This window comes from Sus scrofa, chromosome 13 (assembly GCF_000003025.6).
Source record: "Sus scrofa isolate TJ Tabasco breed Duroc chromosome 13, Sscrofa11.1, whole genome shotgun sequence".
Classification (NCBI taxonomy): Eukaryota; Metazoa; Chordata; class Mammalia; order Artiodactyla; family Suidae; genus Sus; species Sus scrofa.
In genome coordinates this window covers 199270624-199342712 of record NC_010455.5, presented here as the reverse complement: position 1 = coordinate 199342712, position 72089 = coordinate 199270624, and the positions used below count along the sequence as shown (strand labels likewise).

Sequence of the window (72089 nt, the reverse complement as noted above, 5' to 3'; positions counted from 1 at the left end):
CAAGTTGATCCCATTATCTGTTTCCCCTTTTCTCTCTCTCTCTCTCTTTTTTAATTATTGGAGTTTGATCCCATTATCTGTTTCCCCTTTTCTCTCTCTCTCTCTTTTTTAATTATTGGAGTTTAGTTGACTTACAATGTTGTGTTAGTTTCAGGTGTACAGCAAAGTAAATCAGTTATAGATATGTATTAGATCCATACTTTTTCAGATTCTTTTCCCATATAGATTATTACAAAATACTGAGTATATTTCTCTGTGCTATACAGTAGGTCCTTGTTAGTTATCTCTTTTATATATAGTAGTGTGTAAATGTGAATCCCAAACTCCTAATTAATTCCTCCCCCACATTTCCCCCTTGGTTTTGAACAATTTTTAGTGGGGTACACACGCTTCTCCCCAGCCCCATTACACTTTTAAGTCTCCTTTGTAATTGGGTGAAGCTGCACAAGTGAATCCTGGGATATAAACAGGTGTTACAAATACATGTTCTGGTTTGTGCCTTCAAGGGGGAGCATCTTCTTCCTTTCCTTCTCACCTTGTTGGAATGACGTGATGAGCTAATGAGCCATCTTAGACCATCTAGATGAAAGAAAGACTCGGAATGACAGGACAATAAGGTAGAAGAACTCTGGGTCCCTGACACCTTGAGTTGCCTCCGCATGAGCCCTGGATTGCCTATGCCCAGACCATTATGTGACATAGAAATAAGCTCTTTTTGTCTTGGATCGCCTGTCACAGGAGCTGTCCCTATATCCTAATTATACTGCCCTCTCTTCCCAACTGATGTCCCTCAGTTCTTCGTTCCTCTACTCCCCCATCCTTTTGTTCCAATTTCTGTGGGACTGTCCGATGGCTCTCAAACTTTAGTTTGAATAAATATGGATAGGGTGGACTTTAAAAAAAATGCATACTCCTATACTATGCCTCTAAAGCTTCTGATTTAGGACTTCTTGGGTGGAATATTCTGATTTAGACTTCTTGGGTGGAATGCTGCAAGACCTTCAGGTGGTTTAGATAAAGGTGGTCCCTGGGATACACTTGGAGAATCACTGGTAGAGCACCTATGCTTATCATAAAGTAGAGTTTTGCGATAACTCAGTGAAACCTGCCAATGTTTCCCACAGATTGAACTGACATGAAACTTAAGCAACTGCTCCACAGACTCAGCTGCCTTGAAAGTATCAGAAAATATAATGATTTAAACAACATTAACCATTAATTCAGCTCTTTGGCACAATGTAGAAGAAAACAACTGGTTGACCCAAATTTTCAATATCTAATCAATTGGTTGTATATGATACTTCTATACAATGAGAGTGGCGTTTTTGTTGTTAGCAGTTCATTTTTGAGGAGTAAAGTGTGTTGACATACTTTCTGAGGTTTGCAGCTATTCTTTCTTGGGTGGTAACACAGGAAGCACAGAGAAAGGCTTTAAGATGAGGAGTTTGGGGTTAGTAGATGCAAACTCTTACATTTAGAATGGATAAGCAACAAAGTTCTACTGTATAGCACAGGGAACTATGTCCAGTCTTTGGGATGGAACATGACAGAAGGTAGTGTGTGTGTATATATATGTGTGTGTGTGTATATATGTATATATGTGTGTGTGTATGTGTATATATATATATATATATATACAGACACACACATATGTGTGTATATATATGTATTTATGCTGTACAGCAGAAATTGATACACTAAGGAAAATTATAGAAGCTATTTTCCTAGAAAAAAAGATAATCTACAAATTGTTGCATTCTTCTTATGTGATGAGCTTCGTGCAGGGCATGAGGGATATGAAGATGAACAGAACAAAGTCCTGCCCTCCACCTTCCACGGTCAGCTTGGGGGATGCAGACAAATATTCCAACCAGTACCAAACAGTGTATGGGCCCCTGCTCTGGAGGCAGGCACAAGGGGCTAGGGCACAAAGGGGTGACTTGACTCAGCCTGAGGATAAGAGATACCTTTTGAAGGAAGGAGAAAAGGTCACTGGGCTGAGCAGAAGCTAGGCAGGCAGAGAAGTTTCTCAGTTGATGATGGAGAGGCAAGGATTCTCAGGTGAGAGAAAAGAGTCCAGGTAAAGCTGCAGGATGAAGTGCCAGGTGGGCAGACCTCTAAGCACTTATTGGGAGCCTTGGGAAAAGGATGGCAGAGGTTGAGAACCCGGTTCATGAGGGATGTGAGATTTATCCTAAAATGCTGAGGCATCTTTAGAAGATATTAATCAGAGAAGCAAAATCACTAGCTCTCAGCTGCAGTTCATTCCTCTGTCAGTAAAGAGGATGAACTGGAAGAAAATAAAACTGGATTGGGATACAAGGTAACACATGGTAAGAGAATCAACTAAGGTGGTGGCTGTGGGAGAATAAGAAGAGGATGAGATTTTTTTAAGTAGAAGAGGCAGGGCTTCATGACTGGGATGTGGGGATGGGGGGCGTCTGGGATTACATATAATTTCTGTCTTGGGCTATGAGTGGCTATGCCTTTCATTGAGAAAGCAAATAGGAGAGGATTAAGAGGTTCGGGATGAGAGTGGAAAAGTGGGAAGAGTTAATGGTTTTAGATTTAGATATGTGGAATTCGAGGAGCCTGTAGGTTATTCAGAGGCACATGGGATGTGCTTCTGAGACGCAGGCAGAAGGTTTTCATCTCAAGTCATAGATTTGGGAGTCATAAGCACACAGATGGTAGCTGAACATGTGTACGTGAAGTGTGCAAGGAGAGTCAAGCAGAGGACCCAAGGGAAAATGCCACACAAATTAAATCAGAGACTATCCCTAGCGAGGGATGCCTTCACCCAGAGACTTGCTCAGACCCAAAGTCTACAAAACACTCACCTCCTCTGTGAGGCCATCCTGATTAAAGTGCCCAGGATAATTCATCCCACTTTCTTCACGGTTCCTAAATTGCTGGTTGGTAAGACTCATGTAATATGAATCCTTCTGCATTATGCTTAGTTGTAGAGATGGACGTCTGAGACTGTGATGGTGAGCTGCTGAGTGCCTGAGAGACACAGACAATATTCTGTTCAACCTGTATTCCTAACACAACTCACTGTAACAGGCCTGAGGGCATTTGCACAAGAGCTGGCTGAATGGAAGAAAGATCCAGTTTCTTATTTGTTCTTTCATTCATGCATTCATGCACGCATGCATACATTCATTCACTTTCCAGTCGTTCAATGCCTGCTATGCTTTTGAGCTGCTTTATAATTCACTTCTTTGAAAAGTTTTTATATAAGGTTATTCTTTTCTGAATTAAAAACATCTCAATAGTATTTTGAAGAGTACATCTTTCCTGTTCCAACCCTTCCCACTTGCCCTTCTCATGTCATGTCATTCTGGGTTTGTCCCAAGCCTTGATGTCTTCTTCTAAAATAATTGGCTGATTTTTACTCATAACTGGGTACCTTGGTTTCAACAGAATTATGACTTCGGATGTTCCTATTCTTCTACTTTTGACTATTGATAACATTGCCTCCAAATCAATATTATGTCAAAGAGAAAACGTAGATTTAGTGAAAAAAACAGTCATTTTTCCAGTTGTCTGTCACTTAAAAATGGTAAAAGAAAGCCAAATAATTGATTTGAAAGTGACAATGAAAGACTTCTCTTTTATCTGTAGTTTAGCTCATATTTTGAAGCTGATTTTATTTCTGTCATGAATTTTTGGCAGTATTTAGTTTTTGGTTTAGCATATTACCTGAAGATAATTATTCATGCTGCCTAAAGGAGGTATTTACCAATGAATATTTTAAAAAAATGAATGGTAAATAAATAATCTTTGTTTTTGTCATCCTGGAATATATATTGAAGTTATATGCTAAGACAACTCCTTACAAAGAGTTCAAATCTTAGGATTGCAAACTTTTATTTTCAGAATAGTTTGCCTCTTAAGGTCTTTTGGAGGTAAGAGAAGGTATGCAAATATTTGTGCAAATTTTTGAGACATTCTGAAGAGAATGTAGCATATCAATTCAATTATGTTCTCAATTTATCTGGATAAGGAAAATTGGAGTTTTTAGTTCATTTACCTCTAGGTTACAGAATTTCTTGGGGCAGTTCATGTAACTGCGTTTTACAATCACTCAGGTGGGTTTTTCAAATATAACATAGACTACCCCAGCTATAATCTGAATCAGAGTTTCTGAGTGAGGCCAGGTAATCCTTGTAGGCTAACAGCCACTGCTTAACAGAGCAGTTCCAAGGAAGAATTGAGGACTCCATGCTGAGGCGACAGGGCTGTCTCCATGGAACCAAAACAGGGCTTGGCAACACCATCCAAAATGAAGTTGAGAGTCACAGTTCTCTTTTTTGCAACAGTAGATCATGGAACTGATTGTGGAGCATCAGAGAGGAATCACTGTATGGAAGCCGTGTAGACTTTAGACTTAAACTTGCAAAGCAATTTTAATCTACATTCGTCATTATTTGTAAACATCTCTATGGCTATCAAGACTCTAAACTCCTGGAGTTCCCGTCATTGTGCAGCAGAGACGAATCCAACTAGGAATCATGAGGCTGAGGATTCAATCCCTGGCCTTGCTCAGTGGGTTTAGGATCTGGCGTTGCTGTGAGCTGTGGTGTAGGTCGCAGATGCAGCTAGGATCCCACATTACTGTGGCATGGGCTGGCAGCTACAGCTCCAATTTGACCCCTAGCCTGGGAACCTCCATATGCCACGGGTGTGGCCCTAAAAAGCAAAAAACAAACAAAACAAAACAAAACAAACAAACAAACAAACAAACAAACAAAACCATCCAAGCTCCTGAAAGGCAAGGACTGGTTCTGTTTGTTTGCAGCCATATCCTCATTACAGGGCTTGGTCCACAATAAATACTCAATATGCTCTTTTTTACTGATAGGCAGGAAAACTGTTTAATTAGCTCAAGGCAAGAAACATAGATGGTCTCACACCCGCACTTGTCTCCCATCCACTCACAAGCACATGCCACTCACACTTATTTTGTGATGGTACAAGACTAGTTTCAAAGGACCACAATGACAGTTCTTTTCTTTGGCTACTATGTCCACATGACTCCAGTAGGGTCAAGTGATAAGCCCCGCTATGCTCAGAGTCAAAAGAAAAACCAACATGACACAAGTTCCCATGGACCCAGTTCTCATTTCTAGATGGAGCAGTTTGGTATATTATCTATTTTGTTTTAAGTGTGACCCCAGAAAGAGGAGAGTTTACTGTGAGCAATGGTAGCTTCTTCTGAGGAACTGTTTCTGAAGTTCACGTCCAAGTGGATATGAACGCTCCTATCCTTGATTCCTCCAGTACCTTGCACCTTTCTTTGGTGTCTGCAAGTCAACTGTGTTTTTGTTTAATGGTCTTATTTACCCTATTAAATTATGTGTTCTTTGAGGGCGAAACCTTCTCTTTGGCTCCATAGCCAAAGCTAGGTCTCGAACTCTGCTTCTATAGCTTCAAGTCCCCTTTTGTGCCAAATTATAACCTGACACAAGGCCAAATTATTGCTCCTTATTCTTACCCCAAAGGGATTGGTGTATAACATATCTTGAACAGATAAGTAGTTGGTATATGATCTCCTGAAAGTGGGAAATGATATAGAACACTTTGATTTGGAAAAGGGGAATAAGGTTCTGAAGAGCAGGCTTGGTCGGTGATGATGGACTTGGGGAGAGGTTGCCATGTGAGAGAGGCGTCATGAGCAGCAAAGGCCGATGTGCAGGCAATGACTGTCTTGATGGGGAATTATTATTGTGTAGTGTGGGCACTAAGGAGACATTTGGAACTCAGGCTAGAGGAAGAGGAGAAAACTCAATTATTTCAAAGTCTGGCCTCTTTTCATATTCTTGATGCCAAGGGGGGGGGTCTGGGCTGATTTAAGGCTATAAATGAATTAGTATCTTTTTCTAAGAGTGGAAGGCAGAATTAAATGATGTGCCACAATAATAGGCCAACTACTCTAAAGCATATGTGCCGACAAGGGCCTAACTTTTCATTGAAAATATGACTAATTAGAGAAGTGATGACAACTTAGTATATTTTTTTAGGGCTGTCTATTTATACCAAGATGGTAGAATGAAATTAAAGAAAATGTAATATTTTAATAAACTTCATTTAATGTATGTAATATTTTAATCTTTCATTTAGTATTTAAATTTAAATTTAACATTACATTTTAATAATGCATATTCTTGATATTCTGTAGTACCACTAACTTTATCAAAGTGAATGTAATACTTCAAAATTTGAAAGGTATGAGCAAACACAGTTAAACACAAAATTATCCATAGTCGAATGAATTGGAGTATGTGCCAGCTTGGTTGAAAAATTAGGCTTGATTTGGATGATAGTAAGCTTCTCTGGCTGAGGTTTAATCTGTGGCACATGTGATTCTATGAATTGGATAAAGGATTGTTTAATGTGGAGGTTCTCAAATGTTTTTGTGCTTAAGAATTACCTGGAGAGGAGTCGCCATGTGGTTCAGTGGGTTTAGGATCTGGCAGTGTCACTGCTGTGGCTCTGGTTACAGCTGTGGTGTGGATTTGATCCTTGGCCCAGGAACTTGCACATGCTGGAAGTGTGGAAAAAAAAAATTACCTGGAGAGCTTCTTAAAAATGCAAATACGGGGAGTTCCAGTGTGGCTCAGCAGGAACGAAACTGACTAGGATCCATGAGGATGTGGGTTTGACCCCTGGCCTCACTTAGTGGGTTAAGGATTTGGCATTGCCAGCAGCCGTGGTGTAGGTCACAGATGTGGCTTGGATCCTGTGATGCCATGGCTTCAGCATAGCCTGGGAAGTTCATATGCCATGAGAGCAGCCCTAAAAAAGCATAAATAAATAAATACATAAATTTGCAAATACCCAGGCCTTACCCCCAGATATTCTGACCTAATTGGCCCAGGGGAGGGCCTAGAATCTGCATTTTAAACTAACTCCCAAGGGATGGAGTTGCTGCTTCTCTATGGAACGCCTTTGAGCAGCAAGGCTCTAATTGAATCGGAAAGTGCAGTTTCAAAGAAATAGAATCTGGATTCATGTTTCATAACCAAACTCATTACCACTAAACCAACTAGTATGAAGATCATTACACTAATTCCACTTTTAATATGTTTTTTTCTAATGAAGGGAAGAAAGAGCATGAATTCCGATCAAATTTCTTTCTAGAAGTCAAATTGACTCTTGACTTCTTAAAATAATAATTTTATTGATGCTCCATGTTATTAAATACATGTTCCTTGAATTTGCTGTAGCTGGGGGGAAATGAAATTTTGGTGCAATTTTACTGCCTATCTATTGCCTGCTTGTTGAAGTGAAAAAGAAATATTTAAGCCAAAGGGACACAAATAATCACCCCCAAAAAATGTAGAAACAGAAATTATATTATCACAGTATTAAGACAGACAATGAAGGCAAAGTGTATTTGGTTAGCATTTGACAAGATTACTGTGATGGTTAATTTTATATGTCAGTTTGACTGGGTCATTTGTACCCAGCTGTTTGGTCAAACATTATTCTGAGTGTTTTGCTGAGGGAGTTTTGGTATGAGATTAACATTTAATTTGGTGGACTGAGTAAGGCAAATTGCCCTCCCTAATGTGTGTGGAATTAGTCTAATCAATTGAAGTCCTGGAAGAGCAAAAATGTAGACCCTTCTCTAAGAGAGAAATCCTCCTGCCCAGTGGCTTCTGAGCTGGGATGTTGGCTTTTTCCTGCCTTTACACTTGAACTGAAACCTTGGCTCTTCTGGGACTTGAGCCTGTGGTCTCCAGAGTAGAGCCACACCATCAGCCATCCTGGTTCTCTAGTCTCTGGACATGGACTGGAACTGCACAACATTGGCTTTCTCTGTGTCTCCAGCTTGAAAATCTTGGGACTTTTTCCCTTTGTAATCATATGGGGCCAATTTCTTATAATTAGTAATTCAATCTCTCTCTGCCTCTCCTATTGGTTCTGTTTCTTTGGAGAGTCCTAATAGCGTTACATTGTAGATTTTTCTCTCATTTTATCTTTTCCTTTAAAAAAATTATGTTATATGGAGTTCCCTGGTGGCGGAGTGGGTTAAAGAGCTGGTGTTGTCATTGCTGTGGCTCAAGTCACTGATATGGTGCAGGTTTGATCCCTGGCCTGGGAACTTCCACATGCTGCAAAAAAAAAAAAAATAATAATAATAAAATAAATAAAATGCTAAAATGTCCAAGGTGTTTGGAAAGGTAGGTTGTTTGAAGCCCAATTTACATCTTGTTTTGTGCTTCAGCAACTTTTGTTTATCACAGTGTACACTGAGAACAGGGGTGAGATACAACTTGCATGTATTGTAATTAGCACAGCCCAGTACAAATCAGAGCCCAAAGTGTGCCTTGCAGCATCATACAAGCTATTGTGCCATCTCCTTTGTGAGCATGTAACCCAGGGCATCATGTGGTAGATGACATCAGTAAGAACGAACGAAAGGGCAGGGGAGGGATGGAGACTTGGCAATAGGTGGGCCTGTCACTGAGCATTCAGACATTCATAGGTACGTCATGGGAAGTCTGTTCACTATGGTGTCTTATGACCCAAGACTCATTGTCTTTGTCTTGTCTTTTACCAGGACAAAGACTGGCATGGCCCACTCCAGTCTTGGAGAACCACCATTCTCCACTTTTTTTTTTTGTCTTTTTAGGGCCGAATCCATGGCATATGGAAGTTCTCAGGGTAGGGGTCAAATCAGAGCTGCAGCTGCTGGCCTTCACCACAGCCACAGGAACACAGGATCTGAGCCATATCTGTGAACTGCACCACAGCTCATGGCAATGCTAGATCCTTAACCCACTGAACGAGGTCAGGGATCAAACCCACATCCTCATGGATCCTAGTCAGGTTCATTAACCACTGAGCCACAAGGGGAACTCCCATTATGCTCTACTTTTAAAGTAATAGTGCCCTTGAGTGATCTTTGTTTTAGTTTTCTTGAAAAGAGAATTGGCTTTAAAAAATGTGGCCTCATTACCAGCATGGAATATAAATATGTACACATATGCTTCCACAGCATCCTGTCTAAAGCACAAATGGGAAAAATAGTATTTCTCCTTTATTTTTTAAAATACTGACTTCACTAGTAAAATTGAGATGTTTTCTTAGTTGCAAGAAAAAATCCTTTCAGCTGAGAATGGAAAAGAATTTACTAAGTTTGAAAAACTAAAAATAATTCCTGGCGGGTCTTACTCCTGTCCTCTGTATTTAAAGGAATTTACTCCTGATACTATTATTACAGGAAATTCCAAAAGCGTGAACATTTTCTGGTATTTTTATAAAAACAAGTGTTTATGTTTTGTTTAATTTAGACATGGAGGCAAACAGTTTTGCTTTGTCTGCACTCAAGTGTCTAGTGGATACCATGATAATGTGATTTTGTGTAAAATATAGCTTATGAAAGCATTTAAGAATTCATAGGGGAGTCATAGAGTAACACACGTAAAATTCTCTCAAATTCTGTCGGAGTCCATAACAAACAATTATTCTTAACACGAATGCAATGCCTGCTTCCACTGTCAAGGTGATTATCGTAGGGAGTGGACGTTAATATCAGGATCAACAAGATCGGCTTTTAGGTCATTATGAAAATGACCAGTGGTTAATAATTGTGAACAGTTATGACTCCAATGAGATGTCCATGTATTTGCTGGCAGCTAAGTAAGTAAAGGGACTGAGGGGTGATGAAATATTCAGATGTCTTGAAAAACATAGAGGCAAAGTTTGGCTAAAAGCATCTCTCTTGCTTGTGGTCTTGGCCTCTCATCTTCTTTATCTACTCTGGACCTCAAGAACACTATCCTCACGGGTGTCAATTCAGTACATCTGTAGGGCAAGGATGAAGACATGGAAAACCTTGACTTCCGGTTTGGAGTGTCCTTGGACCACAGGTCTGAATTTCCAAGCTCCCTGTGCCCTTCTGAAGCCCTACAAAAATTCCATCTTGTTTTATAGCCAGCATTTTTTACGGCACTGTGCATGGATTTCTGGAAAGGAGAGCTATGCAGTGAAGAAAATCCTTTGCATGCCCATGAGTTCAGTTCTTATGTGTTTTATACAATCACCACTAAGGGTCATATCAATAACTCACTGAAGAAAGCTGAAAGAAGCTCTGTTCATGGAATAAGGCAGTGACATTTGCCCGAATATGTTCCTTAACTCGGTTTTTAACAGTCAACTGAACATGTACATTCATTGGAGCTTCTGAAGCCACAGGTAACTGTATAAAAATCTGATCCAACAACTTCAACTTCAAGGCACATTGGACTGTGCCTTTGTATTGTCAGGATGCATTAATGTTTTTGCATCACACGAAATCATTATTGGGGAATTTGGTATTGCTTTTCTAAAGTGGGTATCTACTGAATACCCCCAATTCAATTCTTTCCTCTAATATGGTAATCTGTTATCTGTATTCAATTATCTGGAAGGTGAAAGTTGCTGGGCTGCCCAATGGAAAATTTTAAGTCCTTTCACTCTGGGTCTGCTGTCTTTTCAGATCAATCTTTCTGCTAATGACAACCAATACTTTCATATGTGATTACAGGCCTGCTCCATCTTTTCATGAGCCGAGACTCTTTGGAATCATATGTATTGATCTTTTTAATAGAAGTCAGGAAAAATAAAATTACTCTGGCTTCTTGCGGCAAAACGATGATAAATGAGAACTTAGAAACTTATGGGAGAAATTTTTTCTGCCCTGGATTATTTTAATCACTAAAAATGATTGTCTTTTTAATAATATTTGCTTTCCATTATGCACATTTGCAGCAAAGCCAAAAATTGTTTCTGTATTGCTTTATGAAACCACATCGAGGCAGAGGTCTGACAGTATTCCCGTATCTGCTGGTGACTCAGGTACAGTGGTCCCTAGCAGGAGGCAAAGAGCCAGGATGACAGCCATCTCCAGCTGAGTTTCACTAGAGTACTTCTTTTTTTTTCATCCTGTGCAATATTCTTTTTTTTTTAATTATAGTTGGTTTACAGTGTTGTGCCACTTTCTTCTGTACAGCATAGTGACCCAGTTATACATATATACACATTCTTTTTCTTATGTTATTTTCCATTATGTTCTACCCCAAGAGACTGGATGTCGTTCTCTGGGCTGTGAATGGAATTGCTTAACCATTCTCAGTGTAATGGTTTGCTTCTACCATCCACCCATCCATCCCACTTCCTCTCCCTTGGTGACCACAAATCTGCTGTCCATGTCCCTCATCTTAGAGCATATCTGATGAAAGAGAACTTGCTGAACTGTGCCTTTAAAAAAATATTTAAAAGGTCCTTGTTAATGTTTTCATCTTAGAAGCAAACTTCTATTTCTTTTGCCACCCCTCCTTTTTGATTTCTCCTTGGCCAAGACTGATTAACTCCCGAGTGGGTTTCCCTTTTTTGTTTAAGAGAAAGTATATGTAATTCCCTGCTTGCGGTTTTAGTCGCTTCCTTTGAGTGTCGGGTAGCTGTTCCTGGTACTGTAGGTGGTAACAGGGAATCAAGGATGTGGAATTATTGTTCTATCATCTTTTTTTTCTGAAACCTAGACATAGAGGATGCATTGGGGTAGTATTTTGGAATATGGGATTTAGGTTTTATATTTGAATCCAATTTGCTTTTCCCAATTGAAGATATGATTATTTCCTTGGCCTTGGAGGGCAGATATCCAGCCAACACAGAAGATCAAAGTCATTGCCACTACACAGAGATCTCCATCAGTACGACGAAATGGGTGAGGACCCAAACACTGCAGATGTCGGGCTAAAGTACAACTTTGGTTTACTTTGAGTGGCCTGTGGAGACCTGTGTGTAAGACAGAAAACTTGTCCCACTGGGATGCCATGTAAATAGCCTTCATGGTTCAATGTCATTTTTTGCACTTGATGTAGACATGAATATTGTTCTCTCTTTCTCTCTCTCTCTCCCCCTTCCCCCTCTCTCTGTATCTCTCTTTCTCCTTCTTATTCAAACATGATGAAAAGAAAGATCACACACACTACTATACAAAATCACTCAGTAGCAAACACCTATATAGCTCAGGGAAATCTATTTAATACCCTGTGATAGGCTATATGGGGAAGCAATATGTAAAAAAAGAATATATATATATATATATATGACTGATTCATTCTGCTGTACACCTGAAACTAACATAACATTGTAAGTCACCTATATTCCAATGAAATTTATCTTAAAAAAGAAAAAAGAAAGATCTCCTTCAGGAAACAAATTGTGTTCACCCAGCTTGTCATTTAAGTTCATTAATCCAGTTCCAAGAAGACTTGGTGGGGATGTACTGTGTGCCAGCCAATGAGAATATAGGACCAAACAGAGGGGGTAGGTCTCCAGACTGTGTGTCATAGTAGGAAAAAGGCCACCACACCTTGTTACCAGCCTGAGGAGTGTTGTTAAAGTTCAAGTGCAAGGTGACACTGGGGACAGATCTGGAGGTCTGATCTGGAGGCTTGGGGATGTCTGCGTTTAAACTGAGAGTAAGAATAAGCCAGGTGGAAATTAGAGAAGATGGGGATGGGGAAAGGATAGTCTAGGCTGAGGAGTGTGCTTGTGTGAAAGCCAGAATTGGAAGGGGCATGGTTTTGTAGGCAACTCAAATTATTCCAGCATGGCTGCAACACGGAAAGGACCAGAGAGCTGGGTCATTATTTCCTAATGTCACCTGCCTGTATGGAGAGTCTTTAGAGTTTAAATGGACTCACACTTGGGGATCCTGATGGTTCTCAGGCTCACTTGGGATTCAGCTGCCCAATGAGCTATGTGTGTGTTGTTGCCTTTGTCTAGACTATTCAACTTCGGCCACTCTGCTATCCCTGACTGAAAGGCACACTGCATAGTGGTTGGAATATATCTGGAATTTTGGCCTTAGTTTAGAAAAATCAGTGGAAAATATTAGAACTCCAGTGCCTGTGATACCTGGTGATAAGAAGTATAGTTTTTAAAAAATTCATAAAATTGGAGGAAAAATGGAAAGTTTTGTGGTGAATTCGCCTTGCATGCATTACGTTTAAGCTTGTGAATTGTGTATTCCTGTGTGAAAAGCAAACAAAATATTAAGGGTCATGCTTGAAATACTCGAAATAAACCTATGAGGAGTGTGAGCATGTCTAAAGGTGAAGTATAATTAAGGACTTTTTAATATCCCTTTCTCTGGGAGTCCTCTCATCACAAGGAATATATTATTTAAATTGTACTCAACTTTATTTGCTTTCCACTATACACACACACACACACATATATACATTTGCATTATATATATGCATATATACACATACATACATATATACATTTGAATTATATATGCATATATATATATATACACACACACACACACACGGATGTTTATTTTGAATTAAGAGTAGAATACAGTGTTAATTTTTTCCTCTTGAGGAATTTGTTAAAGATACTTAGAGAGCACAGATTCACTGAAAGGAATGGGTATAGGTATATATAACTGATTTACTTGGTGTACACCTGAAGGTAATACAACTTTGTAAGTCAACCATGTTCCAGTAAAATTAAAAAAAAAGAAATCACAGGTTCAAAATTTAGTTGCTTACGTGATATAAGTTCTTACTTCTGTGCATTAGCTAGAACAATGGAATAATATGAAACAAAAAACAAGCATAAACATCTCTTTGTACCCACCTTGTTGAGTCCTTCTGCAGAGATCATTAGCTTTTCAGATTTCCAAAATTTAAATCTTGTGAAAAGGGACACTAGCTCTTGGTAATAGCAGACATTATAGACCTTGACAACAATTGGGAGAAATGGAAATAGATTGAGAGCAAAATATGACTAATTATAGAAGAAAAAACTAAGGAGAAAAAATAAGGGAATCTTTAATTCTCTTGAATTCAGAATTCTTAAGATTTATTGAGGTGAATTCTGTAGGCAAATTTTGTCATATAGTTACTCAAAGAGTACTAGAGGAATGTTGGGCCTTGGTTGAATGCTCATCTGACCATGGAAGTTTTAAATATCTTCAAATACAAGGACACCTACTGACATCAAGAACTTTCAGCAGCCGAGTATTCCACGTGCACCCCTTATATCATTACAGCTTCTTGAGGTTTTAGTTCAAACCAATCTCTGACTTGATCCTCTATAGGCTATGGTGGTTGCATTAGGAAGCTTCCAGAATCTTGGATAATTTAAAAGTCTTTTGGTAGGCAGAAGAATCATCTGATGGAATATAGACTATAGGTTATCAAGCTTTCAGTTTCATAATTTACAAACTAAAATATGCAAAAGGAAAAATGTCTTCTCTCTGCCATCTAATATTCATTAGAGAATTTTTCCAATTCCCCACCCCCTAGTGAGGTCTGGTAGTAATTTATTTCTAGTTTAGCTTTCTCTTCTCTTTATCTATTGAAAACATTGAGACTTCTATTGTCATTTTGGTTGCAGGTCCATCAATACCCAGTGTAGTTTAAAATGACCTTTAGTTTTCCATGACTCAAGCCTGCAGAAAAACATTTTGGGTCATTTTCCTTGGCTGGATATATCCATTGTCTCTGACTTCCTACTCTGCCTTATAACCACCTGTCATTTTCTTTTCTGTGTATCTTGTATATATTTTAAAATGTTTATTTTATTCTGAATTATAGCTGAATTACAATATTGTTATATATGTATATATTCTTTTTAATTCTATGTTATTACAAGATATTGACTATATTTCCCTATCTTACATAGTAGGACCTTATTACTTATCTATTTTACATACAGTAGTTTGTAACTGATAATCCCAGACCCATAATTTATTCCTCCCTGCTGCCTTTCCCCTTCGGTAACCATAAGTTGTTTTTTATGTCTGTGAGTCTCTTTCTGTTTTGTAAATAATTTCATTTGTATCATATTTTAGATTCCATATATAAGTAATATCATGTGATACTTGTCTAAATCTGTTTGACTTTCTTTACTTAGTATGATAATCCCTAGGTTCATCCATGTTGCTGCAAATGGCATGATATCATTCTTTTTTATGCCTGAATAGTATTCCACTTCCATGTCTTGGCTATTGTAAATAGCACTGCAATGAACATTGGGGTACCTGTGTATTTTTTAATTGGAGTTTTTCTATTTTCTGGATATATGCCAAGGGATGGGATTGCTGAATCATATGGTTGTTCTATATTCAGTTTTCTAAGGAACCTCCATACTGTTCTCTGAGGGGTTGTGCCAATTTACATTCCCATCAACAGTGTATGAGGTTTCTCTTTTCTCTATACCTTCTCCTTCTCTATTGTTTTTGGGCTTTTTAATGATGGCCATTCTGACTGGTGTGAGGTGATACCTCATTGTAGTTTTGATTTACATTTCTCTGATAATTAGTGATGTTGAGCATCTTTTCTTGCACCTATTGGCCATTTGTATGTCTTTGGAGAAACATTGATTTAGGTTTTCTGCCCATTTTTTGATTGAGCTGTCTGTTTTTATTGAGTTTTATGAGTTGATTATATGTTTTGGAAATTAAGCCCTTGCTAGTCACATGGTTTGTTAATATTTTCTCTAGCCCATAGCTTGTATTTTCATTTTATTTATGGTTTCCTTTGCTCTACAGAAGCATATAAGTTTGATAAAGTCTCATTTGCTATTTTTGCTTTTGTTTCTATTGCCTTGGGTGACTGCCTGTCAAATCTTTTGGCATCTCAACATTCCTTCATTCCCTGAGATTTTTGGAGATTAAAATAATGATCATAGTCCTTTTCTCTAAGTGCTTTCTTGGGAAGACTGTAAAAGCTAGTGTGTGCTCAGCCACTCACACAGACAACTCTCTGTCTCCTTGAAGTCTTCAGGGAAAGGTTCCTACCAGGGCAAGTATGTGATGTGGGCATTGCATGGCCTGCTTATGAGAACATGTTGGTCCTTGACTTTGTACTCTCCTTCGCATTTCTTTAATATTTGCTGCATGGATGTTACACATACCTCAACTTGGTAACTTTGTTTTTTCCTTCCGATTCAAAGCTGTTCCTGTTCTGTAAACTATCTAATCCCTCTGGCAATACTTGTTAGTCAGTTTGAGATTGCAGTTTAAAGAGTCTGATAATTAAGACATTGTTAAGAAGAAGTATCCTGGGCTCTAGCCCATTGCTGAGTCACTTTGATGTGAACAAATGAAAACACCAGGTTCTAAGATTGTCTTTTTGATCTTAATTTCTTAAATCTGAGAGCCCAGGGTTGATTTAGAGCAACCAAACTGAAATTGCTCCATGTACTGACAACATGGAGATTGATTAGGATCTGATCATTGAAAGCATTCCTGAACCATAGGGGTCAATGTATGTTCAGTTTTTAAGCATTTAAAGTACCCTTTTATATTCATTAATTCTTTCATTTGTTTATCCATTCACTTCACAAGTGCTTATTAGCACCAGTTAGGTGCTAGGGGCTGACAAAGACACCTGAACCACACTGGTGCATTAAGCATCTTTCCCCAGGGAGCAAAGGGTCCAGTGGAGGTTCTACGTTCTCAAGAATGATGACAGTTGATCTCCAAGGCCATGAAAGAGGAATACTTTGGTGCTGGGGGAGGAAGGAGGTACCCTAATTCTGCCTCAGGGCTTATGGAACTGCGTGGATATGTTTTTCCCCAGGGATTACAGAGCAGAGAAGGCTAGTTATATAGAGGTGGTGATTTTTGATTTGAGCCTTTAGAACAGAGTAGGAGTTTTCCAGATGAGCATGGTTCTTTGCAAATTAAATAGTGTTTCCGAAGGCTGAGAGAATGATGGGGATTTGAAGTTCTGCTCAGAACAGTATATTCTCATATGTGTTATTTATAAGAAGAAAGAATACTTTTTTCCCTTAAAGATCTATGGTCATTCAATATTTGCTATTTGTATTACTGCTTGGTTTCCACATTTTAAAATTCTGAGCCATATTTTATGTATGTTAAAATGCAAGTCTGTGAGAGTAAGTCTCCATGACAAAATTTCATCTAACACAACTTTTCAGGAATCAATTTAATTTGTAAATTGAGATTGGTTTCTGTCACATCTATTTAAGCATGTAAAAATAGCTTATTCTCTGTGGATTGTTCTATATATTCTCAGTATTAAAATTATTTGAAATTGATATGCATTTTATATCTTGGTGGCAATTGGTTACCTATAAATGTTTGGACTTGATATGGTTAGGCATCAATGTATTAAGGAGTTACCCCTCCTCCCATTCCTAAATCCAGGATAATAGGGAGAATTTTGAAAGTGCAAATTAAATGCTTGACAGCTGGCAAGAGAAGAGCAAAGAGAATTTTTTTCCCTTTGGGATTTGATAACAGTTAATTCTTCATGAACTTGGCTACTGCCAAATACATATTGTACTTTCCTCTGATAGGAAATTCATATTGTTAAACTCTATGTGAACTCAAGGTACTAATGTAGAGTGCTTACTAGCAAAAATGACTTGCAAATGTCAGATAAAATTAAATAACATGGCTTAATAAAATAAGCTTGTTTCCGAAAATCTGTTTTTCATATTTGTGAAAGAATTATCTGTCCTCTTATTTAAACCAAGATTGCCAGGACAGGGAAAAGAGACACTCTTTTATCAATTATCAAGGGAACCATTGATTTCACAAAGCCAATTAAAGTATTTCTGGGGGAACATGTAAATATTAGTTTTAGAAGCATTTCATTTTAAAACAGACTGGTGACTAGGATAAGAGTAAGTATTGAATAAAAACAAGACATCCTATTCATTACCTAAGGCACAGTGAGCAGCTGGGCATGCTTGGATATCACTGTCCTTAAATTTGTTAATTTAACTAAAATAACATGGACAGTTCACTTTTATTAAGACAAAGGCAAAGAATTGAATGGACTTCATGGTCATTCTAAAGAATTTTCTTTGAATTAAAAGTGTTTAAAAAATTATAGTTGATTTACACTGTTGTGTCAATTTCTGCTGTATATCAAAGTGACCCAGTCATTCCTTTTCTTTTCTTTTTTGTTAGGTATCTAATTTTTTTAAATTTCCCAAATACCTTATTTTTTTTCTACTATACAGCATGGTGACCCAGTTACACATACATATATATGTTCTTTTTTCTCACGTTATCATGCTCCATCATAAGTGACTAGACATTGTTCCCAGTGCTACACAGCAGGATCTCATTGCCAATCCATTCCAAAGGCAATAGTCTGCATCTATTAACCCCAAGCTCGCAATCCACCCCACTCCCCCCCCCCTTGGCAACCACAAGTCTATTCTTCAAGTCCATGATTTTCTTTCCTGTGGAAAGTTTCAATGGTGCTGTACATTAGATTCCAGATATAAGTGATATCATATGGTATTTGTCTTTCTCTTTCTGACTTCACTTTGTATGAGAGTCTCTAGTTCCATCCATGTTGCTGCAAATGGCATTATTTTGTTCTTTTTGATGACTGTGCAGTATTCCATTGTGTATATATATACCACATATTCCTAATCCAATCATCTGTCAATGGACATTTGGATTGTTTCCATGTCTTGGCTATTGTGAATAGTGCTTCAATGAACATGCGGGTGCATGTGTCCTTTTTAGGTAGAGTCTTGTCCGGATATATGCCCAAGAGTGGGATTACTGGGTCATATGGTAGTTCTATGTATAGTTTTCTAAGGTATCTCCATACTGTTCTCCATAGTGGTTGTACCAGCTTACATTCCCACCAACAGTGCAGGAGGGTTCCCTTTTCTCCACACCCCCTCCAGCATTTGTTATTTGTGGACTTATTAATGATGGCCATTCTGACTGGTGTGAGGTGGTATCTTGTGGTAGCTTTGATTTGCATTTCTCTAATAATCAGGGAAGTTGAGCATTTTTTCATGTGCTTGTTGTCCATCTGTACATTTTCCTTGGAAAAATGTCTATTCAGGTCTTTTACCCATTCTTCAGCTGGGTTGTTGGCTTTTTTTCTGTTGAGTTGTATAAGTTGCTTATATATTCTAGAGATTAAGCCCTTGTCAGTTGTATCATTTGAAACTATTTTCTCCCATTCTGTAAGTTGTCTTTTTGTTTTCTTTTTGGTTTCCTTTGCTGTGCAAAGCTTGTAAATTTGATTAGGTCCCACTGGTTTATTTTTGCTTTTATTTCTGTTGCTTTGGGAGACTGACCTGAGAAAACATTTGTAAGGTTGATGTCAGAGAATGTGTTGTTTATGTTCTCTTCCAGGAGTTTGATGGTGTCTTGTCTTATATTTACGTTTTCAAGCCATTTTGGGTTTAGTTTCATGCATGGTGTGAGGGTGTGTTCCAGTTTCATTGATGTGCATGCAGCTGTCCAGGTTTCCCAGCAATACTTGCTGAAAAGACTGTCTTTTTCCCATTTTATGTTCTTGCCTCCTTTGTCAAAGATTAATTGACCATAGGTGTCTGGGTTTATTTCTGGGTTCTGTATTCCATTCCATTGGTCTGTCTGTCTGTTTTGGTACCAGTACCACACTGAGTTGATGACTGTGGCTTTGTAACGTTGCCTGAAGTCTGGGAGAGTGATGCTTCCTGTTGGTTTTTGTTCCTTAGAATTGCTTTGGCAATTCTGGGTCTTTTGTGGTTGCATATAAATTTTTGGATTGTTTGTTCTAGTTCTGTGAAAAATGTCCTGGGTAATTTGATAAGGATTGCATTGAATCTGTAGATTGCTTTGGGTAGTATGGCCATTTTTACAATATTAACTTTTCCAACCCAGCAGCATGAAATATCTTTACATTTCTTTGAATCTTCTTTAATTTCCTTCATTAATGTTTTATAGTTCTTGACATATAAGTCTTTCACCTCCTTGGTTAGGTGTATTCCTGGGTATTTGATTTTGGGGGGTGTAATTTTAAAGAGTATTGTATTTTTGTATTCCTTTTCTAATATTTCATTGTTAGTATACAGAAATGTGACTTATTTCTGAATGTTAATCTTATATCCTGCTACTTTTCTGAATTTGTTGATCAGTTCAAGCAGTTTTTGGGTTGAGTCTTTAGGATTTTCTGTATATAGTATCCTGTCATCTCCATACAGTGGCAGTTTTACCTCTTCTCTTCCTATTTGGATGACTTTTATTTCTTTTGTTTGTCTGATTGCTGTGGCTAGGTTTAATGTTTAAAAAATTATAGTTGATTTACACTGTTGTGTCAATTTCTGTTGTACATCAAAGTGACCCAGTCATTCCCTTTCTTACATTCCATCATTTTCTATCCCAAGAGAATGGATATATTTCCCTGTGCTGTATAGCAGGACCTCATTGCTTATCCATTCTAAATGTAATAGTTTGCATATACTAACCCCAAAGTCCCAGTCCATACCACTCCCTTGCCCTCCCCTTTGGCAACCACAAGTTCAAAATGAATTCTTGCCTTGAACAAGTGTCCCATGGTTTGAATAAATATTCTGTAAACAATGAAGTTATCAGCAAATAAGCAAGTCTGAATACAAGGTACTCTCTAGTGATGCCACTGGGAGCCCCCTTTGTTCGTTGTGGTCCTTGATGGAATTAGGTATGAATAAACATTTGTCCAGCACAGTGAATTGAAGAACAGAAACAGGGTGCTGTAGATGCCCAGACAGGCAGGATGGCTGCTTCCAGAGCATGTTGGCTCCTGGTCAGAAGACTCTTTAGGGAAAGTGTATTATATCACTTTTTGGTGGGGGAATATAGTGGGAGTTTACTGGAATAATATTCTTCTTAAGTGATGCTGACTTGATCTGTGATGCTCAAGAAATATTTCTACTAGGAGGATTGATCTCAAGTGATTCATTAATTATGATGATTGATCTATGGTGATAAGCCCATCTGAAATCCACTGGATCTTTGTTTAGAACCAATTCCTTTGGAGTAAAACATCATTAGAATTATTGCTGTGAGGGCAGGTCAAGGTCTATCTTCTTGGAAGATATGTCAACCTCAGGACAAAGACTGTCCTAACAAACACCTTTTCAAAAATCCTTTATGGTTCTGTCCGTTGTGAATGACCTCACAGCTTCCCTCCATCCTGGGAATAATGAATTCCATAAATCTACTTAACAAATGCACAAAGTCATCCTTGAATTTATTTATTTTAATTTTCAACTGGTCTATTTTATGTTTCTTTTTTCTATTTTAAGGAGATACTTCCTGGAATTTGGTAAAGAGTCATATAGTTGGGAACTGAAGAGCAAACGTATATATAATTCAAGAAGTTTCTAACTATTTTCCTTCTTTGTAGACATTAGCTACCCATCAATCTTTGGTAGATGGACAGTAGAGACTAAATTTTAAAAATTTTATTATTTTTTTCTTTTTTGACCATGCCTGTGGCATATGGAAGTTCCTGGTTCAAGAATCGAATCTGAGCCAGAGCTGTGACCTATGTCAAAGCTGTAAAAATGCTAGATCTTTAACTTACTGTACTGGGCTTGGTATTAAACCCATGCCTCCCCAGAGGCAAGCCAGATCATTTATCTGCTGCACCAAAGCTGGAATGACACTAAATTTCTTTTAATTGAAAGTCTTTCCCCTTTTTCCTGAGGTTTTATCCTCATACTGGGGGCCTAGGGAGAGCCAGGATACCATCAGCATGAGGCCATCAGGCAAGTGTAATTGTCAGAAGTTTGATGATACATCAGTCCCATCTGGCCTGTAAGCCTGGTTCAAGCCCCCAGGTCCACACCCATGCTCACAGAAGAGGCCAAAGTCCCACCAGATCTGAATGGTGCTGGGTCACCTGGCCTCATGGGGTCTGTAAGTGGACCATGCTGATATTTCTCTGATTGTTGTACCAAGTTTGACATGAGAAAGCGTTGGGGTCTTTCTTCCCTTCTATAAACTCTACCTAGAAAAGGACTTCTTGGATTCCATGGACCTACCTTGGGTTCTCTTGTGAACCCTCAGGTATTGGTCTGGGAATCAGGACAAGGAGTTTCCCTTTAGGACCCTCACTGATGTCTCAACTCTTTTCTTTACCCTTAAGTCTATCTTCTCTCTTCCCATCCCAGAGATGCTTTCTCCTGTCTGGGGCAGCACAATTTAGCTCATCTTTCTCCTTCTCTTTCTTCATCTTTCTCTTTCTTCATCTCCTCCTCCTCCCCCACCTTCCCCTCCTTCTCCATTTCCTTCTTCTTCTTCTTCTCCTTCTTCTTCTTCTTCTCCTTCTTCCTCTTCTTCCTCCTCCTCTTCTTCACCTTCTCTTCTTCTTCTTGTCACCTTTTTTCAGTGGAGATGAGCTTTTTTAAATTAAAGTACAGTTGATTTATAGTGTGTCAATTTTTGCTGTACAGCATAGTGACCTAGTTATATGTATATATATATATACACACACACATGCTTCTACTCATACCATCTTCCATCATGTTCTGTACCAAGAGATTGGACATAGATCCCTGTGCTATACAGTAGGACCTCATTGCTTATGCATCTAAATGTAATAATTTGCATCACAATAGTTAAGACATGGAAACAAACCAAGTGTCAATCAATAGATGATTGGATTAAGAGGATGTGGTATATGTATACAATGGAGTACTACTCACCATAAAAATGACAAAATAATGCCATTTTCAGCAACACGGATGCAACTAGAGTTTCTCATACTGAGTAAGTCTGAAATAGACAAATACCATATGACATCATCATTTATTCTTATCTCTTGTTTATGGCATAAACTTCGGTCTTGAATTTTTTTATGTGTAGTAGCAGAGAGAAACCACAAAATAGAGGTACACGTGACAATGTGAGTAGATAATTTATTATTAGTTTTAGTAACTTAATAATGAATTTGTTATTAATTGCTTAAAAACACATACACCGTGGTTCTGCATATTTTAATAGGACACATGCATGTTCAGGGCTAAGCCAACGTTCCAGAGTGGATTACCCACAGGAACTGGGGAATGGAGTAGGGGTGGTGAATCAAAGGGAAGAGATAAACGGAAGAGGGGCTTTGCAGGCATCGTTGCTGGTGACAAAGTGCTCCCAGCAGAAGAGGACGGTGATTAACTGATTTCTGTGCCTGGGACCCATAACAACAAACCAGCTAAACTTTACTTCCTGGGTAACACAAGCTCAAAACTGTGGCCTCTGGAAAGGCAGAGGTTGTAGTTTCTGAATAAGGAAAGACATGTTCAAAGTCATAATTTAAAAAAAATCATTTTTTTTCCTCCTTGTTCTGCTGTTAAAGTCCCTTCCTTGACTCAATAGCTGCTTCTTGCTGCCTCTGAGCTGGGAAAGGCCGTGGGGGCAAGGACACATGAGGGAAATCCTCAGATAATGTAGCAAGTTTTTATTCCACTACATCTCTCTCTTCAGCGAAAACAGCATTTATCTGTCATCCTGATGTCCTGGACTTCCTTTTGAGGCCAGGCCATTGCTTTCACGGTTTGGGTGACGGGAGTTCTGGATGTCCTTCTATGTAAGTAATAGGACCTCCTGCAGGGCGAGGGACCAACTGAGTCTCCCTTTTTCTCTCTGGGGTCGGCGGGGGGGGGTTTCTCTGAGGAGTGGGGAAATATACTTACAGAGAAAAGAGGTTTATCCTCTTAGGTGTAACACATCAGTTTAACATTTTTTCATGAATTCCTCTGATAAATAGTTCCATGGAATCTTTTAAAATTTTATTTTATTTTTTAATTACTCAGTTAATTTTATTACATGTATAGGTATACACCATGGAATCTTATGTATGACATATTTCCAAACGTTGGCTGCCAGCAATGCCTGGTCACATCTGTGATCTTGGAATAATTCCATCCCCACAGAGTTCAGAGGTTTAGTGAGCAGAAAATATCACATATTTTACATGTCAGTCATTGAATAGAGAGCCTACAACTGTGCATTTGTCTTTTGGCAAATATCTATGCCTCAGGACCGATCGTTGGTATTTTCATTTCTATCCAAGGATGGGCAAGGGAGAGTGCTGCTGAGGCTTGCTGGCTTCCATGTTCAGCCTCCTCACGCGTGGTCCAAGGCTCTGCCCAATGGAGTGGAAGTTCCCTTTCAGCTCACACCGTCGATGCCTTTTCTCTGCGCTGGCTTTGTCCTGCCTTTGTGAGCATCTTGACTAACATGGTGCCCCCACTTCCAGCCAGGCTGAAAACCAGAGGGCAGGTAATTGCTACATCTTGCTTCTCTAATCTCCACCTGTCCCCCATATTGGTACCTCCCTTTCACCTTGTCAGAGGGAAGAAAGATTCAATAATATCCATTGATGGTGACCAGTTTTTTCCTTTTCTTTGGCTATCCATGTCTATTAGGCTCTCAGATGGTCTCTCTATCCCTTTATTTGATGTTTTGTCTGGATTTCCTTCTAGATGACACTTTTATCACCTAGGGTGGGAACTAAAACAGAGTGGAGAGACTCCTGAAAATCTCTGGAGTCCTCTATTTAGTAAAATCCTTAGGCCAGAAACCCAGGAATCTCAACTGACCTTCCCTTTTCCTTGCCCTCCCCACCTCCCACCTCGCCCCACCCTGCCTGTGGTCACACATCCATCCATTACCTGGTCTTGCTCATCCTGCTTTCTGATGGCTCTTACGGGCCCATTCCCCTATTCTGGTTCATCAAGCCTCCTCCCTCTCCAGCCACAAAAACTCTTGCCCACCCCCATCATCTCTTATCATCCTGCTGCCAGGGTGATCTTTAAAACCCAACCCTGGATTCCTCTACTTATAACCACTTAGTGGCTTCCTGTTGCCTTTAGAATAAACAACTGGCACAGCTTATAAGGTCCTAGCTACCTGATCTGGCGCTTGCTGACCACATGTCTTCTTCCATCCCTCTCTCCTAAGAGTTTCTCAGAGCTCCTTGAAAATGCCACGCTGTTACCCTCTTGCCCTGGTTGGTGTTATTTTCTCCGAATGCAGTGATTCTTTGCTCTGAACCTTGTTGACACACACACATTCTCCCTGTCTCAGCATAGCTGCCTGGTCTAGGTTGGTCCCCCATAATGCTGGCCCATAACCCTGTGTTTCTCCTTTGCAAGTATTTCATAAATTATACTCACCTTGCTTAAGCCACCTTTCTCTTTAGACCATCACTCCTGCAGGGGAAGTGAGCAGATTTATTTTGCTTCCTACTGCACCCTCCACGATACTTGGAAGCTAGAAGTGCCTCAGTAAATATTTGTTGACTGGTTGATTTTCCTAAGTTGGTTAATTGCTAATCCAGGGTTCAATGCTCTCCAACTGAGATAAGAAAATTCACCTTTGAAACACAACTCCAGTGTGCTAACACTAATTCCTTACTCCTTGCCCAGGTCTATAAATACTACATTTTGGGTGAACTAAGACTTTTTCTAGCTCAGCACAAGACTGTCTAATGTTCGTGTTCCAATGATTTCCTTATGTCTCATATGTTTCCTTTGAGCCACGTCTGAGCTTTGGTCCTGCAGGAATGATTTCTCATCTGTTTCTTGTACTAGATAACACCATATTAGTCTTGAATAAATGTGCAAAGTTCTAGCCAAATTCATCATCCTAGTAGAAACCACTGCCCAGGATTTCAATCAAATGGAAAAAGAAGAGATAAATAGGCTACTCTGAATTTATTTATGAATCGTGTGCTCTCAAAGTTACAGCCTCCAAGGCCTGAAGTAAAATAATGAGGCTACCATTTCTCTGTACCTAGGAATATGTCCAAGCCAGTTCTGGCTCTTCTAGACAATAGAGACAGGGGGAAATTCCATAGGCAGAAATGTCTCTTTCTTCTGTGGATCAAGAGGCAGGAACATCATAGCAAATGGCACCACCATTCACTTTGGCTCAAGCCCCAAAGTAGGCATCACCCTTAATTCCTTTCTCCCCAAACCTACCCTCAAACTGTTGGGGAGTCAGGAGTGTCTCAACCTCCAGAACATTGTGGTTCACTATGTACTTTCCCTAGCTCCCCCCATCTACACCACCAGCTCCTCACTTTCTCCCAAAGTTCTCGAAGTCTACTCTTGACCCCCAAAGTCCATTCCCTTTACAGCAGCTAAAGTGACTCTTCAACCCTATAATCAGGTTCTATCCTTTCATTACTTATAAACTCCCAACAGCTTAAGACAAAAATCTGAATTTCTTACACTGGCTGGCAAGACCCCTCTTTGGGGAGAGATTTACTGAGGTGCCTTTTCCTGAAGCACCAGCTCCCTGCAGGATCTATGTCATTCAGCATGGCTTTTCCTCAGAACCCCTTTTGCCACATATCCTTGTTCCAGACATTCACATGATTGTTAATTTTTCTGTCTTGCCTGCCAGAATTTCATCTCCTTGTTTGCAGGAATTTGGACGATCCTGTCTTGTGTTATACACATGTAGCATTTGTAAAAGTGTCTGGTGCAAAATTGGTGCTTCATGAATGAAACAGCCAACAGATGGGATGGCGTCTTCCTTGTGTTCCCTTCCTGAGAAAAATTTCCCTCCAGTCAAAAAGGAAAATGGGGCATCAGGCAGTCACAGTCTAGCTGTTACTGTTGTGAGTCTCTTGCTTTCTGATTATTTGTCTTGATGTTTGGAGAACCCAGAGATGGAAGGCTCAGCACGTTTTCCACTGAGTCTATGGAACAGTAATTAACCCAGACCTCCTTTTGGCCATGTGCTACCTAACAATCAATGCAGGTCTGTGCCTCCTGGCTGGTACCTGCTGGGCCAGGGGCTCATTTCCTTCTATGGAGCTGCTGTCTGGAGCTGTTTGTCCCTCAAAGGGTGCTAAAGCCTCATTAGCAGCTTATAAACCTTTTCCTGCTCTTCAAGACTGGCTCCTTAGTAAACACTGAGGGCATTTACTAGGTCTTTTGGAGAAATGAGCCCAACTTTCGGAAATGTGCATATAGAAAGTGTCTGGAATAAAAGTTGACTTATAATAATGCCAATGGTATGTTTCTTTGTAGACAGAATTATCAGGCCTTAATTAGGTGTTTTGGAAACATTTTTCTTTCTTTTTTCCTTTTTTCTCCCCCCATGAATTATCTTGGTGGTCCAATTTCAGAATAGATTTCCTAGAGCCTCTGCTTTTATTTGCCACTCTTGGGCATAGAAAGCCAGTGAGGGTGCTTCCTTTCGGGATGGGGGGTCAGAGGATACCTGATCAAGGGGCACAACCATTGTACTTGGGTTTTAAACCTTTTAACTGGGGAAGGGTAACACACATACACCTAAGCGTAAGCCTGATGAAGTTTCACATTCAGTTGCTGATGGACATTTGGAGAGTTTCCAGTCTGGCTGTTATGAACAGAAGGTCTACTTCTTTCTCTCCCCTCTATCCTCTCTTTCTTTCTTTCTTCTTTCTTTCTTTCTTTCTTTCTTTCTTTCTTTCTTTCTTTCTTTCTTTCTTTCTTTCTTTCTTTCTTTCCTTCTTTCTTCCTTTCTTTCTTCCTTCCCTTTCTCCCTCCCTCCCTTCTCCCCTTCCCACCTTTCTTTCTTTACTCCCATCCTTCCTTCTTCCTTTCTCCTTCCCCCTTTCTCTTCCTTCCTTCTTTTCCTCCCTTCTCCCCCATCCCCTCCATCCTTCTTCTCCTTTTCTTTCTTCTTCATTCAAAACGGAGACTAGAGAAATCTCTACAGAAATAGACATTTGTGTGGTCATCCCACTCTGAGGTTACACCTGGATCCGGGGGTCAGTGGGTCTTCATTCAGCATCTACTCAGACTGCTGATTCTCCTCTGAAACAACCTGGTGCTTCTCTGGGGTTGGACCCAAGCACCCTTTTGATGCTCCCTTTCCCATCTCCCAGGATGCGAAGGAGTGCCTTCAATCAGAACTGGAGTAAGGGCCTGGGCAGCTGGGAAGCTGACCAGGGCACTGAGCTGTAACAGTGAATTTAAATATCTCTGTAACTGGTATACCAGTAAACTCAGGTTTCCTTATACCACTACTAACGTAACCAATATAGTACCCTCCAGTGGAAATAATGACAACAATAATAACAATAGCAACAAGACCACTCCCTACTCACCCAGACCTCTATCTCTGGAGTATTATTGCCATAGAAACTATAAAGTCATAGATGCTGAAATTATGAATCCAAACATGCATTCTGCAGCACCACTTACCAGGAAAAGTCAGTTTAATTTGTCCTGTACATTTAAATCCTTTTACATGCCTCCAAAAGATCTGTGTGGTGAGTAAGGCAAAGTAATGAGAGGTGTTTTGCCATCATTTTTTTCTAGAATATGGATGTTGCTTTGGACAGGGAAAGTGAATTGTTTTCTGTATATAATAATTTTTTTAAATATAAATAAATGTGTTCCCACTTAAAAAAGTAGTACAGCTACTTAAACAATATTGTTGAAAGGGTCAGATTATCTGCCGGCCAGAAACACCGTTATGCTTAGTCTGAGCTGTGAGTCTGGCCCTCTCTGCTCTAGAACCTCAGAGAGGCTGAGGGAGGTTGGAGAGGGAGTGTCCCAGCTCAGGGGTCAAAGGGGTGGAGCTGAGTCGCTGAAGTGGTTGTATGGCCTTTGGTGAATAATGTGATCAGTTCTGGTCCTTAGTTTCCTCATCCCCAAACCAACAGGATTAGACAAGGTGATTCTGAGTTTCCTTCCAGATTTGACAACCTGTGTAATGGTGTGAACTTTGCTGTGCAGGCAACCGCATCTTCTCTGAATGAATAAGAGACATTACAAAGCACTGAAGTTGTCCAGCAATCCAGCCCTAGTGAATGGACTGTTGTAGCGTGATTGTTCTTCCCTGTATTTCCCCTGGGATGTCAAAATGTCTCAACTAGAGGTTTGATGCATTCTCCTCCTCCTCCTCCTCCCCTTCTTCCTGATGCACAGATGGTGAGATCCAGTCCATTTCTTCAAAATGTCTGTTTTGCAGGTGGTACCCATCTCTGCTACTGCCTGGGCTAGAACTTCTCTGGAAAAGCCTCTGTTTGCTCTTCGATCCTGTTTTCTACAGGTAATGTGAAACTACTGTCCGTGTTTTGAAGGTTATAGCTGACAAACACCTGTGTGCTGATCTTCCTGGCTGGGCACCGGGCGAGACTGGTGGACATCATGTCAGATGTGTCCCCAAGGAGGACAGTAGACATGGAGATGGGGTCATAGCAGGCACACGTGACCACAGCGAGGTTGCACAGGTGTGGCTGGGGCCCTCCCACAGGGAGAGTGAGGCCATCAGCTGCATGAAGTGGAAGTGGATAAGCTCTTCCCACATCCTCATGCTGAAGCTGTGAGGAAGACGTTTCTGCTGGCAGAGGCTACGGCCCTTCTGTGCCCTGATCATAATCTTGATGAAAGATGAGATTATCAAAGTACTCCTTGTTTACCAGCTGTCCTCCCCAGGGCTTCTGGGAGAATCACTGATTATCACAAAATAAGGAAGTCCCAGAGCTCCCACTGTGGTGCAGTGTGGGTTAAGTATCCAGTGTTGCTGTAGGTAGGTTGCAGCTGCAACTGGGTTTAGATTCCTGGCTGCATATGCCATATGCCATGGCTTCGGTCAAAAAAGAAAAAAAGGTAAATCCCATTCCCTTGGAACCTGTGGAGTTGCTCCTGGGAGAAGAAACTCCATCACAAATGTGCATCTGTCCTTGGTGAATTTTGGTTTCAAGTCTGTATTAGACTCCACTGTGTTTTTTAATTTTTTTTCTGTCTGTGAAATCTTAATATTCATGGCTCATCTTTCCTGATTATCAGGCACAGAAGCTTCTGAGGAGACATCAGAGTGACCCCTTTCTCTCTGAGGTGCCCTCAGGTCCTATGGCCTCTCACTGTAAATTTTGTATTTGTCAATTGTCTCTACTTGTATTAGTTTTCTATGGCTGCCGTAACAAATTATCCCAAATTTAGTGGCTTGAAACAACATGAATTTGTGATCGAAAAGTACTGGAGATCAGGAGTCTGATCTGGGCTAAAATCATGGTTTCATCAGGTCTGCGTTTGTCTGAAGCCTTTAGGGAAGAACTCATTCCTTTGCCTCCTCCAGCTTCTAAATGCCACCCTTGACCCTTGGCTCATGGTCTTTTCCTTCATCAAGCCGTCAATGTTGCATCTCTTTGACCCACCTCCCATAGTCTTACCTCCCTCCGACCAGTGTTGCTGTGGGTAGGCCGAACTTCCAGGAGAGTTCCTGTGTTTTCAAGGATTCGTGTAATTAGCTGAGTCACCCTCAGATAATCCAGGCTGCTAATCTTCCTACCTCAAATTCCTGAACTGATTCATATCTGCAAAGTCCCTTTTGCCATATAAGGTTCACAGATTCTGCAGAGGACGGTGGGGACATCTCTGAGGGGGACGTTATTCTGCTGGTCACAGAATTCTGTCAGGCAGTTGGGAACATCATCTTCAGGTATGGGGTTGCTGTGGATTGGGTTCACTCGGAGGTCAACTCTGAGTGACAAGGGCCTGCAGAATGCTTGCTAAGGAGGGTCCTTGGAAGTGACACCTATGGCAGGGGGGAAGGGGGGGAGACAGGCAAAAACAGGGAAGACATTGAGTTACAGCCTCAATCAACCCCACATGGGACTCTGGAGCTAAAATGCTTGAAGCTGAGATGGTCTTAGAGTAAAGAAACTTGCTCATGGCACCCCAGTTAGTAAATGATAGAACCAGTGTTCCACCTCATATTATTTGTCTATAACACCTACATTCATATCCATTGCACCCTAATGTAGTCAGCCTCAAGGACAGAGGGTTAGTACACTTTTTTCCGTAAAGGGCCTCATAATATATATTTTTTGGATTTGTTTGCCACGTGGCTTTGGTCTCAACTACTCAACTCTGGCCTTGTGGTGCCATGCATAATATGTACCAGGATGATAGTACTCTGTTCCAATAGAACTTAACTCACAAAAGCAGGTGGCTCACTGGACTGGGCCCACAGACAGCAGGTTATCAAACTCCGGTCTAGGAAGTTGTCTGGTTGAGCAGGTGCCATAACCTGAGTCTGTTGTTCTTACACTTGAGTATACACTGACCTGGAGGACTTGTCAAAACAGAGGTGGCTCAACTCCAGCTCCAGAATTCTGATTCAGTAGGGCTAGGGTAGAACCCTAGAATTTGTAGTTTCAACAAGTTCTCAGGTGGAACTGATGCTGCCGGTCCAGGGACCACATTTTGAGAACCACTGGCTTTAGTTAACACTAATGAATGAGAGACAAAGATGTCTTCCTCAAGGGAAAGTCTTGACATCATCCTTCTATAAAATAGCAGTGCACCGTTATCAACTGAAGGGCACACTGCTGAAATGGATTCCTTTCTTCAGGTTTTTGGAGGAGGAGGAGCCAAGTTTACTTAAACTGTATAACTTAAGTGTTGTCAGGAATGGTTTCCCCAGAATGTATTCTATAACCTACTGCATGAATTAGTGCTTGAATTTCTAGCAGAGCCAGTCCTCCAGGAATGCAAATTCTTTTTTTTTTTTTAATGCAAATACCCTAGATGAAGAGAAATGTTAGGAAGGGGAGAAGAGGAGTGTAATGTTTGGAGTTGAAAGAACACTTCCTAGTTTAGTGGTCCTGGGCAAGTTCTTTCCTATCTGAAATACTATTTCCTAATCTGCAAAATGGGAATAATATTTATTAATCCACAGGTTTTTATAAAAATCAAATGTAATCTAATGAGATTATGCATCTAAAAATACTCCTATTATTTATATATTGGTTTAAGCTGGTTCTGTTAATTTTTCCCCCCCCTCTGGGACAGAAGCCTAGTGATAACAGAAGACAGTAGTATCTTAGAGAGAGAGGATGATATGTCAGTGAGGATAAGAGTAGAAGCAGGATGGACAGGGAGGTTGCTGAGGACAAACTACTTATTTTATAATATGTAAAATGGAACACATAATACTATCTAGGCTAGCCTTTGTTTAAGACAACCTAGGTGTATCAGTTAGCCTTTGCTGCATAACAAATATTGCTACAATTAAATGGCTTAAAACAACAACCACTTATTTGGCTCATGATTGTGCTAGGTAGCTCTTATGGTTTGATTTGAGCTTGGCTAATCTTATCTGGGCTTGAGTCTGTGGTCATCTGGTATGCCAGTTAGTGGTAGCTCATTCCAGACAGCCTCAGTCACGTTTTGTTGGCTTGAGGTTGAGGTGATGAGGTGACTGTGCCAAAATATCTCATCCTCCAATAGTCTAACAGGATCTGTTCATGTGGTGGCAGCATTCTTAAAATAGCAAGTAAAAACTCCAAGGTCTTTGGAGGATTAGGCTTAGAAGTGGCCCAGTGTTACATCTGCTGCCTTCTGTTTGTTAAAGCAAGTCATATGGCCAGATTAAAGGGGTGGGGGAATAGCCTCCACCCTTTGATGGGAGTGAATAGAAAGGTTTTGAACCATATTTGAAGTCTACCATATCAGGTACAAACTCTTCCAAATATTTAGTCTGGTTCTGTGGTTTATTGCTTCAGGTTTTTAATATTTGAATTTCAAAACTCAAAGTAAGCTCAGAATCACTTAGCATACCCAAGGATAGGCCAATATTCTCATTCTGACCTATGAAGGAAAGTATGTAAAAACCATAAAGAATTTATACAATTCTGAACCAGGAAATATGAATGACCCTTTGGGACCCAGGAAGAAGAGAACATTTTAGGTAATTAGAATGTCAAAGAATTTGAAAACAAAAATCATTTCTATTTTATCTTGGTTAAAAGTTGTTTTGGTGTATGCTTTTAAGAGGTGTGGGTGGAAAATAAGGCAAATACAATTAACCATGCATAAATATTCCTTGAGCTAATTCTGAAAACCAAAGAAAGAAAACAAAATTTTTGTAAGGATATTTGCCTTGAAACCAGTGGTTAACCCAGAGATTTACCTCTAATATAGATGATCTTTTAGGAATTTCCTAACTCCATGACTCTATTCTTTACACATTGGAGTTGAAAACCTTTTAGAAAACTGTGATCCAGAGAGGCTCTGAATTGTCTTAGGAAACCCTGCTAATTACCGGCAGAGTTGAAACTAGAACCTACATAACCAAGTTGCAAATCCAAGGCTTTTCCATCATTCCATACTGTTCCCATCAGAGGTGTTCTGTTCAGAGGCCCCTGCCGGGGCATATACCCACAGAGCTGGGAAAGGAAGTTAATTGAAATGCCACAAAATATTAGTCATTTCCATCTGAATGGGGGTTGCGTGGATGAGGGCAGCCTTGTTCCTTCTCTTTGAAGAACAGCAGCTGTGTCCTTCAACGCATTTTTGAGGATGTGTTGATATTGCTGCTTGCCTCGCATTTGGTTGGGCGTGTCTGCACTACCCGCTAAGTAGGTGACCACATTTTCCTTGGTGGAAAGTGCATTAGGTAATGATATTTTTCCTATGCACTCATCAACAACACTGTCCCTGTCCAAGACGTGGCTGTGAGTTAGCTCCTGTTCTGTCTGTGGGGACACCGTCACACCTCTCCCAGTCACCTCATGTTGATTTTAAGCTACTGAAACTACTCTTTGTGCTGCTGGGTGGCTATTAAGCATGTTTGACAAAAAGAATGTTTTCCATGTTCTGGTAAGGAAATCCTCTGTCAAGATAAACAGCCCTTTCCCTCCTCTCCTCCAGCTTGGGTCTTGCCAGGAAGGTCTAAATAGGTTCTCTGTAGTAATTTTCTTTTCAATATTTCACACTGGAGCTCAGGAATAGACTCAAAGCCAGAAAAGTTAACTTTTGCTGAAAGACCACAGAACCCACGGACTAGAGAGTTATTTTAGGTCTGGATGTCTTGCCGCAGGGCTCTTTGAGACATTTTGCGTCTAGGGAAGTGTCGTTTCACCCGCCTCTCCTTTACTATCATATTCCTATGCAATTAATTTAATAAATATACTTATTCAAAAAGTAATTTTGAATGTTCGTGAATACACTTTTCCGCCGTGATGTTAACCTCTTCCATGTTTCTGTTCTAAACCACTCTATGAAGTACTGAGTTTAACCAACGAGCTGAAATCTATACTTAATCCTTTATGATGATACTTAATCCTGAATGATGTTTGGAGACAGCTGACTTATTCAAACCAGCTCCTTGGCCCAGATATGTCTTTTTGTTATAGCAAATAGATGATTGCCCATGGGTGGAGGTGGGGCTGCCCTGTGTTGGTGTTGGTAGATGAGCTGTAACTCCATACACAGGTGATGCCTCAACTAAGATGAAAATGAGTTCAGGGCTCATTGATCCATATGAGAGCTACCATCCTCATTCCAACTTTTTCTTCCCTTCACCCCTTCCACTTTTTGTGACTTCTCTTCTTCTTCGCAATGGCCATTGACGTAAATTTTCTCTTTAAGGCACATCAAGATAAAAACTGAGGTGGTGGTGAGATAGGGGTGTGTGGTGGGGAGGAGTACAGACAGTATTTTGCTCAGGGTCCATACACCTGAAGAGTGTCCCTTCCCATAGATTCTTGCCTTCTGGAGAAGGCATGGTTCTTGTTGCCCTAGCTAGATGTGCACAGTGAGTTCTATAGTCGAAATCTGGCTTGGAAGCTAAGGGTGGCTGTAGAAAGTCACCTGAGCCTAATCAGGAAGTGAGCTAGGTTTCCAGGTCAAGAGTATCCTGAAGTCTTAGGGCCTCCTAGCATTTCCCCTTGTGACTTTTCACATTTTAGGGGTGGAGCCTTGAGACTCCAGCAGCCTGGTTATTTTCTTAGAGCATTGTTATGACCCATTTTGTGTTTCTCTAAGGGCCAGGAAGGCATGGAATTATTATTCTGGCTGCCCACCGTCACAGCAGGTGTCAAGGGAGGAAACTCAGCAGTTGAAAATTGCCTTGAGTTTACCTTGACAATAAGCACCAAGAAAATGGAATACATAATGTTAAGATGGGAGGAGGAGGAAAGGGGCCCTACTTTCCTTCCCCTCATCACTGAGTCATTCTTTCATTTAGTGAATGTGACTGAGGACTTTCTCTGTAACAGAGACTGTGATGAGTGGATGGGCATCAAGCCTGGAGGCATCTTCCTTCTACATCATCTTCACATCAACTTAATTTAGATGTGTAGGTGTGAGGTGTGTGTGCACACGTGCATATATGCTCATACCCAATGCACATCTCATTTATTATCATTGTCACAATTATGTGCATCTGTCCTCTACATCCCTGATATTGTACTTTTAGGCCATTTTCACATTACATTTAGTCCTAACCTAGAAAATTAAATACATTTCTAATAGCCACCCCCGCCCTCCCTCCCAATCTCCCTTTCTACCAATTGCATCAGTTTAATCTTGCATTAAGACAGAGGTGTGTGCTTGGAAGATTAGGGGGATGGGAGCAGTGAGACGTGTTTGTAATCTGGGGTTAAAATCTCTGCTTGGTCTCCGTTATTTTACCTATAAAATGCAGGATTAACAGGGTGGAAGGATTAGATGACCTTGAATTTCCCTTCCTGAAATGAGTTTCAATGACTTCATCCCTCTCCTTCCCCAAACCCACCAACTTTCAACAGCAAACTATTACCTGGGAGACATGATGTAGACTCATTTGTTGACTATTAACAACCCTCCCAGTGAGGCCCAAGTTCCTTGCATAGCTCTGCCACCTCCTGTGCGTGAAGGCTCCTGGACAGCCAGGTCTGCTGGTCTACCAGACTTTTCTCACTTTCCCTCCTCTCTCTATTTGCTCATAGAAAGCCACATCAGTGCCTGGACCTTTCCAAGGCTACGTCTTCTAGGAAGGCTTCTCTCTTTTTATTCAATTGACTGAACTGTCCTTTCTCTGAAATCCCATCTCACAGAGACTGAATCTTACATTTGCATACATACAAACACAGGTGCATTATACACTTACATGTATGTATATGTATGCATGTATACAGTCATATCTCTTTATATTTTCACTATAAATTTTATACCCCTACCATTTTTATATCTAGAGTATATGACATGAAAAATACTTCAAGAATGTGTATTCACCATCTCTTCCGTGCTTAGAAGACTTGCTGGAAGAATTCTGTGTTCCAGGTCAGCACACAAACCTTTGTTGTGCAGAATGAGTGATGGGAGAATGAAAATATCTTCATTGAATTACTTTTAGAAAGTTACCTATGGAAGAGAATACAATTGATCAAGAAAATTGGAGGGCTTTTTTTCTCAACTGTAAAATACAAGTGCTACAAGATAAGGAATTTTTCTTGACTTGTTCTCCTATGTATCCTTGTTCTTGAAATGCTTAGCACTCATACTTGTTGAAAGAATGAGTGATGGTGGACCATACTGGCTAAGTTGGGGGGTGGTGATGGCTGGGAAAGGTTCTATAAATTTAGAGAGAGGAGGGAGATGCTGCTTTGTGGCTGTTAGGCATGGCAGCTTTGAAAAACGATATGAAAAAAAGATTTTAGGTTTTGCTGTGATCTGTGAAAAACCCCTTCATTTTTTTTTCTTTTTTTATAGCCAAACTTACAGCATATGGAAGTTTCTAGGCTAGAGGCTGGATCTGAGCTGCAGCTGTAAGCCTATGCCACAGCCACATCAACACTGGATCTGAGCCACATCTATGACCTATGCCACAGCTTGTGGCAATGCCAGATCCTAAACCCACTAAGAGAGGCCAGGGATTGAACTGATCCTCACAGAGATAACACCAGGTTTTTAACCCAATGAGCCACACTGAGAATTCCTTCATTGGTTGTTTTTTAGCAGTAAAGATTCAGAAGCTTTTGACAAAGGTTTCTTAGATGTTGGATCAACGTTTCACTCAATGGGGTTGCATCTGTAATCCTTATAAGGCTGCCATTCATATATCAAGGTCTGTACCATTTATTGGATAAATGGATTGATCCTCTTTCAGTCTTCCCCGAGGTGGAGTATGCCATGTGGAACGTGGTTTACTTTGCATGTGGCGCCGGCTTCCATACAACCACAGATGGATTTATCACCGGAAAACATCCTTGAGTATGTTTGTGGTCCATTAAAGGGAAGCTAAAGGAGAGTTTCTATGAATGTGGACATATTAGTTGTGAGTGATGAAAACCCAACTTAATTTAGCTTAGGCAAAAAGGGAAATTTGTTGAATGGTTGTTGAGATATCTTATGACCAGAGGTAAGAATGGGGCTGAGTCTCAAGAGTGACCCTGAGAGATTAACTTTTCCTTTTTACTTGAATTTGCCCTTCCTTCTTTCTCTCTCCCTAGACTGGATTGTATTCTCTTAGCTCCTTTGAGGCACAGTGAGGGAAATGCGAGAAAATAATCTCTCTCAGTTTTATCTAGCTAGCTAGCTAGCTATGCTTTTTAGGGCCATACTCTTGGCATATGGAGATTCTCAGGCTAGGGGTTGAATTGGAGCTATAGCTGTTGGCCTACACCACACCCACAGCAATGCAGGATCCAAGCTGGGTCTGTGACCTACACCACAGCTCACGACAATGCCAGATCCTTAACCCGTGAGCGAGGCCAAGGATCAAACCCACAACCCCATGGTTCCTAGTCGGATTCATTTCTGCTGAGCCACGATGGGAACTCCAATCTCTCTCAGTTTTAAATTTCCCAGCGAACCCTTCCAATTGGCTTGAAAGTTGGCCACTGAAGGGCATCATTTTTGTAGCTCCTTCTGCAGCAGTCAGGCAGATGGAGTGGAGGACAGGGAGGAGAGTCCCTAGAAAGGAGGTGCAGGTCCCCAGAGGAGGGGGTGAGATGAGTGGACAGAATAGGAGGGTCAACTCCCCTGCCCACATGTTCACGACCATGGCAAAAACCCCTGACTACCCAGGCTCAGCCTTGAGACGTCAGAGTCATCTCCCAGAGGAACGAGTTAATTCTGAGGTGTTGTGGCTCCATGGCTGTTTTAGATATTTCCAGTCCCTGGGTCTATTGTGTTCAGTGGCTGATGACTTGGAATGAGTGAGTCCCAGAAGGTTCAGTCCATGCCCTGTGGGGAAAGCAGGAGAATCTCACATGATAAAACTTAACGGTCTGCTATTTATATAAAAAAATTAAGAAGGTACTTAACAGTGAAGGTGGACTTTTTCTTGTGTTTCAGGCAAGGAATCAAAATTTAAGAGGTCAAAAATATTTTGGATGATAAAGTAATTATTGAAACGTAAAAGGTGGCTGGGTATCCACACATAGGATTACTCTCTGTGTCAAAGAGAGACATTATCTTTCAGTCATTATTTGTTCATGTATTCATCACTTTTGGACATTTTTGTTATTTTTGTTGAGTACCAACCATGGTAGGTATTGGGGGAGTCCAGTGGTGAGTAAGACAGTTGTAGGCTCTGGCGTCTGGGAGCTCGTAGTTCAGTGGGGAGCAGAGATGTGGAGACAGAACTAGATGTGAGGCTTACCTTGAACAAGAAAGTGAAGGGAACCTGGGAGCCTCTAACATGACCAGAGGGAGGGACTCTAGTAAGACCTTTTGGCAAAAACGGACTTTAATTTGAAGGTTGCATTTGGGGTTTGGATTGTACCAGATAAAGCAGCGGAAGAATCCGGAGAGTAGAGATGGTGTGTTCCAGCCTCAGAGGGAAAGCGTGTAGGCCCTGGAGGGTTGAAAGAAGTTCATTTGGTGGCAGTGGGGAGAGAAGGGAGAGTGAGAGGAGCTGAGGCTGTGCATAAGGATTTGGGCTTTATCCTAAAGGCCCTGGGAAACTATTGGAAAAAATTGTATTATGTGAATACTGTGAATATTGTGATATTAGTTTTCTGTGGCTGCTGTAATAAATTGCCACACACTTGGTGGCTTAAAACGACAGAGTTGCAGAGGTTGAAACTCCAAACTGGGTCTCACTGTAATAAAATCCAGGTGTTGATGAGCTGGAAGCTCCAGGGGAGAATCCTTTTTTTTTTTTTTTAGGTTTTTCAGCTTTTATCTGCCTTCCTTAGCTTGTGTCCCTGGTTCACTAGGATGCGAACGTTTTTGAATTTTTTTTTTTGGACACACCCATGGCATATGGAAGTTCTCAGGCCAGGGATTGAACTCACGGCATAGCAGTGAGCAGAGCTGCCACAGTGACAATGCTGGATCCTTAACCTGCTGCATCACAGGAGAACTCCCTAGAAGGTGGACCTTTTTAAGGGCCATGATTCTGCTGACAACAGATGTTAAGGCTGAAAGTGACACCATCTGATTGGTATATACTCCAGGAGGAGAGGATCTCTTTTGCTCACCTCTGTATATCCTGGGCTTGATTGGCACTGTGACTGGCGCATAATAAGTACTTCACAGATTATTTGCTGAATCAATGAAGAAAAAAGATGTTTAAGAACTTCTAGCTACAGAAGGAAGAATGGGTTGAATTGGGGCACAAGGGGATGCAAAGAAACCAGTTGGAAAGTTATTGTTGAGAAAAGATCTGAGTGGCCTGGATAAGGTGGTCTCAACGAACAGATTGGCAAGGAATTTAGAAGACAGGCACCAAGACTTGGAGATTGACCGTATATGAGGTGGAGGATGCTCAGATGTTTATCTTGGGCAGATAAAGGTGCTGGTACCTCTAACTGATCAGGGAACCTGGAGGACATGCAGCTTCAGATGAGCTGATAGCACAGGTGGAGATGGACAGAGTTGGAGTACCTGAGGTTGAGATACCTCCACGTCCATCCCTAACAGGCAGTGGCATAGATGAGGCTGAGGCTTTGGAAAGAGGTTGAGGCTAGGGTTTAAGATTTGGAAGTCACAGCAGCATCTCTGCAGTTGTTCATGGAGAAGTCACACACTTGGATGTTGTCATGTAGAGGAACATTTTAGATGGGGAAGGGGAGAGAGCCCAAACTAATTCCTGAAACACAGTTTCACAAAATCTGTTTCTCATTCCAATATCACGGCCCTATGTGGTTGAGACTAAAGCTTGGCAAAGGGTCATTGTTTGTGTTAAGTGTTTTTGCCCTTGTGCTGTTTTTATGAACATTTCTTATTAGGATGAACCCTGGGGGAATTGGCATGGAATATGGAAATCGCATGCTTTTAGAAAACCCACTTGGAGATTGCTTTCACTGAAGTCCTTTGTGTGAGATTTGGAATTTGGGTTTACTTGGGTGTGTACTTGTCAAATTTGAATGGAGAGTGTAGTAGGTGCCTCAAAATGCTGTAATGTCTAAACAAGCATTCCTGGGAATGGAGGGGACTTTAGGCTATATCCATCCTCACTTTCTTTCCTGTTTACCTGCTTATCATCGTGATTGGACTGAGCTGGAAGCCAGGGTCTGGGTATCTGAGGGCCAGGTCTGGTGAGACTACTGACTCTTAGAGTAACAGTTTTGAAGGATGGAAAGGGCCAGGAAATTACCAGAATCCAATGACTTTACCCTGGGAAACTGGCTGAAGCCCAATTACCGAATCTGAATGGAACAAAAGAAGATGGGGTTTTTAGGGCACTTGCACAACAGAATATAGGTGAGGATGGATAATCTTGGAAGGTCTATTCTGGGACTTTTAAAGGTCAAGAGAGGCCTAAGATACCTCAAGTTTTTTGAGACCCTAAGTGTAAAAACCAAAACAAAACCCACAACAACAAAAAGGGAATGGAAGAAATGCCAAAACATCTTTGCAAATACTCCGGAATATCTAAGTCTACACTTAACAAAAGAATTCTTTATAACTCAAACACAAAACCATAGTGTAGTTATTCATGTTAGGCCCAAGATATTTATGAGGTTTATAAAAGTCAATTCATTGTGTACCACAGGTGGGTGGCTCGATAGCACCACATGGGATCAAAGTTTTGCATGTCATCATCATTCAACCTTGTGTCTCATCTATGTATGTCATATCTATATCCTGAAAGTTGAAATTTGAGACCCTATGATGGTGAGACCAAGGTCCAGTGGCACTTTGGTGATAGGCCTTTGTGCATCTTACCCATTATTTGAAGCCCAATTAAGGTGTTCTTCTCCTCTCTCCATCATTAATCAGGAGCCAATAAATGACAGGCAGTGAGCACTGGAGGCACAAGATGAGTGAAATATAGCCCATGACTGGATGAGCTCACATGGGCAACATCTGATGCCAGTGCTGGCAGGTTCTCCTCACTATTGCCATCTCCACTTGAGTCTAAAGACCTGAAGACCATCTCATGTCCTTTGGCTCCTCTGACACTTAAATTCTTTACTACTTTTGGAACAAACCCTATATACTGTGTATTGCTATTGTATTACTGTGAAAATTGCATTTTATCATATATGCTTACTTACTAAAAATAAAGTGTAAATTATAAGCAATTCTTTTTCACGGAGTTATAGCTGATTTACAATGTTCTGTTAGTTTCAGGTGTATAGTAAAGTGATTCAGATATATACATATACACGCACAGACACACACACACACATATATATATTCTTTCAGATTTTTTCCATGATACCTTATTACAAAATACTGAACTCTGTTCCTTGTGTTATCCAGTTGATCTTTGTTGTTTATCTATTTTATACATAGTAGTGTGCATCTGTTGATTCCACACTCCTAATTTTTCTCTCTTTCCCTACCCTTTCCCTTTGGTAACCATAAGTTTTTTTTTTTTCTATGTCTGTGAGTCTGCTTCTGTTTTGTAAGTTTATGTGTATCAGTTTTTTTGTTTTTTTTTTTAGATTCCACATATAAGTAATATAATATGATAGTTGTCTTTTTCTGCCTGACTTACTTCACTTAGTATAGTAATCTCTAGGTCCATCCATGTTGCTGCTAATGGCATTGTTTCTCTCTTTTCATGGCTGAGTAATATTCCATTGTGTATACAAATTTGCTTAGACCAATCGTCTGTTGATAGATATTTAAGTTGTTTCCATATCTTGGCTACTGTAAATAGTGCTGCCATCAACTTACAAAGTGATGCAAGGATCACAGAAAGCATATCATTTGTTTTTGTTAGTCAGTCAAAATAGCTGATAGTAATTGATTTCAACAATTAACCCCTCCCGTTATCTCACTCATCTCACACATCAGCAAATGCACCCATTTGCTAACACCCAAATGCAAACATTTATGGATGTTCCTATCATCCATAAAATATCCAAATATCTAGCCAACAGTCAGCAACTTTTTATTTTCAGTAAATAATTTTTAGTGCTTTACTGGTTAAATGGCAGTGTTGGAGAATTTGGTAGCTGCCTTACCAGAGGCTGGTCATTTGTGTCCTTCCTTTAAACAAAGTTGGTTGCTTTGGGACTAGAGAAGGGACCTTGCCTTGGGCACTGTCAGGACAATAAATTTACATTTCGGAGCATCTCTGTGTTATGTGGTGTCACTAAGAAACGCCAGACACTGCTAGAAACCTTCCTATGCTTTCTGAACTACTCTGATTTCCCCAGGCTAGTTTCACTTGGGCTCTGAAAATTTTCTCTAAACACCCCCCCACCAATTGCTATTTGTATGGCAGGGGTATACATAGCACGGCAAGGCGGAAAAAAAGAAACACACTTATGGTACTTAAGCGTTACCAGGAGCACCAGTCACTAAGCACAGTGGAAATACATTTTCTTTTCCTTTCCTCGTGTGCTTTTCTATAAACAGCAAAACACATTGAATCCATTTTTCAAACAAACGTGTAAAATCAGAAAATACTACGACCCTTACCAGTCAGCAGCATGAACGAGCAGGGGCCACAAAGAGGTTTTTAACTCTTGAAACACGTTGGCAAGGTGACAAATGAGGTTTCTCTCCCCCTTCTGCCCCGTTAAAAACAGCTTTTATAAACTCTTAACTCCCTCTGATGGTGAGCTCACCATTAATCACTTTTATGACATCTCATATTTAGGCCGTGGATAAATCCATGGGTCCTAATCAACCACTTTCCTGAGGAAATTGGCCACATCTCCACTGAAGGGGGAGATGAATCACAACAGCCCTGCTATTCAGACAAATCTCTTTTCAAGTGCCCTTAGAGCTTTTTTTTTTTTTTCATACACCAGTGAAGACAGCCACACAGGAAACAATAATAGTTTAATCTCCTGAAAAATTTCCTTCCTGCATTGCAGCGCTTTCAGACAGGTAGTCAGAGCCAGCCAAAGAGAATGAGCAACAGCCCCTGCCAAGAGCAGGCTGCTACTTGAGCCTCTCGCTCCGCCGCCCCTTCCTCCTCGTCCTCCTCTCCAGAGCGCCCTGGTCCACGTTTGCCCAGTGGTGCCCCTTTCCGACGGTGGAAGAGCCACTGCTGACTCACGGTGTGACGAGGCGTTTTTACAGCCTCTCTGCCCTCCTCTTCCAGAGTATTCTTGAGGTTCCGGCTGGGAGGATGCATGTTGTCTGGAGAGGCACGTTGGGGTGTCAGGAGAAAGCTGTGTCTCCCAAGCTGGAGGGAGTCATTCAACATGTGTGTCTTTTGCTTCTGGTACTTTGCCAAGTCTGAGCTAGTTCTGAGACCTGGGGGATGGAAAAGACCTTGTTTCTGTAAGTCAGCTTGCTTCAGGCACGAACACTGAATTCAGTCCAACAGTCCCTTGAGGGCTTTGTTGGGGGCTGTCGTAGTGGACGCTTCTCCTTAGGGATTTAGTCACCGTCCTTAAGAAGGTTTCACGCTGCATTTCAACCTGCGAGTTCACTGAAATGGGGGCAAAGAGAGACCCTCCCCACCCCCACTGACCCTCCCCCCCAAAGGCCATTGACATCTGGTTTAGGTTCTGTTGACCCATTGGCTGCCAGCTTTACTGCCCGCCCCAAGGTCCACCCCTTGCCCCGTCCCCTTTGCTCTCTTGCCCCTCCCTCTCCCCTCCACCCCCCATCCTTGCTCCTGCCCCCTCTGCCCGCCCTCTTGCTTCTGCCTGGCCACACCTTTGAGCTCTCCTTTCCTGGCTCTCAATTCTGGCTTTTCATTCAACAGTCTTTCTGTGTTTTGTGAATGACTTGTAGGGATTGGATAAAATGAATTGCATGGCATCTCGTGTATTTTCCCTTCCATGTTTGTGACTTGTATAAAGAAAAAGAATCTGGAGTTCCCGTCGTGGCGCAGTGGTTAACGAATCCGACTAGGAACCATGAGGTTGCGGGTTCGGTCCCTGCCCTTGCTCAGTGGGTTAACGATCCGGCGTTGCCCTGAGCTGTGGTGTAGGTTGCAGACGCGGCTCGGATCCCACGTTGCTGTGGCTCTGGCGTTAGGCCGGTGGCTACAGCTCCGATTCAACCCCTAGCCTGGGAACCTCCATATGCCGCGGGAGCGGCCCAAGAAATAGCAACAACAACAAAGACAAAAAAAAAAAAAAAAAAAAAAAAAGAAAAAGAATCTCTTCATATCGATGATTGCATTAGAATCTCTCTTCACACTGACTAATTTCTCAGGTGAGAAGAGAGGGGACAAAAAGATTCCTTGGCCAGATTTCTGACTGGCACAAAAAGAATGTGAACAAAATTAGTTATCAGATGTGAAGTAAAATTATCCCAGAGGCCACGGGAAGGGACGAAGAGGGCTAGACAGGGTAAGTTTGTGAGTAAATGAAAAGGGATATTGACTGGTTAAAAGAACAATAAAAACAGCATTGATTTAGGAGTTCCTGCTATGGCACAGTGCGTTAAGAATCCTGCATTGCCGCAGCTGCAGCTAGGATTCAGTCCCTGGCCCAGGAACTGCCGTATGTCACGGGTGAAGCCTTTAAAAAAACCCAACAGCAAGCAATGATTTAACACATAAAATATAAAATAAAAGACAGAGGACAGAATGATGAAAATGGAAGAGATTATTAGAAAGTTTCTCTTTTATGTACTGGGATGTGATGAAGTATTGATTGACATATATGAGAGATTATATATCGTAAATCTCACTTAAAAATTAGTGATCATAAACTGTTCCCTCCAGGCCACCCACGATGTCTCTGGATCTGTTTGCGTGCATTTTTAGGATCAGCAGAAAATCCACGAAAGTGGGCCTAAAGCTTTTCATCTGTTTTTTCTCCCATGATCAAGGATAATTGAAAATAAGCTTTGTAGTATTTTTCTTAGAAAAGTGCCTCTATCAGCCATGAACATTTTCTCAGTGGTGCAAGTCAAAAATCCATATTCACAGAGTAGCTGAGGAGAGCCCCACAGCTCACGTTACCGTGAAGAATTACCAACACCCAAGTAGTACCTTAAGATGTTCGTTACAGTGCTATTTATAATAGCAATACATCATTAAGACTTATATTTCCAGCAATAAGAGTATGCTTAAGCCAATGTTATTACCAGCTACATAAGACACTTATTACAGCCGTGAAAAGTCATATTTTCAAAGCACACTGAATCAATGGGAATATGTTTATACTATGAAAAAATTAGAATATATTGTTTATACTATTTAATTCTAATATATTTATTACAGAAAAAAATATTATTTCTGGGTAATGGAATTGTGAATGGGTTTAATTGCATTTTTGCATTTTTCATAGTTTATAAAATGTTTTTAATGCAAGAACATTGTTTTATAATGATATTCATACAGAAGTGTAAGATACTATGTCTGAAGGCTTTGCTTGTGTAGTTTGATTTGGAAAGTTTCCTCCTTTCTGAATTTTTATTTGAAAGCTCTTAGAAGAGGGCAGTGTAGAGGGTAGGGAGAAGGAAAAAGAAAGAGGAGAGCAGGATGATTATTTCCATATTTTTTCTTTAAAAAACATATATATATATATATGTGGGTGTGTATATATATATATGTTTTTTTTTTCTTTTTTTGGCCACACCTACAGCATATTGAAGTTCCCAGACCAGGGGCTGAATTCAAGCTGTAACTGTGGCAACACCTGGTCCTTAACCCACTGCTCCAGGCCAGGGATTGAACCCAAGCTGTTGCAGAGACAACACCAGCTCCTTATTCTGCTGTACCTCAGAAGGAACTCCTGTGCTGTATATTTTAAATGTACACTGTAGTGTTTCTTAAACACTATTTTCCTTGGTGTTTTGATACCAGGCAGAGGATAAAGACACTGAGATAACAACTGGTTAGGAAAAAATTATGTTGACACATCCATTCTAAGGAGAATTTATGATACTACCTTAAAGATGACTTTAGTAGTGGCATTACTATATACATAATCTCTGAAACAATAAAATTTGGCAAAGTCAAGATCTTTGAGAGATATTTTTAAGGCGACATTAAGTTTTATCTTCTGGGCCCATGAAAGATTGTGCATATCTAGAATTTGGAGTTTGATAAGAAATACCCCTACTATACATAATTAAAATAGGATGTCTAGAGAGACTGGTGGATAAAAATCATTCGGAATAAATGGGACATAGTTGAATAACAAAGAGGGGGTTTGTTAACCCTGGACAAGCATCCTTGTTTTTACCACTTCTCCTCCTGGATGCCTGTGACTGTAATGAGCAAAGCCCTGATTTGCCTGACTTAACTTTGGGGAGGTAAAGTGCGGTTGGAACCAGAGTGAGATCCAGCCTGGCCAAGCCCAGTCTAAATACAAGGAAATAGGCTCGTCTGAAACAACAGCCAGATCAAGCCCGTGTCGACATAGCATAGCAGGGCTTTGCTTACTTCGGGCCACATTTCAGTTGAGTCAGAGAATGTTCTCATGCCACTGGCCATCACCGGATGCTGCTTCCTTCATTTAGTTGTTGAGCAAGTCCCTTTAGAAGACGCAGCGTTGATTGCCCTTGAAAGCACAAGGAATCACAATCTGAATTCCTGACCTCCAAATCCATGTGCGGTTGTCGGCTATCTGCATAGGTCAAGGTGACAGAGGAAGGAAGAGTGGCATGCCACCCTGGTTAGTGGGCAGGGATGGAATTATTCTCTTGTTCCCTCCTTTGCTCCCACCTACCCCTGGCTTCTGTGAACTTTCTATCAGCCTAGTAAATGTTCACCAAGGGGCTCCTTTGCCTCCTGATCCCACTGGAGACCACATTCTAGGCCTTCTCATTCTCCACCAGCTGGAGGTGGTCAAAGGAGAACTCCAGGGACCAGAAGATGGTAGAATCTGTAGGAGGAAGGGGGCAATGTCTCTGAATCACCTTGTGGAAGGCGCTACTGACTGATCAGACTGTGATACAAGTGGAATAAACCTTTATTAGATTAAGCTGCTGAGACTCAGGATTATTTGCCATAGTAGAGAGACTGCCTGCCTGCCCAATACAAAGTGGTTATGAAATCTCGACTTTCCGATGGCCAGGATACCCTCCTTGTTCTCTACCTCGACTTCCTCATCTTTAAAATGGGAAACTCCTAGTACTTACGTCATCATATAGGGATGTGGTGAAGCAGAATCACAGCACTGTGCCTGGTACTCAGTGAAATGTTACTACTACCATTACTAGTACTACTACTCCTGCTACTGCTTCCACTACCTTTCCTAGGATACCAGCCCTATTAGTGTTGTGGAGCTTTCTTTTGGGAGGAGGAAATCCATGAAGTTAGTGAATGCATATTTCAAGAAACGTTACCATTATGGAAGCAACCTGAATGTCTATTGACATATGAATGGATAAAGATGTGATATATATATATATATTTTTCATTGTGTATATGTGTACATATATATATATGCAATGTGTATATATATATATACATATACACAATGAAATATTACTCAGTGATGAAAAAGGATGATATTATGCCATTTGCAGAAACATGGTAGACCTAGAGATTATCATACTATGTGAGGTAAGTCAGACTGAGAAAGACAAATATCGTCTGATATCACTTAAGTGTGAAATCTAAAAAAAAAAAAATGACACAAGAGAACTTATCAAAACAGAAGTAGACTCACAGACATAGAAAACAAAGTTATGGTTACCAAAGGGGAAAGCGGGGTTGGGGGATAAATTGGGAATTTGAGATTGACATATATATACTACTGCATATAAAATAAACAACACAGACCTACTGTATTGCACAAGGAACTGTAGTCAATATTGTGTAATAACCTATAAATGGAAAAGCATCTGAAAAAAGTATCCCTACTAAAGTAAGCATATATATGTATACATATGAATATATACACACACATATATACCATATATATGTCTTAATCACTTTACTGTATCCCTGACACTAACACAGTATTGTAAAATCAACCATGCTTCAATTAAAAAATAAAATTAAAAGAAGAAAGGCTGCCATAGATCTCATGCTTCCTGACAGGGTAAAATAGGCTTATTGATGAGAACCCACGTGAAGTACCAGCCAAACTAACAAAACGCATATTCGATCATGACATCCAGGGATTACGTTCATGGAACCAGTGCATTTCCTATTGTTATGGAATCAAATACCACCTAATGATTCACTATGGATTTGGAGGGGAGAGATCATTTTAAGATATGAGAAAATTGTTGAAGAGTTCACAGAGGAGCAATCAGTCATTTACTCTTTCTAGCTTATTTATGGATGCAGTGATCTCAACACACAATGAGTATGGCCTCAGAAACTTAATAGTGGCCTTAGAGTAAGTCTGACTTTTCAATAGTGGTTTGCTTTATGAAACTCGTGTAATGGGATTTTAAACAAAACCAGTGCAGCATTTATAGTGACATCCCAACCAGTGGATTAGGATAATTAGAACCATTTCAATTGGCTAGCAGATAAAAACTGAGTCCCAGGAAGGGATAGTTGAGAAGTACAGTGCGCTCATTCCTAATATTGGTTGTAGAGTCAGACCAACCAGGTTCATATTTGGCAATTTACCAGCTGTGTTACTCTGGGCAAGTTATTTAGTCTCTGTAGGCTTTGGTTTCTTCATTCGCAAGTTGGAAATAATCATACCTCTCTTATAAGATTATGAAGAATATAAGACTTAGAATAGAATGATACTTATTATTAATATCATTGGAACATATGGTTTAGAAACTTCTGGAAGATAGTCATCTGTTTCAAAGACATTTTAAGTTTTACAAAATTGAACTTCAGTCCTAGGGAACTCTCCCAGGGGTTTAGCACAGAACTCTATTTGCCTGATTCAGTGGATATCTCAGCAGCAGGAAGGAAAGGATTTGGTGCCAAGATGATTCTGTGCTCCATTTGCACCGATATGCTCATTTTCATAACTTTTGGGTATAGATATTTTTGAGAGAACTTGAATGCTTTTGAAGGCTGATGGATAGGACTAGACAGATAAGAATGAGCCTAGTGTTCAGAAGTACAAAAAGCATTTATGAGGTCAACCCATCTCTGAAGATGGAAAGAAGGTGCCATCTTCTCATCTTGCGGAGAATTGTTTTCCAGGAAATTCATTTTTTACTTCTTTGCTTTTGTATCTCCTTTTTCCACCTCTTCTTCAAAACACTGTGAAACACTGGAAACATTGGAAATAATTTCAAACTTCCAGAAAAACTGCAACGAGAGTATTTACAAAGAACAACAAATATCCTCTACCCAGATTCACCTGTTGTGAACATTTTACTCCATTTGTTTTCCCATCTGTGCTCTCTCTTCCTTTACATATACATACATGCAGACACAAAATATTTTTTTGCAAATGCTTGTAAGTTGTATACATCATGGCTGTCATCCTTAAATACTTCAATGCAAATTTCTTTTCTTTTCTTTTTTGGCTGCACCCGCAGCATATAGAAGCTCACAGGCCAGGGATCGAACCCATGCCAAAGCAGTGACCTTGGTCTTTAACCCACTGAACCACAGAAAACTCCCGGTGTCTATTTCTTCAGGACAAGGATAATTATTCTCTTCCATAACCAAAGACCACTTTTCAACTTTAGTAAATTTGACACCAACATAATACTTTTTATCTCAGCTGCTGTTTATATTCCACTTTAACCAAATAATACCCTTTATAACATTTTCTCCCACAATACAGCACCTAGTACAAGGTTGCATTTAGGTGTATGTGTATGTAGTTTCTCTAAGGCATATTTTAAATAAGATTGAACACTTTTAAGCACTAAAATGTTGGCCTTACTTTATCGCTTTTAATAACAAAAGCAAACAGAAAAAGGGAACACGGCTGACAATCTTCCCACCTCTGTTGGAGTTCTGGCACCTTAGTTGGTCAAAAGGTGGCAAGGATTCATGAAGCCTCTTCTGAATCCACCCAAGGCTGTTTGTGAAGGGCATCCTTCTTCCATCTTCCCATGTGAAGTGTAGCTATTAATTACACTGAGTGACAAAGATCCTCCTTGTTGCTTGGTGGACACAAGGATGAATCTTTGTTACTGACTGCAAATAATAGAAGTCTGGTGGCGATCGAGAGTCAGGCCAGGAAAACATGGTTCTTACCATGCAAAGAGCACATGGCACCTTCTTCTGAATCGACCTAAAGGGCTGCAGGAAAACAGAGTGGGTATTATTGGTCAAGTTCCTCCAATGAAAATACAACCTCCATCCTTTTTGTTTGTTCAGTTCTGGCACTGGAACAACCTGTCTCTTTACATTAGTTCAGTCCTGTAGAGAAATGACCGTTTAGAAGGAAATACGTAGAAAATCCAGGCACGAATCCATTTTTAAAGTCACAACTGAATGATTGCTTTCTTATTGTGCTATGTGGGGCTGGAAAAATCATTCCTTTTTGTACATATTTTTCTTTTTTGCTTTGTATTTTCATTCTGCTTAAAACACACATATGTGCCAGAAAAGAAAACATTTTCAAAGGGGCAAGTTTCAAGGAATCCTAAAAATAGGATCTTTTCCCAAATATACATTTCCCCAATATGTAAATGACTGAAAAAGAGCACAATAAAAAGCATATGCTATTCAAATTTTCTTTAGAAAAACAAGAGCTAGAAGATTTGACTTCTAGCCCCCAGACTCTTTAAACCAGTGGTTTCCATTTAAGTTTTATCCTAAGTCTTCAGACGTCATTCTTTGCATATTTGACATCTACCTTTTAATCAAAACCAAAAAATAACTACTAAGAAGAATTCTCTTCTCCATATGTGCAAATGTTATTTCATTACACCAGTCTACGACTTGAAGTGAAAGCTTTCAAGTAATTGTCAAAGCTAAAATAGGTACAAAACTCTCAGAACATCTGGGCCACAAAGGACTGCTTCCTGGACCCAAGGATGAATCAATGAGTTGGAGAGTCATTGCCGATTTATCGAGGTGAGAAGCCTTTAATTTCTTGCCTTCTTTGGCCTCTGCAATCAGGAATTACCTCAAACCCTTTTTGGAAGAAACACAGGCAGAGCATAAATACATTAGTTAAAATCAAAGATGCGAATGGTGAGAACTTGCTTAGGCGTCTGTGGCAGTCTCCCAGGGTGAATGAACGCCTTCGGTACTTAAAGCTGTGCCTTGTGATTTAGAAGAAATACCATTTGCTATGAAAACAATCTCACTGGTAGCTACTCTCTCAAACACTTTGTTTTATTTTCTGAAAAAAAAAATGTGTCGACGACAAGGCAACCCTTGTAATTATCATGTGTCATCTTATCAAAGATTCACACACCTGAGTGGCTGTATCCTTCTGAGGAAGGCTCTCATGGGGTCGGCATCCTCCTGAGTTTGCTGGAGCCCTTCTCTCCTTCCATCCAGGCTGTGGAAACAGTGCTGCTTCACGAAATACGACTGAGGGTCTAGACCTTTACCCTTGGAATTATCTTGCTTTCCCAGCGCTGGTTAAATTTTGCCTTCTATATCTTAATATTCCCATGATAAAGCATGGAAAAAGAAACTTGGAACAAGTTTCACCTTTGCTGTGAAAGAGTTATGACCTTTGCTCACATTTGCCAGAGAAAGTGGCTTCTAGCACCAATTAACATGAATTATTAACTCCCCGATTAATAATTTATTAGAAATCTAACGGCCCTAGGTACTGCCAGATCACACTATTGAAAGAAAAACAAAGAAAACAACGTAGCTCTAATTATAACAATTTGCTGGCTATGCTTGGGATAAGGAATGGCATTTGGATTTTCTAAAGGATGTTAAAACTTCCCCTCTGGTACCACCCTGGTTGCAAACTGAGACAAATTAAATAATAATTCCTATAATAAGTGGTGTAGATGTTGATTTTCTTAAAAAGGTATTTAACAAAAACTCATATACTACTTCTTTTGAGTCAACGTCTATTTGACATATTAATTCACTTAATCTTGCTAACAACGTCTGAGTTGGACACTATTAACGTTATCCATATGTGCCCCAAGTTGTGCTCAGAGTCACAAATATATAACTGAGTGTATTCATTTGTATATAGGGCTGCAGTAATAAAGTACCACAAGCTGGGGGTTTTAAACAACAGGAATGGACTGTCTCGTGGTTCTGGAGGCCAGAAATCCAAGATCAAGATGTTGGCAGGGGACGTTCCTTCTGGGGAGAAGTTGCTCCATGCCTCTCTCTGAGCTTCCTCTGGGTTGCTGGCCACATTTAGTTTTCTTGGGACTGCAGAATCATCACCCAGATCTCTGCCTTCATCTTCACCAGGCATTTTTCCCTGAGTGTGAATCGGTGTCCAAATTTCTCCTTTTTATAAGAACACCACTCATATTACATTGAAGCCCACATTAGTGACCTCATTTTTACTTGACGACATCTGTAAAGACCAGATCTCCACATAAAATGACATTCTGAGGCATTGGGGGCTTAGGGCTCCAAACTATGAATTTGGAGAGGCAAGGAGTTGGCATGATTCAACCCACGAAATTTGGCTTGGGTCTGAGCACTTAATTATCATGCTAAGCTGCTTCTCTCTCTCTCTTTTATTTTTTTAGCAGCACGAGCGGCTTATGGAAGTTCCTGAGCAAAGGATTGAATCTGAGTTGCAGCTGCAACCTATGCTGTGCAACACTGAACCCTTAACACACTTCACTGGGCCTGGAATTGCCCTCATGTGATGTCAGAGACAACGACAAGTCCTTAACCCCCTGTGCCATAGTGGGAACTCCTTTTTTGGTCTTTTTCAATACAAAAAGCTTATTAAGGCAAGTTCGATTTAGAGCATCTGGTTGATTGCATCCAAGAATTGCCCTTAGCATGGTGGCCCTTGGGGACAATGTCTGTTTTTTTCTCCTTTTTTTCTTTTGTCTTTTTGGGGCCACATCTGTGGCACAGGCCACAGCCACAGCAATGCCAGATCCAAGCCACGTCTGCAACATACACCACATCTCATGGCCACACGGGATCCCTAACCCACTGAGCGAGGCCAGGGATCAAACCCACATCCTCACGGATACTAGCTGGGTTCATTAAGCACTGAGCCACGACAGGAACTCCAGGGACAATGTCTTTTTGAGCTCAGGTCGGAATCTATTTAATTTAGGGGATCAGACTGGCTTTTAAGTTCTTGTCTCTTTATTTTTTTATTTTTTATATAAAGATTTTTTTTTCCATTATAGCTGGTTGACAGTGTTCTGTCAATTTTCTACTGTACAGCATGGTGACCCAGCCACACATACATGTATACATTCTTTTTTCTCACATTATCATGCTCCACCATAAGTGGCTAGACATAGTTCCCAGCGCCATGCAGAAAGATCTCATTGCTTATCCATTCCAAAGGCAATAGTCTGCATCTATTAACCTCAAATTCCCAATCCATCCCACTCCCTTCCCCTCCCTCTTGGCAACCACAAGTCTTGTCTTTTTAAATTCTCTTCAAGTTTCAAGCTTTAAGTTCTCTCCAAGCCTCTGTGTTTTGAAATCTAAAAGCTCTTTCTGCTTGTTATTTGACTCTGGAATGCAGGTTTCCTTAAATCCACATTTTAAAGGCATTTTAGGAAGGAGAAACCTAATTACTTCCTTTTTTCCTTCCAAAATTCTGTTCTTGGAGCCATGCTTAGGTACTTCAGCACCTTGCTGCCTTTCAAATCTACATGACTGCATCACCCCCTGAAATAGAAAGAGAAACCAAAAAGCCCATGAGTTCTGATTCTTTGGCCTTTAAACTTGACAAGGAAGCAGAGCTTGAATACTCCTCCTTAATGGGGGAAAGAAAAGAAAAAGAGGCAGGGGGAAAGAGAAAGAGAATCAGGAAAAGTTAAAGGGCAGAGAAAATAATTTTGCAAATGAAAATGGAGTTTAGGATTTAGGAAATTGCACTTTGCTTCATCAAATGCCACTTTTCCAAGGAGAAAAGTGAGAATTCATACATAGTTATTCCCTGATGAAGGCCTTCTTATCACTTCATTCCCTCACCACCTAGTTCACTCTGATAGCCACCTTCGAGATTCACTGTCAAGAGCAGATTCCCAAGAACATATCATACATTTGGCTTTCTTCCTCAATTCTTTTAGGATTTTCTCCTTTATTTCTTTTTGTTTTTTTGTGAATGAAGATCTAATAGCATTTTAATATAGGTTCAGTGTCAGACCACTTGTTTTTCTTCTCTTTTGAGAAACAAAGAATGTAATAAAATCATGCAGGAGGGTGCCAGGTAGATGATAGGAAATCATTCCTATTGTGCTTGAATCAATGTCCACCCCTTTCAGTGTGTTTACCAATTTGCTCTGTTCTGAAGGAAAAAGTCATGGAGTCATTTCTAAATTGACTCTAAAGAGGACAGGAGACACAGAGAGGTCATTTCAGAGGGTAGATTGAGTTCAGGGAAAAGCAAAGCATAGGTTAGGGCTTTGTGCTACTGGAGCTTTAAAAGAGGGATATCAGATTTGTTTAGGTATTTTTGATCCAAGCCTTGAAATGACTGGCCTGGAAGTTTGAACAGGTTCCCACTGCCTTCACTCTCTCAGGAGCTTCTCTTTTTTGAGAGCCTTGGTAAATGCCAGGCCATAAAGAATCTAGCAGATGGTAGATTACAGAAATGGCTATCATCCTTTCTGTTTCCTGGTACCTATCTTCACTGTGATATGGCTTTGCAACTCCTGCATCCAGGGATGGAGTCAGAGTCATGTTCCCCTATCTTTAAATCTGGGCAGTTGTGCAAGGCACTTTAACTAATAAAATGCAGCAGAATTGAGGTATGCCATTTCTGACCCTAGGACAAGAACTCTGAAGGGCTCATACATGGCTGTTCTTTCTTGAAACCCTATGACTAAGACCAGGGTAGTCTGCTGGAGGGTGAGCCACCATATGGAACCAAGGTAGGATATATTAGCAGAGATCATTCAAAACCAGCCAGTCCCTGGCAGACTTGGCAGCTAAGCACACACGCATGAGAGAGCACAGGCAAAATCAGAGGAACCATTCAGCTGAGCCTAGCCTAAATTGTTGACCTAGAGAATCATGAGCTAAATAAATGGTTATTGTTTTAAACCACTAAGTTGTGGTGCAGTTTGTTATGTAGCAATAGCTGACTGATTCACTGCCTGGAAATATAATCAAATTTTATGCTTTTTGTTTACTTTTGTTGCTAATAACCCTTTGAGTGTCAAAAAGTATTTTTTTATTAAAGTATAGTTGACTTACAGTGTTACTTCAATTTCTGCTATACAGCAAAGTGACCCAGTCATACATACATATACATTCTTTTTGTAATATTATCTTGTATCATGTTCTAACCCAAGAGACTGTACACACTTCCCTATGCTATACAGTAGGACCCCATTGCTTATCGGTTCTAAGTGTAATAGTTTGCACCTGCCAACCTCAAACTCCTCATCCATCCCCTTCTCTCCCCGCTGCCCCTGGCAAACACAAGTCTGCTTTCCATGTCCACAATCTGTTTCTGTTTTGTAGATAAGTTCTTTTGTATCATTTCTTTTAGATTTCACATGTAAGGGATATCAGATGATGTTTGTCTCTCTCAGTCTGACTTTCTTTCTTTCTTTCTTTCTTTCTTTCTTTCTTTCTTACTTACCTACTTACTTTCTCATTTAGTATGAGAATCTCTAGGTCTACCCATGTTGCTGCAAATGGCATCATTTTATTCTTTTTTTACACCTGAGTAATATTCCATTGTATATATGTACAACAATTTCTTAATCCATTGGTCTGTCAATGGACATTTGGTTTCTTTCCATGTCTTGGTTATTGGGAATAGTGCTTCATTGAACATAGGGGGATATACATGTTTTCTTTTTATCACTGCACCTGCAGCATTTGGAAGTTCCTAGCCTAGGGATCAATTGGAACTGCAGCTGCTGGCCTATGCCACAGCCACGGCAACCAGATCTGGGCTGCATCTGTGATCTATGCTGAGGCTTGTGGCAATGCTGGATCCTTAACCCACTGAGCAAGGCTGGGGATCAATTCCACATCTTTACAGACACTCTGTCAGGTTCTTAACCTGCTGAGCCACAATGGGAACGCCTCAACAAATATTTACATACACAGAACACCTAGCATTGTTTGTATCACTTCTGCTACTCATGGCAGAGTGATCATTGCTAGTGAAGACTATGCAAATCAACCTTGAAGTCACCTTTGGGCTTCCTCCTTGTAGTGGGAGATAAACCGTGTAATGTTTTGTCCTTTAATTTGGATGGGGTATCCTGGCTCCTAAAATTTTTACTGAGATACCAAGTCCTGAATCTTCGTAGGGTTTGTCTGTCACCCCCTGGAGCATGTGTGTCTTACTAAGGCCTCTAATGTACTAACTACTTCTTGCTCATCTGGCCAGACTAGAATGGTGCTATTGCTGTGATGTTCTATAGGATGCTTAGACGTCCGGATCTCTGCAGCCTACCCTCAGCATAGGGTACAAGAGCTATCATAGTCCTGGGGCAAAACTGTAAAGGTACATGTTCTTTCAGTTTGAATACAGCTTCTATTTTCTTTTCCGATAGACAGGAACACCTCCAAATCCAGGGCTGCAGATCATATACCTGAAACCTATTAATCTCCCCCCCTTCACCCCCCAAAAAACCCCACCATGTATGGTGTGGCAACAGCAACTGGAGATACTATTTAGTTGAGTTTGATTAGTCTACTGTCATTCTTCAGGATCCAGGATCCATCTGGTTCCTTCAGGGGCAAGACAGATGAATTAAAATGAGATACAAAGGGGACCACTAACCCTGCATTGTTTAGATCCTGGAAGGTGGTAATAAGACCTCTCCTGATATGAGATTTCATATATATATGTGATTTTATATATATGTGTGTGTGTGATTATATATATGTATATTAGCATATAGTTGATTTATAGTGTTATGTCAATTTCTGCTGCACAGCATAGTGACCCAGCCGTATATATGTATACATATATATGTGTGTGTGTGTGTGTGTGTATGTATATATGTGTGTATATATATGTGTGTGTGTGTGTGTGTGTGTGTGTTCTTTTTCCATACAATATTTTTGGTTTAGTATTATGCTTGGGCAGGGTGGGAGGTGGCAGTTTCAGAAGCTTCCACTTGGCCATGATTGTTTTTATCTCACTAGCCAAGGACTCAGTGTGGGTTGGTTGCTCTGACTACCTATATGTCTATCCCAATTGTACTTTTGAAGATGAGGTACCACTTCCTGGTGATCTGAAGCACTGGTGGATACCCTCTGAGCTGGATGTTAGTCAGATACAAACTTGTTTACCTGCCCAGTGACTCCTGTTGTCTATGCTTACTTTTCACTCCTGACTCCTCCTTCACATATCATCCCACTTAGCTCGACACCGCCCTTACTCGTGTCCTCTTTCTGTTCAAAAACCCATTTCTCATCTCAGTAGAAATGAAACCTATTTTCATAACGCCCATTCTTGGAATTTCTCAGAGAAAATAATTTGTCTTTGCTGGTGTAGTTGACAGAATAATGTAGCCACTCACTCTCCCGCCATAGATGTCCGCATTCTAATCCCAGAACCTATGAATATGCTACATTCCATGGCAAATGGAAATGAAGATTTCGGATGGAATTAAGGTTGCTAATCAGCTGACCCTGAGCTGGGGAGATTATCCTGGATTATCTCTCTGGGTGGGGCCAATGCGATTACATGGGAAGAAGGAGGTCAGAGTCAGAGAGTGACTGGGTAATACTGTACTACTGTCTTTGTCCTTAACTCGCCGAGTCACAGTTCCAGTTGTGGCTCAGCAGGTTAAGGACACAATGTTGTCTCTGTGAGGATGTGGGTTCAATCCCTGGACTCACTCATTGGGTTAAGTATCTGGGGTTGCTATAAGCTACAGCATAGTTTGCAGATGCAGCTTGGATCTGGTGTTGCTGTGGCTGTGGTGTATGCTGAAGCTGCAGCTCTGAGTCGACCACTAGCCTAGGAATTTCCATATGCTGCAGGTGCTACCATTAAAAAGAAAGAAAGAAAGAAAGAAAAAAAAAAAGAACAGGCCATAAGCCAAGGAATGCAGACAGTTACTGGAGCTGGAGAGACAAGGAAACAAATTCTCTGCAAGAGCTTCCAGAAGGAATGCAGCACTGCTGACAACATGACTGAGGCCAGTGAGACCTGTTTCAGACTTCTGTCCTTTAGAATTTTAATAAATTTGTGTTGTTTTAGTTCACTGAGTTTGTGGTAATCTGTTACAGGAGCCATAGGAAACTAATACCTTTGGGGAAACACTTTGAGACACAGCTTGGGGCAGAGACTAAGGAAGAATGATAAATGTCTGCAGCCAGAAGGAGAAGGCTTTGTCTGGGGAAAAGGCGAGTGGAGGACAGGCAAGGAGGATGCCACCAGCCTGGTGTGCTGAGAGATGAAAGTTTGGACCCATGGACCATTTCAATCTTGGTCTTCGTTGCTCTGATGATATCCATGTCTGGTGACACTCTTTCCTTCACATGAGATCCTTTTCTCCTTACCTTTGTGTCATAGCTTACCCGCAGATGGAGACGTCATATCAGAAACTGACCAAGTTCATCATTCCCTGGTAAATGCAGGGGTCTTCTTGGGCCTTCCTCAGTCTAATCACAATGACCCAGCTCTGTGAGCCCAAAGACACCTCCACCCCTGCATTTGCATTGAATTTCTTCCTTGGCTTCTGCACCTTGCTATGGGCTCTTGGAGATAGGTCTTCAACACTAAGGCTTCCAGATTTTAGCACAGTGCCTGCCCAGGGCAGATGCTGAGGGATTCTTTGTCAAGTGAGCAAATGAATGAGTAGATGGACAAAAGGAATCTGAATTCAACCACAAAAAAGGCCGATAAAGATTTGGGTCCAGGACTTAAGGTCCGTAGGTGGGAAGTTGGTGTTTCCATGTTCCCATGATCAAGGCCCCTTATGAGAGCCTTTTCTGAAGCCTAGCATCTCCATAAATGCTTTCCCCTGATGGTCCTGAAGGTGCCACACTGGAGAACTACTTCCAACAAAGTGAGGGGCCTTTGGCTGGCAATTCTGTAGACCTACTGTGGGGTAGAGATGAGGTCAGGATAGAAAACTAGGCAATGTATGGGCAATAGATAAGAAACCTGGTGGGGCTGCTAGTGTCATTTTACCAAAAAAACAATTTCCCTTTGGATCCTGGGGCAATTTATTTGAGCTTTACTAGAGGTCGAATTAAGTAACCTAAAAATCATATGTTAAGTCCTACCCTTTCAGACCTCAGCATGTGACATTTATTTAAATATTGTTTCCCCCCCCATTCAGTTGTTGCTGGGTATTGATTTACTTTATTTTAAAAATTTTAGTATTGTTTAATTCATTATGTAATTTTTAAAGGTTGCAATCCACTCACAGTTATTACTAAATGATGCCTGTATTTCCCGTGTTGTACAATATATCCTTGCAGCCTGTCTTATACGCGATAGTGTGTGTCTCCCAGTTCTTGGAGGTTGAATCTTTGTGGAGGTTGTCATGTTCAAATGACATCATTGTGTTGGGCAAGAACCCAATATTCCTGCTGTCCTCATTAAAAGAGGAAGTTTTGACATGGAGACAGACACTCGACAGAGGGAAGATACGTAGTTGTGAAAGCACAGGGAGAAGACAGCCATCCACAGGCCAAGGAGAGAAGCCTGGAACAGATCCTTCCTCCAGGCCCTCAGAAAGAACCCATCTGCTGAGACTCTGAGTTTGGAGTTCTCGCCGCCACAACTCTGAGACAATACATCTTTGTTGTTCTAACCACTCTGGCTTTGGTACTTTGTTAGGGCAGCCAGAGCACACTAATAGAGGCCGGATCACCTAACATATGTGTTCACATCCAGAAACTTGTGCTCTTTCCTGGAAACCCCGAGGTTCTCAATTATAAATCCAAAATGAGACAGCAGGCCCTCTCATCCCCTTTCTGTTTGTGATGGAGATTAAGAATCAAAGATCCAACCTTTTCTGGTTGTGCTTATAGCACCAGGGCCAAGAGGAAACCATGGAAATACAGCAGCCTCACCAGGGGTGGGAGGTGGAAGGTCCAGGAAGAGCGACCTATGACAGTGTCGACTTTCTGAGAAGAGGAATTAAAGGTACATAATCTTATTTTCTCCAAAGACAAGTAATGATTATAGGGCCCCAACTTCTGGAAAATAAGATGCTTCTGTGAATGTCTACAAAGATAAACAAAGTTAAGGAACAGGTTATAAATGGGGCCTGTGCTTGGGGACCATGACTCTGACACAGGTTGTGTCTCTAACTCAATTCCCCCAGCACTGCCCTCCCCCGTTTGTTTGACTTCTAGTATTCCCAGCATTGCTCTGCCTCAAGGGCTCTGAAAGGCAGAACCTAGAAAAGGAAAGGAAGAGGTTTTCTCCCCTTTGTTTCTGAAACATTTTGGAAAGACATCTTCATGAAGGGAAGTTTACAAAATGCATTCTTAAGTGTTTGCAAGTGATGTTCCCCCTCTTCGGGAAACGATTCCATTTACTTAATAGAGTTTTTATTGATGCCTGATGCTGAGCTGACCTAGGGAGCATGACCTTGTGGTGACTTTCAGTGCTGCCATCTCACTGTGACCCTTGTTTAGGGGCAGTCATTTCATTCGGCGTCAAAAGGGAAGTTCATTGCCATTCATGAAAGCCCCCCTTTTATCTCCTTTGGTAAATGCACTGGGGGCGAACAACATTGTCTTCATTAAGGCTATAGATGGGCAATGGTGCTGGGAAATACTAAATTATAGATACTAGATGTTAGAAGCCTAGGTGTTTCTTCACAGCCGTTGTCTTATGCCTCCTGGGTGCAATTGTGGGGACCTTGGGGTGGGGCAGAAGGAAAGATGAGAGTCGAAGTGTGCACACTGGAGAAAAAGTGGCAGCTCTGGTAGATTTACAGGGGATAAGAGTCATTGAGAGGGTGCCCCTGGGTTCTAGATGAGATGAATCACACTGCAGAGCCAGAAGTCAGGTTACCGTGATTAGTGAGGGTGGCCGGAAGGGATGGGAACAAGTGGCCAGTTCCAGGAACCATATCTCATGTTTCCCAAGGACCAGATGTAGGCTCACCTGTGTAGGTGATATGGAGAGATCCGATAAAAGGGGAACTTCCACTCCTAACCCCTAAGAACCGGGAAGCCAGGTCCCTCTTACATGTTCAGAATGATAAAGTACCTCTGTCTGAGCAATGTGACATTTGGGAAGGGACAGAGGCTTTCTTGCCTCACTTACCCAGGTGGGTGTCTCCAGGCTGGAGTTGGTCAGTGCTTACAGGGTTATAGGATGAGCTATTATCCATTACACTGGCTGGAGTTATTCTCCCTGACAAGTGTCTTGGCTAAAAACTCATAGAAAGTGCCCAACTGGAACTCTGGAGGTTCACCCTGTTTCTCTGGGTTGTTTATCCAGTTACTATAGAATCTTGGAAAAGTCACCACACCTCTCACTTTACTCTTCTGTAAAAAAAGAAATAATATTCATTCCACTTGTCTCCAAGCATACATATGAAATCAAACTTTGGAATAGTTTGAAGTGTTTTTTTTTTTTTTTTAATTTTTCTTTTATACAGCCATACCTGCAGCATATGGAAATTCCCAGACTAGGGGTCAAATTGGAACTGCAGCTGCCGGCCTACACCACAGACACAGCAACGCCAGCTCTGAGCTGCATCTATGACCTATGCTGCAGATTTTGGCAATGCTGGATTCTTAACCCACTGAGTGAGGCCAGGGATTGACCTCCATCCTCACAGGCACTATGTAGGGTTCTTGACCAAATGAGCCACAATGGGAATGCCTAAAGATCATTTTAAAACATTATTTTAGAGTTATAGAGGGAAGGAAGAAAGAAAAGGGGGAAAAAAAGGAGGTAGGAAGGGAAAGAAGTAGAGGAAAGAAGGGAGGAAGAAAGGGATGGGAATGAAGGGAAGGAAGGCAGGAAGGAAGGAAAGAAGGGGGAAGAGCATCTTAGTCCATTCGGGCTGCTGTAATAAAAACGCTATAAGCTGGGTCACTTGTAGACAACAAGGATTTTATTTCTCACAGATCTGTAGGCTGACATGTCCAAAATCATGGTACCAGTGGATTCAGTGTCTGGAGAGGCCATTTCCTAGGTGGTCGTCTTTCCTTTGTAAACTTACACGATGGAAGAAACAGTGGGATCTCCAGGGTCTCTATTTTAAGGGCACTAATCCCATTCACAAGGGCTCCGCCCTCATCACCGAGCACCTCCCTAAGGCCCCACCTCCTAATACTATCACTTTGGGGGTTAGGATGTCAACTTATGAATTTGGGAGACATACGCATTCAGATCATAGCAAAGGGGAGGAAAATATGAGTGAAAGAGGGAGAAGTGTAAGAAGGAATGGAAGGAAGAAAGAAAGAATGAGGGGAAGAAAGGAGGAAGGAAGGGAAAGAGTCATTTGAATTTCATTGCTCTGTGTTGAGATTTCTGAATTAATTCAGTGAACGTTGGGTGCTCTGGGGGAGTACAGATAGAAACTCTCAAAAACCTGTTTCTTGAATACTTAAGTTAGAAGCATGTTGAAGAGCCCAATCATCAAGTGTATATCCTGTATGAAAAACCCTGAAATCCCAAGATCTGGAAGCTTCCTCGATTTATGTGACTTAACTTCCTTCCGTGTTGTTGTTGGCTGCAGCCATCCTTAAATCATCAGGTTTCTCTTTAAAACTGCAGAACTGTGCAATATATTTTAACCATTGTGTCCTAACCACAAAACCCATCACAAAGCATGGCAGAGCAAATCAGCAGTAAGAGGGTATCTTTGAAAGACTAAGATGAACGTTAAATTAATCCGCCAATGCTCTGGGGGGAAATGGCCACTAATTTCAAATTTTTCATCTCTAGAAAATCAATTATTATTATGTTTATTGATGTTGTATTTGTCACTATTTTCAGCCATTTCCCCTGATGACATGGGTTAAAAGAAGAACATTGTAATAAAAGAGATTAGACGTGTTCATTCTGTTTCTAGACTTTCCACCCCTCAGCTACCTGGGGTTTGGGAGCGACATCAACTGCCGTAGAGCAAAGGCTGAGCTTGCTTTTCTTTGTTCCTTTCTATGGTGATCCATTTTGCCTCCAGGAGGTTTAAATATTACATTCAACACCAGCTAACGCTTTTCACGCACTGGGCAGGAATTTGGTGACGTGTGTGTGTAAAGTGACCATTCTCTTTTCCGTTCAGTTGGTTTGGGGTTTGGAATTTGTTTCTCTCCCTCTGAAGGTCCTGGGGGCCTCTCCTCAATATGGGGTGGAGTTCCCCAGTGTCAGATGCACAGAAAGAGGCTCCCTGCTGATGGGCTTCATTCCAAGGTGACCCTGACTCACATGTGAGCTGGGTAATGCTGGCCTGTGACCGTCATTCCAAATCTAAGGATCCCATTCCCTGTTGAATGGCTCTTGTCCTTGGAGCAGTTGGTGATCCAGAGTTCTCACAGAAGCAAATAATACAGGTGTGTCCACAAAATAACAAAGTTCAGATCATTCTCCCTTTTGGTTGCATATGCATTGTATATGCAAACATGCAAAACTACTGTCTGTATATGGCTTATAGACAGCAATAGAAGATCAATTCTAGAATCACAGTCCATGTTCCATAATATTCCATTAACTGGGAGAAACTGGTAGTGAAATTATATGTGTGTGTGCGTGTGTGTGTATGTGTGTGAGAGAGAGAGATCTCCTAATATATGCCAGGCGTCATGCAAATCATTCTGGGAGAATACAAAGATGAATTAGGTTAAACTCTGTCTCCAATGAGAACACAGTCTAGTGAGGACGTCATATTGTTAAATTTTAGGTTTGCACATATAGATATGTTAATGTACCCCAAATCAAAGTATAATGAGAACAATTTCATGGTTTTCCTTATTTTTTCTTTTTCTTTTCTTTTTATGGTCTCACCTGTGGCATAGGGAAATTCTCAGGCTAGGGATTGAACCAGAGCTGCAACTGCTGGCCTACACCACAGCCGCAGCAACACCAGATCCGAGCTGCATCTGTGACCTACACTGCAGCTTGCATCAGGCAATGCCAGATCCTTAACCCACTTTGCAAGTCCAGGGGTTGAACCTGCATCCTCACAGGCACTAGGTAGGGTCCTTAACCCACTGAGCCACAATGGGAACTCTGAGAACAATTTCTAAACGAAGTCCTCAGATAACAAGTGCATTTATAAACCCTATATTGGATTTAGGTATTTAAAAATAATACCAGCTTGCTGTAACACATTTAAATAACATGGAGGTTTATAAAATAAGAAAAAGAGGCCTCTCTCTTCTCCAGTCTTACTCCCCAGTGGTGCTATAAGTTAATTGTTTGGTACATGTTCCCCTCAATTTTTTGTTTGCCTATAAAACATAAAAGTAAGGCATATATATCGTGGATATCTTTATATGCCACCATTTCATGCTTTCAAAGGACTGCCTAATGTTCCAGATCTTGGAGGTACCAGAATTTAACATTCTCTTGTTGGTAGACACTTAGGTTATTGCCAGTTTTTTTTTTATTATTACTCTAAATGGATTATGAATAAGCAAGAACTTGTTAACGCAGGAATGCTAGCATTGTAAGTGGTTTCTAAGCCATGTTTTGTAGTTGACCACTGAAGCTTTCAGTAGAGGATATGATCTAGGGTGTAGAGTAGAAGGATTTAAGGTGGGGGCTGAATTGGATTGGACAGAGACTCCAAGCAAGGAAGACGGGTAGGCTATTTATGGAGGCATCTAGAGGCGAGATTCTGGAGATGCGAATTAGGGCTATGGTAGTAAGAAAGGCAAAGGATCGTTCTACAATCCACGGTCTAGATTCCATTAACTGGGAGAAATTTCCTTTTTTGTAGAAACGCAATAGTATGTGGATACATGGAAGTGGCCACCTGTGGCACATGGAAGTTCCAGGGCTAAGGGTCGAATTGGAGCTGCAGCTTCAGGTCTGTGCCACAGCCACAGCAACACCAGCTCTGAGACACATCTGTGACCTACGCTGCAACTTGCAGCCCTGTCACATCCTAACTCACTGAGTGAGGTCAGGGATGGAACACACATTCTCACAAAGACTGTATCGGGTCATAGGTGCGGCTTGGATCTGGCATTTCTGCAGCTGTGATGTAGGCTGGCAGCGGCAGCTCCAATACAACCATTAGCCCAGGAGCTTATAAATGCTGAAGGTGTAGCCCTAAAATAAATAAACATAATAACACACAGAAGAATATCTTTGTGTCCTAAGGGTAGGAGAAGACTTCTTAAACTAGACCTTGACATCACAATCAGAGGGTAAAGTCTGGTATATTTTATTACAGCAAGCATAAGAATCCAGTTCATTGCAAAATCTCATAGAAGCATGATTATTAGTCAGATGGCGGGTTGGAAGATATTCGTGACATCTAAAACTGAAAGGCTTATGTAAGATAATCAAACTCCTACATATTAGCATGAAAAATCAGAGAAACCAAGAATAATGGATATGTTAAACCTTCTCAGAGGAGGAGAGGCCTGAACAACTAGCAGCTGTATTAATAAACGTTCTAATTCATTAGGAAGCAGAGGAATGAGAGATGTACAATGAGAGCCTGTTTTCTATGCAGCAGATTGACAGGATCGAGCAGTTTAGTGGTGCTGATGCAGGCTGGGTGCTCCAGGATCTGACACTGAGACAGAGTTTATTAGGGATCAGCAGCAGAGACAGGAGCAGGGAGGACACAGGGTTGGGCAGGAGAAATTGAGATGTGAAGTAGGCAGGGCAAAGCCTTGGCCAACCAGCCGGGGGCTCTGGAATGGAAATGGCCCTTCAGGCTTGCTGGCATCTGGCTGAGATAGGTGGCCTGTTACACCCCCAGATGGGACCTGCTCTGGGAAAGTGAGACCTGGGGCCAGGTCTTTATATGTGGTCTTGGTCAGATAACCCCAAGAGGTTAGAGAATGTGTTTTGCAGTGGAGGTAGACCCTGTGGTAGTTGGCAACTGAAAGCAAACAGTGAACAATATTCCCTACATCCTTGAAGAGGGATCTGAGCAGCGCAGATGTGTGTCTGTCCTGGGTTGGGTGTGTGTGTCTGCAGGAGAACTCTAGCTCAGCAAGAGGTGTTGATATAAGTGAAGACTGATGAAGCCACTTTGAAAGGCAGTGGACGGTCCTCAGTTTAAGTACGTATGTTTCTTGTATTTCAGAAATTCAACTCCTGGTGATAGACATCAGAGAAGTTCTCAGACTGGTCCATAAATGGACATGTAAAAGACCATCCATAGCAGCAGTGTCTGTGCTGGAGTGGAACATACCTGAGGTTTTTGTCACTTGGGGAATGTGCAAATAAATCGAGGGATATCATGCAGATGCCAAACTAGGCATAAACCCATTGGAATGAATGGACTTTAAAAACAGTGCTGAGTGAAGAAAGTAAGAACAGAATGCCATCTTTAGCACCTTACCATTTAAAAAGGCAATCCGTCAATGAATCAACCAGTCATCATCTCCATCATCAATCCATCACAAACTAATGATGAGTGTGTGTCACTAACTGAAGGTATGGCATTAACTGAGCGTATGATTAAGCCGGCTCGTGTGTCTGAAGCTCCGAGGAGTAAACTAAAGAAAACACAGTGAATCTTTCCTGGCCTCGGGTATGTACCTGCATCTGTTACCCATGCCAGTGCCCCTTGGTCACTAGTGTCATCACTTGGCTCCTTATTGTTATAACTCTAGGCTACTTCATTTCACTGGATTGTTCACCATGGAGGCTCATGGGAGCTTCTGGATTGTTCTATGGCTGGCTGCTCAGGCTGTAGAGATCTGGGTTGAGAATTGCTTCAGAGCCTCCAGCCCCCACTCAGCCTTTTTCGATCTACTGGGATGACCCTCTGTTGCCTTTGGGCATCCCACAAAGTGGTCTTCTCCCAGAATTCCAAATGGGAATTGGGACACTACACCCCCTACTTTTTGTGCTCTCACCAAAGCAACTGGTATTTTTCTTATTTTATCTCTCCTACCTCAAGGCCATTTGGGTAGGAGTTGGGTCTATTCTGGAAACTGGACAGCCCCTAACCCTGACCTCATTCCCTGAGAATCCTTCCAAGTTCCTCTTGGCAAGTCTGGAACAAACATTTATTTTTCAGGTGTAGTAGGACCTACCACCCTTCTTGTTTCCTGTTCTCTTTGCCCTTCCCTCTTCCTGGTTTCCCCCCAGCTAGAGGAACCTCTAGGGTACACCTGTTCATAAATGTTCCAAGAGTTCTTATTTTTATTTTTCATTTTATAGCCATACCTGGGGCATACAGAAGTTCCCAGGCCAGGGGTTGAATCCAAGCCACAGCTGTGACTTGTGGCAATGCCAGATCCTTTATCCACTGTGCCAGCACCTCCACAGCCACCCAAGCCACTGCAGTTAGGTTCTTAACCCTCTGTGTCACAGCAGGAACTCCTTCTTCAGGAGTTCTATTTGCATTTAAATGTTATTGAGAGGAATTTGAAAGTAAAGGACAGCAAAAAAAAAAAAAAAAAAAAAAAAAAGAAGAAGAAAATACAAAGATATATAAAATCTCAACATCCCAAAGACCGTTGTCAAAATTTTGGGGCAGTTACCTTTTAGTCTTCACGCTGGGAACCTTATTTTGATACTTTCTGGGAATGTTGTTTATGTAATTGGAAGCATATTATATGTGGTATTGTGTCTATGTAATGTGTCATAAAAATTTTTTTTCCCATGGCTAGAACATATTTTATTAAATCATGCTCTTCCTGCTAGAAAATCAGTTAGCTCCATTGTTTTCAGCCATTAAAAGCAAAAGAGTAATGGGCATTCTTGATCACAATGCCTTTTCTACATTCCAGATTATTTCATTGGGCTGAGAAGTAAAGTTATTGGGCCAAAGGATATAAACATTTTAAAGGCTTTTTATTTACTTTATTAAGTTGCTTTCCTGAGAGACTAAGTCAGTTTCTCTGAGTTATGTGTGAGTTTTATATGCAGATAGGGTCATTTGGCCCATCTTCACTAACATTTGCCAAACAGCTTAGTTGCTACATGAAAGGATTATGAAAATGCTGAACTTGAAAGACTCCAAGAATTAAGAGGTAAAAGTGCTTAAGTCATAACAGATTCATCTCTCCCTAAGTTTATTATTTGGGGGCTGTGACACTGTCGGAAGATTGACAGTCTTCTCGCTTCCATTTGTTCTGTAGCTGTGCCTCGGTGACCAGCCAGCTTGGCAGTAAGTTGGCAATGTTTAATAAGATTGTCTCCCATGATTGAAACAAATGACTCTCTTTTTGTCATCAGAAATGGAAGCTTTATGCATTTGTTTTAGTAATACAAGATCTGACATCATTAATAATCCGGGCTTGTGACTTGCGCTTGTTGAAGACAATAGATGAATGAAAAATTTAATTTTTCAGTAGATCATAAAAGATGTGCCAATAGATCAAAAATAATTTAGGCCGAGTGCCTCTGATGCATGAGATGTTCCATGGTCTCCACTTTTAGTTAGGATGGCGTGGACACGCTGATCCCTCCTTTGTGAGTCCTCTAAATGCCATAGTGTGGTACTCAAAGACGTGCATTAGCTGGTCTGATCTCTCCAAATTTCTCTCTCATCCCTCTCCATCATGGTCGTGCTTTGCCAGCCTAGTCAGTCTGTGTGATGTCTCCCAAGGACAGACCATGAATCCCACCTTCATGTTTTTGTCTCTCTTGCACCTCAAGTGAGGAACACCCTCTCCTCACTGGCAGCCTGTGTAATTTCCCCTCTTCCAAGACCTCATTTGAAGATTACTCTGCGGCTTCAATTCTCGGATGGCTTCCTCAAGCCTAGCACTTGAGTCTATAGCACTTTACTTTTTCCCTGGTTCAGTTTTGCATGGCTCTTCCAGGACCTTATCCATCCTTGGCATTGGATAGATAATCAACTTCAGAAGGTTAGAGACTAAGAGTTTGATTCTTTGTCTTTTGATTCCCACCAATTAGTAGTGCTTTAGCTTAACAGAGTCATAGGCGGTATTTCTTCAACTCTGATTTCTCCAGTGTGTGTTTGAGAGGACAGCTGTTTTTGTTCCCAACCAAAGCAAAGTAACACCCAGTGCAGACACATCTGCCCAGGGACATTTTTAAAAAAATGCCCAATTCTACATTTGTTCACAAGGGAGAGGGAATTTTGCAGTGAGTCCAGTACCAGAGAGGGTCTCGGCTTCTCCCTTGTGTGCTCTTTGCCATGGTCCCTTTGTCCAGGGATCTGAAGAGACTCCCCTGTGTTGCAACCTGTTCCTGTATGAGTTGTCTTTGGAGGCATGCAGGCTGGATGGCATTGAGGATAGGAAGAGTGGGGGAGGGGAGGGGTGGATGGGGGGCCAGGGACAGGGGATGTTTGGCAAGCAGTTGACTTTTGCTTAAAACAAAGACTCTGAGAATGTAGAGCCACCTTTGCCCGCTCCTTCTTAAGAACATATATTTTGTAATGTCAGGGTGAAAATGTAATTCAATAATTATGAGTAATGATGGCAGAAAGAGGGTCAAATGATATCACTATGCTTCCTCTCATTGTCCATTTATTAGCCCTTCAGAATTTTATAATTTTTTTTCTGAAATGTATCGTGGAGTTCCACTGTCTCTAGACATTCAAGAACATTAAAAAATAGTCCTATGAGTAACTCCTGCTGCTGTGCTGGGGGTTAAGAATATGACTGCAGTGGCTTAGGTTACCGCAGAGGCATGGGCTTAACCCCCAGTGTGGCACAGTTGGTTAAAGGATCTGGTGTGGCTGCAGCTGTATAGGTCTTCAGATTCAATCCCTGGCCAGGGAACTTCCATATGCTGTGGGTGTGGCCATTAAAAAAATAGCCCTGTGAATTTTTCAATTTTATCTCTTGTAGGATTTTTGTTGGGCATAACACAACACGTCTGTAATGGGAACAAATTCCTCTCAGATTGCATCATCAGAACTACAGTCTCTCTTCCTCCCTTAAAAGAAACTCTTATGGCCACCGTGGTCTTGTAACTAATTCCCTCTTTACTTTGGCCACTAGGAAGCTTAGACACAATTTTCAGACCAATGTTAACAACTGCAGAAGGCTGCTGGCTTGCATTTCTCTGTTTTGTCTTACTCTCTGCTTTAGTATTTATGCTGCCAATGATATGTTCACTTCTTTATATTTTACCCTTTATTTATGTATTTATTTATTATTTATTTTCTAATTTCAAAATACTTTATTGCTAAAAATGCTAACCACAATTATTTTTAAATTAAACTTGTTATTTTGAGATGTGTCAATGCACAAGCAGTTGTAAGAAATAATGAGAGATCCACTGCACTCTTTACTCAGTTCACCCAATGATAACATCTTGCACAATTATTATAAAATATCACAGCCAGGAAACTGAATTGATGCAATCCTTATTCACATTGGTTCTTTTTTATGCGCTTCTCCAAATCATTTGTGGAAAGGGATAGGATAAAAGTCAATGAATATCAACATTTATACAAGAATTAAATCTAGAGAGTGTTCTTATGATGTACTCAATAACAGTTCAAAACTCTTTTTTAAAGATAAAACCTTTTTAAATTTTTGAAGTAAAAATATATATTGACCCCCGCCCCCAGCCACCAAGATCTAAAGAGGGACCAAACTAACAGTATCTTTGTGTAAATGAAAAAGTGGCCATGACCTTGATTAGATCTTCTGCCCATCAACTGAGAGCACATACTGGAGTGGGAGAAACTTGGACTAGGACTTTTAACTTCCATTCTGCCTCCCCGATGCCAGCAAGGGTCTAGATGCAACATAGCCATCTAATACAAAGGAAACATTACATTTGCTTTGAAGCAAAATGAGGTTTGTTTGGAAGCAAAATTGTATGTGGTTAAAATTCATTGGCATAAAGTCTCTGCAAATCAAGAAATTAAAAAAAGTTTGTGTTGTAAACCTATGATCTTGTGCACTTTTTTCAAGACACCATTTTTTACCTATCCAGAAGCCATTCGCTTCTTGTTCCTAAATTTATTCTAGAATATGCTCAGGGGAAGTGAGCTTCAGGAATGGACCATGAGTTCAAGGCAAACTTAGTAATTCCATTTCTTTTTGCTGGAGAGAAGTTTAGGAATGGGTCTCTTCATCAGTTCTGCCCAAGGAAACGTAAGGGCAAGTGCTTCTAGAGACAATAACGCTTCCATTTTTTCAAAAAAAAGATGCAGCAAATATCTGCCAATCAATCACTGTGATACATCATATTAACAATCTGAAGAATAAAAATCACATGGTCATCTCAATAGATGTGGAAATGGTTTTCGACAAAATTCAACATGGATTTATGATTTTAAAAAACCTCCAGAAAATGGGTGTAGAGTGAACATCATTGGTGTCTGCTGGGTGGAGCTGGGTTCCAGTTTCACTGGCTGAAGTGCACTGGGGGTCCCAGGTCCAGTGCTTGTGCACTGTTGTTTGGGGCTGACTTCTGGGCAGTGCCATGTCCAGGGGTGGCTGTGGGCTCAGCCTCTCTGCTGGGTGGTGGAGCTATGTCCCCCACCAAGTTGCTTGGCCTGATGCATCCTAGTACTGGTGCCTATATGCTGTTGGGCTGGGGTGGGGCTGGGTCAGGAGGCTAATTAGCTAGAGGGAGGATTCTACAATGATGCTTGCCTGCCAGGACTGGTGTCCACTTGGTGGAACTCCCCCCCCCCATTGCTGCTGTCAGTGTCTATGACCCCAGGGTGAGCTCCCTTGCTTCCTGCCTCTCCAGGAGACAATCCAAGATCAGCAGGTAGGTCTGACCCAGGCTCCTTTCAAATTACTGCTTCTGCCTTGGATCCTTGAATGTGTGAGATTTTGTGTGCACTCTTTAAGAGTGGAGGCTCTATTTCCCTCAGCCTTCTGAGAATTTCTGTCTCTGAAAATTAAGTTCAGCTATATGATTTTTTTAATTAACAATGATTAGTATGATTATTTGGCCACTTCATTTATACTGGACACTGGGCTAAACATTTTTGTTATTTGATCTTCTCAATTTTGCATTCCCATACAGTGTATTCGTAAACTAAAGTTCAGAGAGTTTAAGTAATTTGCACGACATCACCCAGATAAAAACACAGATAAATTGGGTGGAGACTAGCTTGGTCTAACTCTTGAGATGATAACTTTGAGCAGTGCCCTGTATATACTGCCCAATGTGCATTGCTACTTAGAGTGAACGTCATTCTTTCTATAAACCATGTGCTTGTTTCCAAGAGACCAGAGAAAGTGCTGATAGTTGAGAGGCCAGGAATTTTAA

General features: G+C 40.9%; 1 long non-coding RNA gene and 1 pseudogene across 2 annotated transcripts; both read right to left on the bottom strand.

Annotated features, from left to right (window-relative positions):
• LOC110256371 lies at positions 28776-43039 on the bottom strand (annotated as a pseudogene).
• Positions 46767-51391, bottom strand: LOC106505853. 2 transcript variants are annotated; one of them, XR_002338062.1, is made up of 3 exons: positions 51123-51391; positions 49696-49996; positions 46767-49010 (listed from the first exon to the last, which is right to left on the bottom strand). It is a non-coding gene; the product is annotated as an uncharacterized LOC106505853 (long non-coding RNA). The 2 variants fall into 2 exon arrangements; XR_001300676.2 differs by having other exon boundaries at positions 49952-49996; positions 51123-51377.